Genomic DNA, 72,089 nt, shown 5'->3' with positions numbered 1-72,089 from the left:
GACCTACTTGCACGAGAGCGTCATAAAGCGCGAGATACGGCGGCAATTAACAAATAATAATTGGATTTCTTATTCCATTTTTTTTACCACTGGCAACTACTGGGATATCTTAAATTCCATTTGTCGCCAGTGCAGTGGCAACAACAGATCTTTTTATCCCATTTGTCACCACCTGGTAACATAGGGTTTTTTTTCCCATTTGTCACCAGTGGAAATCACCACTGGTAACAACTGAGATTTTTATCCCATTTGTCACCACCTGGTAACATATGGGATTTTTTTCCCATTTGTCGCCACTAGAAATCACCACTGGTAACAACTGTTATTTTTATCCCGTTTGTCACCACCTGGTAACATATGGGACGTTTTTTTCCCATTTGTCGCCAGTAGAAATCACCACTCGCAACAACTGAGATTTTTATATCCCGTTTGTCACCACCTGGTAACATAACATTTTTTTCTCCATTTGTCGCCACTAGAAATCACCACTGGTAGGTAACATCTGAGACTTTTTATCCCGTTTTGGACTTTTTGGCGGGAAGTCAAATTGAGCGGTTGTTTTAAAATTTTTTTGGGAAAAAAAATAGTTGTAAAATACTTTAAATACATATTACAATAAAGAATAGTACATCGACATAAGTTGAGTGTACCTTCTTTCCCATGGGTGAAGACAGTGACGGGGGGACCCCGTTAAAAAAAGGAAAAAAGTGGACAAACCTAACAACAAGGACAATGATTACAAGATCTACAGAAAAACGAATTATAAGAGACTTTTTTCGGAAAACCATACAGGGGAATGTGTTGTTTTTGTTGAGTCAACTGAACAAGAGAAAGTTGGGAATAAAAACCCTTTGACATTGACTAAATTGTTTACAGACAATGTTAAAGCAATCGTGGGAGTTCACAGAGTGAATGCCTACAAAATAGGAGTTACCTTTAAAAAGCCCGCTCCAGCAAACAACTTCCTAAAAATGGACACTTTTTTAAACCGGCATAAACTGAAAGCTTTTATACCAGCGTTCCTAACTGAAGTTACTGGAATAATAAGACACCAACATGTCAAATGAAGATATTTACAAGAATATGTCGTGTGACCAAGAAATAATATCAGTGAAGCGCTTTATGCGTAAAGTAGACGGGAAACTTACCCCGCTGGGCACCATCGCGGTGACCTTTGCGGCCACGGTACTACCGCAGTATGCATACTTACAGTTGTTCAGATATCCTGTGCATACGTACATTCCACCAGTTTTACAGTGCTACAAGTGCCTGAAGTTCAACCACTCTGCTAAAGTATGCAGAGGCCAGCAGATGTGCTCGTCGTGTGCCGGTCAACACTCTTTTCGAGATTGTGATGTGGAAGGGATTGTGTGTATTAACTGCAGCGGAAATCACCTGGCCATCTCCAGAAATTGTCCGGTGAAGCAGAAAAAAGTTGAAGAAAAGAAAAATAAATACATCAACCGATCCTATGCCGATGTTATGGGTATGTCATACACTCTCAATAATAAGTCATTTCCTCCACTACGCAACAACACTCAGCCTCCACCCCATACAAATGATAATGTAAATAAACCTGATAGGGCACTCAATGCTGAACTGATCGTCAGCAATGATATAGTAATTAATGCGTTGGTGAAAACTCTTGTTACTTTAGGCAACAGTAAAGTTAATGTGACCATTACAAATGCTAGAATAAAAGAAATTTTGTTTTTTGAATTGAATTAAATTAGCTAATTTAATTCATGGATAAATTTTTACATATAGCACAGTATAACATACAGAGCTTGCAGAGTAAAACAGCCTTACTGACTAAATTTCTTACTGATCAAGATATAGACATTTGTTTGATAAATGAAACTTGGCTTAAAAGTAGTAGCAATATTCCTCGGTTTCCAACTTACAATTACATATATAAAAATTCAAAAAATTTACATAATGGCGTTGGAGTAATAATCAAACAAAACTTAAAATATGACATTGTAAATACCTCTTTTTATGAATCGATTCAGAATATTTGTATCTCAATGGAGTCATCCTTAGGGAAATTGTATGTTTTATGTGTATATTGTCCACCGAATAGTGGAAGGTTTGATTCCAGTAAAATGAAAAAACTGTTACGGAATACTCCTCAACCATGTCTCATCATGGGAGACTTCAATGCACATCATTTGCTGTTTGGTTGTCAGACTAGTGACAGTAGAGGGAATGCCCTTTACAATGTCATAGATGAATTTGATTTTGTGGTTTTGAATGATGGTAGTCCAACAACTATCCAGTATCCAAATAAAAATGCATCTGCTATTGATATATCATTTGTTAGTCCGGTAATAGCTCCACTTTGTGAATGGCATGTCCACGATGATCCAATGGGCAGCTGTCATTATCCAACTCAGGTAGATGTCAACGTGTGTCCTTCGGTGTATGAGGTTCGTTCTGTGGAAGAAAAGTATGTTTATAGACAGGCAGATTGGTCAAAGTTTAATTCTTTATCTGAAAACAAATTTTGCCACTTAAATACAATTAACGGTCAGCCTCTTGATTTGTATAATTTTGTACATATTTTGTATGATATTAGAAATGAAACTGTCCCTAAGCAAAAACCAAAACAAACTTTGCAAACGTTAAGAAAACCAGCTCCGTGGTGGAATGAAACTTGTGCTAATGCTGTTAAACTTTCTAAACAAGCTTTAAAAGAATATAAAAATTCACCAACTATTCCTAACTTCATAAATTATAAGAGACTTGATGCTAAAAAAAAGAATACTTAAGGAAGAACGTATTAAATCATGGCAAGAACTATGTAGCAGTTTTAATAGAATGACACCTGTTACTAGAATATGGAGATATATTAAGAGATTTAAAAGGATAGGCAGTTCGCAAAACAGACATCTAAATGATGAGTGGGTACCAAGTTTCCTAGACAAATTGGCAGACTCATCGCTATTGGATGAAGACAAAATTAATGATATTTTGAACCAGTCTGTGGAAAGTAGCAGTAATTCTTTTCTTAATGAACCTTTTACACTGAATGAGTTTCTAGTTTCACTTAGGAGTAGGAAAGATACAACACCAGGAATGGACAATATACCATACATGATTATAAAAAATTTACATTTAAATGCCATCAAGATATTGCTGGATATTTACAATAAACTTTGGAATGATCTAGTTATACCAGAGTCATGAAAAACCCAATGTGTTATTCCCATATAAAAACCAAATAAACCTGTGAATAGTGCTTCATCATATAGACCCATTTCCTTATCTTCATGTTTAGGTAAACTCTTTGAAAATATGTTGAAATTACGATTAGATTACTTTACTGAATCACAGGGTAAGTTACCAAACATACAATTTGGATTCAGAATATGAAGGAGTTGCTCCGAAAGCTTTGTATCATTTATATCGGATATTAAAAAAGCAAAGCTCAGTCATTCTAATGTTGTGTGTGTCTTCTTAGATTTGAAAGGTGCTTTCGACAATGTAAATATTGAATGCCTAATTAATGTGTTGCACATCTTGAGTGTACCAAGTAAAACATTAACATGGATATTAAAATTTTTGTCCAATAGGACTTTATATGTTAAGTTTAACAACAGATTACATGGACCTAAGATTGTAACTAAAGGGACTGCAGGGTGCAACACGATAGTGTTGATAGTGTTAATGTTAGTGTGAGTGTTAGTGTTAGTGTTAGAGGTGATAATCTCTACTATAATATGTACACATCTCAAATCCTTGATTATATTCTAGATACTTCACAAATTAAAATCTTGCAATTTGCAGATGACTTACTTTTATACAGTGAAAATCAAAACTTAAGTATGGCTGTTAGTAATATGAATACAGCGTTGAGTCAATTTAGAACATTATTATAGCAATATTTTAAAATTGGAAATTAGTTCTGAAAAAAGTTCAGTTTTAGTGTTTAGTACTAATCCATTAGCTGCACCTTCTGTCCAACTTAGTTATAACGGCAATGTCATTCCTATTGTTAGTCATCATAAATTCCTAGGTGTAATAATAGATGATAAATTGAAATTTAATTTACATATTAACTATGTTTGCCAAAATGCCATGAAAGTATTAACGCGTTAAGGTGTTTGGCAGGAACCTTTTGGGGTTCTGACCCTAAAACATTAAATATGCTGTATAAAAGTATTGTCAGAAGTCATTTTGATTATAGTAGCCTTGCTTATATGAATGCAAGCAACACTTTATTGAGAAAACTTGATGTGATACAAAACATGGGTTTAAGGATAATTAGTGGGGCTATGTGCTCTACTCCCATCAATTCTATGGAAATTGAAAATTGCATACCTCCATTGTCATTGCGCCGCTTGCAATTGGCTGAGAAATTTTGTCTGAAGGAGTTGTCTTCAAATAATAGTGTAGTCCTTAACAAGTTTTTATATCCTTCAGCTGTGTCTCAGTCTGTTGATATCACTGATATTTCGGCTGACACACTTCTTTCCCTGGTTTTGGCTGAAATTCCATATATTATGACTTATGTTAAATATAAATCTAGAAACATTAATACCTCTGATAAGTGGCCAGTTTACCAATGTCCATACTTTTCTTTGCTCAATTTTCTGGATATTAATTGTAATTTAGATAGTGTAAAAAATAAGTTCGATTTTCTAGAATTCTTGAGTAGTAAATCCAATTTCTATACCATCTACACGGATGGTTCTAAATGTTTGGACAGTGTTAAAGCAGCTTTTTATGACCCTCAAAAACACTTTTCTAAATGTCTTAAGTTAGGAAATAACTGTAGTGTTTTTACTGCTGAAAGTTATGCCATATTAGCTGCTTTAAAATTTGTACAAAGCCATGTAAATAATGTAAATATTTTAATAGTAAGTGATTCAAAGAGTGTCGTAACAAGTTTGTGCAATGGTCACTTTGCATTTAAATTGAATTATATTGTATATGAAATTAAACATATATTGGAAATTTTAAGACAAACTAAACACATAGAATTTGTATGGGTACCTTCACATAGTGGAATAAGCGGAAGTGAGGTTGTGGATTTGGCAACTCGGCAAGACCACGATGAGGATCATACGGAAATTTTAAAAGTACCATTTACTGATTTTTACCAGCTATTTAAAAGAAACAAACGAAGAATGTGGCAGCAATATTGGGATAAAACTAAGGAAAGTAAAGGAAAGTGGTATGCAGAAATACAAAAAGACATACCAATAGAACCCTGGTATAACAAATTCGAGTACTGCGGCAGAAAATTCATAGCTGTTATTAATCGCCTGCGATTCGGTCATTGCTTGGTTCCAGCCCATCTTAATAGACTAAAGATTGTGACTAGCTCGAAATGTAATTATTGTTCCAATACCAATGCTGATATTGCTCATATAATTTTTAACTGTGAAGCTTTTGGTATGCAGCGGTTGATACTTGTCATTGAATTAAGTGACATATCGGACGAAAACTCGTTAAGTGTTCCCCGCCACATACAAGACTTATTATCCCATACAGTTTACTTTTCACCAATTTTTAGATTTATTTTTAGCACTATAGAAAAAATTTAATGTGATTACTTATAATTAGATAATAAGCATAATTTTCCTTAATAATTACTTTTATGTTTTCGGCTGAAGGACTTTGTTTCCATGGCCAGCAATAAATTTAAAAAAAATTTATCCCGTTTGTCACATATGGGATTTTTTTCCCACTTGTCACCATTGGGAACAAAGCCAGTGGTGACAACTGGGAATAAGCGGTTTTATTTCCTTTTTTAGTATCTATCTGATCTAGTCGTTATTTAAAGAAAAAATTTAATAATTAAAAATACATTATATTTCTTCCGAATGTTGTCTTCATATTACCCGATCGTGTTTTTTTAATAGTAAATGTTTATGTAATCTCCCTATAAAAAGCCCACAGAAATGAGAAAAAAAAATTGAATGTATGCATCTACTTTTTAAGTACAGGACATCACTGCCTCCGTAGCAGTACGGTTACCATGCTGAACTGCCACGGAGACGTAGCAGTAATGTGAGAATTACTACGTTCCGTAATTACAGGCACATAGGACTTGTCAACTTATGCCTGAGACACCCTGGTGATTGTCGTGGTTACAGTGCCCCTTAGATATTTGCGATTTAAAGCTCTGAGTGGCACTGCAACTGTTTTAAACAGGCGTGTAACTTACCAGCAAGCACACGACTTGTTCGCCCCGTCTCTTGATATTATATAAAAAAGTTAGTTTTAATTTTATATGAATTTAGAACACGTTAAGCGATATACAAAATTAGATTCTATTCTGTTCTAAATGAAATAATCATTAAAACTTTACTTATACGTACATATAAAAATATTTAATTATTAATTTTTTTCCATGAAAATAGCATCCAAATATAAAACAATTAGATATTTTTATCATTTGAAGTAATTGGTACTGTAGAAAAAAAATTGAATCTGGATTACACCACTACTGCGTCTATTTCTCAATTATGGACCTCTTAAATTTTATAAACTCTGTAATGTAATAAATACGGTAGGTCTGAACTAGATGTATGTACGGACAACGGCACATTAGACTACACATTTTTGTTCGAAAATCGCCTTCAAGTGCAACGGAACAAGATACGTCAATGTGTAGCTTGATGTGCTGGCGTGTGTATGACTATAAAATTGTTCATTTCGTTTAAATTATAACGTTCTATACGAGTTTATTTTAAACTGGGCGAATGACAATTTGTATCTTGATAAGCAATACCGTGATAACCTACGAAAATTAGATTTTAATGCCAAATTGTAGCTTATCGCATCGTCTACATCTTGCAGACGTAAACTAAGTGATTTGAAACTTCCAAATATATAAAAAACACATAAACAGTTGACATAAGTAAACCCATTCCACCAAACCACGAAAAAAATCTTTAGGCGCCATTTTCTCAAAACTATGATCATGTTGATTAACAATTGATTATCAGCTTAAGTTTTGGATCAGTATACAACTTTATCCCCATAGACGATGCGTAGATTAGACAGCGACTTTAAATAATAACACAAATGCATCTTGTTTCAGGTTGAAGTAAACATGGAGGAAAGTGTTTGCATCAGCAGATTCTTTTCACAAGAAAGCCAATGCGAGAAAATAAATCCAAATCGTATTCCAAGATCGCCAACCCCATCAACAGACAACTCTTCACAAGATTTAAGCCAAAACTCTATAGAAGACGAACTACATCTATCACAGTTAACTATAGAAGAACTGGAAATATTGAAAATACAGCCCTTTTACAATATAACTCCTAGAGACATGCCCTCATCACCTCACTGTGTAGTAGAAGAAGTGTTTTCTTCTAACCCCTGGGCAATGTTAATAGCAACAATATTTTTAACAAAAACGTCTTATAGAACAGCTAGGCGCTACATCAAAAGTTTCTTCGAGGAATACCCGACTCCGTACGATGTTTTAAACGAAAAACCAACTTCGTTAGAAAGATTTTTTGATAATTTGGGATTAAGGAAGCGTGGAAGTATGATTTGGAAATTAAGTTACCAGTTTGTTTCTTCCAAATGGCGTCGAGCAAGCGATTTATACGGGATAGGAAAGTATGGGGAGGACGCTTATAGGATATTTTGTTTGGGACATACGGATTTGGATCCTGGAGACAGATATTTAAAGTTGTATTTAGATTGGTTGACGGGACAAACTGAGTTTTTGGAATATAATGGGATTGTGGACAGTGAATGCCTTATTAAGGATCCTGTTTTGAATTATTATAGGATTAGTTTACGAGATTCTGATATGTTTTAGTGTTTATCTACTTATTTAAATTGTAAGAATGTCTTATTGTTTATTGCTTGTCAAATACGTAAATGATGCACCGTCAAAGTGAAACGGATGACTGTTGTCAATCTGACCACGGAGTGAATAGTATATTTTGTTATCAGGTTTGAAGTGATAATAATAAATTAATTATAAATAAATGGCTCCCGTCATGGAAGAATGGCATATGTGGAGTTACATCAAAAACGTTGATTGCTCCATTAGATACAGAAAAATATAACCCACACCCTACCCAATTCTTGTAATTCTATCGACAAATATTGTAGACAGAGTTACAAGAATTGGAGAGGATGTGGGTTATATTTTTCAGATTTAATGGAGCAATAAACATGTTCAACGTAACTCCACTTAAGCCATTCTTCCATGAGGGGTGCGAAATGTACCTTGATTAATGCCTTAATAACATGCTACTGATAGCAATGTCGTGCCATGTGTTTGTATCCAACCGTGTCAAATGTCTATCCCAAAAAAAGTCACAGACAAAATCATTTTCCCAATGATTTTTCTTCGTGTTTATTTCGTTTTCTCATTGCTTGTCGTATTTAATCAAAAACTAAAGAGACAAAACTATGAATCAGCATTGTCGAGGACAGACCCTCTTTATAGTTTTTGAATGTGTAATTCTGTGTAATTAGTCTATGTTTAGCTCTTTGTCTCTATGTCCTCTTCTTGACTCTATTCTTCTTCTTCTGCTGTTTTTTACTGTCTGTTTTTCCTCTATAATAATACATCTTTTCCTTCCTAAACCGCCGTTTCCTACGCTGTTATTATTATTATTATCATTATTAAATATTGCATATTTTGGGGTACATTGTGACAATTGTGAAATCTGTGATACTTAATTATAGGTCCTCTAGAATTATGCAATAAAACTTAATACAAAATAGTAAATTATCACAATAAATAATTATATTCTAACCTATCCAATTAAGTCAGTGTTATAAAAATAAAAATATAATTTTCCATTAATAATCTTTTTTAACATTTCCTTTTCAGAAAATAAGTTCTTTAAATCTTTTTTGTAAAGTATTTTTAAATAAAATTAATTGAATTTTTGCTCAGATCAACCTGCTCCAGAGCAAAACCTAGTAAGAGACAAACTTTTTGAAAATAATTTTTCCAATACTACTCCTATAGTAACTACTCGTCTAATCGCGGTGACAGTCGCTTCAAAATTCTACAATTTATCAGAGATTTTGAAGCCTTAAAACCTAGTAAAGCACTTGCTTTACTAGGGCTTACTAGGAGTTCCTAGTCTGGTTCGAGACCTGTCCAAATCCTTATATTTTAACATATTCAAAACCTAGCAAGTATTTGATACTGGCTAGGTTTTTAAGAAGTTAAAGCGCCTTACTAGGCATTTCAATTAGTGGATAGTGGAACTTTACTGACACTGAAAATATTAGTCGTTTTATTCATTTAATTAGACAAACAAAATCAAACTTTATTCTAAATTTTCCAACGTAATGACTAAACCAAATACAAATGCTTATACTGTGTTTTAATTTTGGCTGCTAAAGTAACTTATGTACACAAATATTCAAAGTTTAAAGGTATAAAATATATCCGATCCGGCCAAACATTTATTTAACTTTTGACATATACATGCCTCCGAGGTTTCGTAATTATTGACGTATCACCATAAACAAAAAAATGCAATACTTCCTGGACTCTTTTATTTTTTAATTTTAGTGAAGCGACGTGGACTTTAGCTTCGATTTCATCGAATATGTGTTCTGATGATGAAGTGAATAGACGGTTAACCGTCTATTCCACTTCATCTTTAATAAGGTTCCTGGTTGTTTGTTACGAAATCAGTTGTGGTTTATATAATAATATTTCGAAATCACGAAATGAAACTATTTTTCTGGATTTAAATCGCGTATATTTGTTTTTTAAGCAAACCAAGCATGGCAATGTGACCATGGGACTTGTTAAGGGTCCGAAAGAATATACGCCATTTAAATCCGGAAAAATAGTTTCATTTCCTATGTGTAACAGTCACCAAAACCTAAGAACTCGAAATATTTAGAATAGCAAATACATACATATATCATACACTCGTTGATTAGCAGTTAATTTTTGTTTTTATAAATATATTTCTGTAGATGAAAAATCTTTTCGTTCATTGTGACAAGTTGTATGGGAATATTTTATGCAATTTTCACTGTTTCAATAAAGTGATGTAAAAAATACATCGACGAAAGTAGTCCAAAACTGTGTCGAAGAATTAGGGTTCGGTGAGAGCAGTACGAAAAAAATATGTAAAATATTTTGGCGCGTGTTTTAAACAAGGTGGCCCGGAAGTGACAGTCAACGAAATGAGTAGGTAGGGATGAGTATTATCAATCGATTTGACTATTGGGGTACAGAAATTGGTGGTTTAAAAGTTATTCATTTTAGTATAGTAAATAAAAAACCGTTTAGTGTGATATATTTAATATTTTTGCAAACTCAAAAAATCTAGCGGATATGGAGAACTCTACCGGCCACATATAGGGTATATTCGATTAATTAAATTTAATTTAAAAAATGGAACAGTTCTGTAGAAATACCATTTCACATAGTTATTATTTATTTTTTTATACATTAAATAAATCATAATTATGTGAAATGGTTTTTCTACAGAACGGTTTCTATAAATGAAATAACTGGAAATAACTAGCGACTAATTGCAGAATTATGCGACTAGAATCGATAACAACGTTTTCTGCGTGCAATTAGATTTAAGCCAGTTGCTGTGTTTGTTAAAACTGAAAAATGGTGTCGTTGGAACAATAGTGGATACTAAAACAATCTTGCAACTTTAAATGGTGGACCGACTAATGAACGACTTTTTACGTCATTAATTCAATTTTAAAAACTCCATTATGCTCACGCTGGGATAAGGCACCTTTATTTGGGACACTATAAGTCAACATAGCAATTTGTGAGATAATCGTATTATTCATACTTTTTAAGGCAGATAAGTTCGGGAATAGTAGTACCTAGGTATTACAAATTAATAACTACTTATATACTGGGTTACTTATAGTACTTACAACCTCGCAAAACTATATTACAAACAATATAAATAACAATGACTTAATAATTCACCGGATTTTATTTTCGTGCAAAAAAATTAAAAAAAGACAGTACAGAGTACTAAAAAACCGACCTTAAAAGTCATTCATACCCTAGTTTGCCAACCTTGGAGGTGTAATATTTATTTCAAATTTAAATGGGACCACATCTGATGTTCCAACAAAAAAAGAATCATCAAAATCGGTTCACAAATGCCGTCATCAAAAATTATCATACATAACAAACATATAAAAATAAGAAAAACATACAGTCCAATGAACCTTCTCCTTTTTTGAAGTCCGTTGAAAGGCGTCTACGCGTTTCCTATGTAAGTTTAGTTGTCATGAGCACAATTACGAGCTGAAATATTGTCATTTTTATAAGGTCTCTGTAATTTTAATTTAAATGTTCTTTGTAAAATTAAAAATAAGGTATTTAATTACTAACTTTTGTAACTATAGTGAAAAAATAGGGTGGTTTGCATTAATATTAGACGTAATTGGTTGATGACTTTACACTTCAGTCAACCGCGACAACGGGATGTAAAGAGCCCGAAACGTTGGTTTGTTTGAAAAAAAAAAGCAAATATATGCGATTTAAACCTGGAAAAATAGTTTCATTTCCTATAATGGTCTTTTTTTAAATGAAAAATAGTGATATAAAAGAAACTGTAATAAGATTCCAAGTGATTCAAAATTTGCCTTTTACGAGGTGTCAAACTGTAATGAAACAAAACTAACGTAAAGGTACAATTCGCAGGTACTCGTACAAAAATCCATGGTAGTGACCCGTTTAGCGCTTGCAGATTGTCTTGATCTATTACCATGCTTAAAATAAATATTGTAAATGATAAATGTACACAAATGTCTGTTTACAAAGAGCAATTCTTGGTACCTTCTTCTTCCTTTTTTTATGATACCTAGTGACAGAACGAACAAGTCGGGCACCTGATGGAAAGCAACACCACTCAGAGCTGCACCCCTACCCTTTAAAATCGGAACACAGTAATGCTTATATTACTTGGCGGTAGAAATAGGTAGTGGCAGTTTTTTTAAGTATCAAGCGACGAGATGAATGAGTCGTGCGCCTGATGGTAAGCCACACGCCTATCCGTAACAGTTGCAGTGTCACACCGAGCTTTAAATCGCAAAAATCTGAAGGGTACTGCCACCCGTCACCCTGAGACATAAGCTGACAAGTCCCGTGTGCCTGTAATTTCACCAGCACCCCAACCCTTCAAAACGGAACACAGTAATGCTGACATTACTGCTTGGCGGCAGAAATGGGTAAGGTGGCAGTAATTTCCTGGACGTACTCTTTCACTCTGCTGTTATTAAGAATTACTCATTCTTCTCAAGGGAATCAGCCTTACGAAGAAGTAGTAGAGTTTAATCAATGTGACGATTTCAAATCTAATTTGTTTACCTATGAAATATATATTATATATATGACATATCATTCCTTTTCTGTATGCCTGACGCACCCGGGGCAACAACTTGCGATTGGCAAACCATTTCACCACGATGATAAGCACACAGTATTTGCCACCGATACGATACGAAGAACCTATTTATTTTGAGTTTGTAATAGTCTACTGTTGCCTCTATATCTTTATGAAAAACCAAGGTGATTTGCCATAATCGCCATGCTTGTCAGGTGAAGTGGCGATTGCAGTAAAGTTAATGAGTTGCTAATGGCGTCCACTCCCGAAATCAGACAGCCATTACGCGTTGCTCTGCGTTTATTAAGGCCTGTAGTTATTAATATATTCAGGCGTTACTTTGCGGAAATCCATGCTAATAAAAATGGAAGGAAATTATTTTGTTACTCCGCGAACCCAGTGAATGTTAAATCATTGAAAATAGCTGCACTTGTATTGATTTTTTTTCATTATACTGCTAAACACTGCTTTCTTCTTGGGAGAAGATTAAAGGTATTGTCCTGCACCAGGCGTAATGTCTTGAGAATTTAACTGTTTTCTCCGACATGCAGATTTTACGGTAACAAACTAATGATAATAGAAAAACTATACCTACTGGGCATATTAAAAAAAAAATCACCGCCAGCTCACTGGCGACAATCAAATCCAGAGCGTTCTATAGGTACCTATGTTCATGATGTACGTAATCGGGGCTATTGGGGACAAAACTACTATTTACTCAAAACTTAATTTTTAAAGTGGGTCTTAAATTATTTTACATTACTGACAACATCGTTTGTATGTAAAACTAAGGGTCGTATTCCAGAACTCTACTCAATGCTCAAGTCAGGACTTTAGCAGACTTGAGTATGATTTCAAGCTCTGGAAATAGGACCCTAATGGCAAGGACTTGAGTATGATTTCGAGTGGTTTAAACCATACTCAAATCCTGACTTGAGCATTAAGTAGAGTTCTAGAATACGACTCTAAGAGTCGTATTCCAGAACTCTACTCAATGCTCAAGTCAGGACTTGAGTATGATTTATAGCACTAGAAATCATACTCAAGTCCTTGCCTTTAGGGTCGTATTTCCAGTGTTTGAAATCATACTCAAGTCTGCTCAAATCCTGACTTGAGCATTGAGTACAGTTCTAGAATACGACCCTTAGGATCGTATTCTAGAACTCTACTCAATGCTCAAGTCAGGGTTTGAGTATGGTTTAAAGCACTCGAAATCATACTCAAGTCCCTGCCATTAGGGTCGTATTTCCAGTGCTTGTGTTGCCAGTGCAATCCTGACTTGAGCATTTAATAGTGTTCTAGAATACGACCCTAAGGGTCGTATTCCGGAACTCTACTCAATACTCAAGTCAGGACTTGAGTATTGCAGTGAGCACTGAAAATCATACTCAAGTCCTCGCCATTAGGGTCGTATTTCCAGTGCTTGAAATCATACTCAAGTCTGCTCAAATCCTGACTTGAGCATAGACAGAACTCTACTCAATTCGCAAGTCAGGACTTGAGTATGCTGTCACACACTGGAAATACGACTCTAATGGCAAGGACTTGAGTATGATTTCCAGTGCTTCAAATAATACTCAAGTCATGACTTGAGCACTGAGTAGAGTTCTGGAATACGACCATTAGACAGGCAATTCAACAATTTTAACCACGTGACAAGACGTCTTGAAAAAATAATTTTCTAAGAAGCGAAGGATTGTAAAACTCAATCGCAATAAGGCTAAATAAACTTAAATAATACGTATAAAGTCCCGGTCAGGAAAATATAGTAAATTAGAACGTAAGTATAACCTTATAGAAATATTAGAGCAAAAAGTTCTTGTTTGGTAATTGACACTTCGACACACTTTTTCATTTAATAAGGCGCTTAAAATATAATGGCAAATAAAATTACGATTGTAGAGTCCATTCCGCTTTGGACAGCTTATGAGCTACATATACATATAGCTGTATGTCAACATTGCCACGGTTCAGTAGTAGTCAGCCTAACTTATAAATACCCGAAACCTCATAATACAACAATCAATAACAATTTCTTTATTTACCTGCCACATCAATCATTACTACATGTAAAATAACATACTGTCCAAGTAAATAAGTTAAAAAATATCCGAGTATTTAAAAAACTACTCAAGTAACAATTTCCCCATATTTAGGGGCGAAAACACTAACTTGGCAACACCACTTGATAGCTTCTATTTGCTATTTATTTTGTGTTTGCTGTCAGTGCTACATCACGGCACAAGGCCTTAGGCATAATACTGTACAAGAAAAGAATTCAGTTGTTGTAAAAAAACACTAGGCAACGAAAAGAAATATCTAGTTAATCCAATGGTGATCATGCTCTGAAAAGAAATAACATCAAACAAAATGCTGTACGGAACATATTATATTCAGATAGAGTTCTGATCGAAGTTATTTAAGTAAGGGAAAGGTGTTTGGGAGGGGGTGAGGGAGCTGGGATGTCCACCCTTTCATGATACCTCCCTCTCTATGCAATACGGGCCGGGCAGAAAAATCTTCAAAATGCACTGTCACGCTCTAATTTAATATTGCATCATTAAATATTCACAAAGATTATCTTAGGTTATTGTTATTTTTATTTGATAAAAAAATATTTAGTGTTAGAACTGTTTACTTAATTTATTTACTTAATTTTAACCTTTCTGTATAGTGTTATTTATTTTATTTGTTTAAGCTCTATTAACAGTAAATGGAAAGGCGATTGTCAATTTTATTGTAATATAATCATAATATAATTCAATTATTTTTCTTTAATACTGCTATTTCCAATCTCCAATGGCTTTACGTAAATCTGTCAAAAAATAATTTTTAATTTTTTCATACAATTTTGCGCCTTTAGAACTGTATTTGTAAATCGATATTTCTGTAACTATTTATTTATTTATTTATTTATTTAACTTCTTGTCGGAGAACTGACAGACAAACAATCACTTAGAAAATTAAATAAATAATCGAATTCTGATGATGAGTTCCCATTCAACCACAAATCATTCTTCTTAAAGTTACAGCCGTTTATATTCAATACCTTTTATTAGTTTACAACATTTACAACATTTGATTTTGATTTATAATATCAATAATTTTGTTCCGCAAGATATGTTTACGATAGAATGACGATGTTTTAAAAGTTCCCACCATCGCATTTCATAAATAAACCAATAGAACGTTTTCCGCGCTGCCAACTTCAAGTAAATTACCGGAGTGATTGCTCGCCGCGTTGTTGGCAGCAGTGTGAACTGTTGCAAATGGTGGATTGCGTTACTTTTTCTCGTGCTCCGTGTAAAATATTTACGTAAAATAGTGTTAAATTCGTGGCGCAGTGTTTCTGACTAACAGAAACATGTCGGAAACACTGCTGAACAACAAAAAACAAGTTCCAAGGCAGCTGGTAAGTGTTTATGGTTACATTTTTACGTATTTAGTCCCGGGTGACGCCATGGTGGCTTTATCTGGGATCACGTAAACATGAAATGGTGCATCGCTGCATCGTGTATCGATTCGCTAAAGTCGTCGGAATATGGACGCTGTCGTGTTTGAAACTAAATGTTCATCATTGATGATGATCATCGTAGGTCATCGGACTTGGGTTTTTTGCGATCATGCCTCGACCGAGTTTGAAACGCGGCGGCCGTATGCATTCGCGCATGCGAGGAGGTGTCAAAATCTATAATAGTTCCGGAGATCGCAGCACTGCGAAGAACCGGCATCGGTTTGAGAGAGGCATAGAGACGCGCAGCGGCGACGACAGCCGCTAGGCATAATGGGCCTCCGGTAGGGACGAAAGGCGTTTCCCTCCCGCGGGCTGGCGGAGAGGACAGGCCCGGGGCGTGCGCGGTGGACGCTCGTCGCTGCGACCACACGTCGAGCCTCGTAATCTGCTTTATTACACGACGACTAATGTTTTGTTCGCTGTGCGATTACTAGTTGGCCAAACTATACGTAAAATTGATTATAATATTCGACACGTTCTTCGTATCAACAGAGTTCTTTGTTTGACACTGCGAAGGCAAACAACCCTCGCATCTAAAGTTTTATTGTTATAAGTTATAAGAATGCCGCTTCACTTTGGTCGCATTTCAATGGCCTTGGTAAAAAAATAAATTACTTTATATTGATACATAAGCTTATAATATACTATGTATGTTATTTTCTTTAAATGAGGTTTTTAGAAATATTTATCAGGTTAAAAAAGTTGTGACAGACTCTTTCACAAAAAGTGAAAGTTTCTCTAGCACAGTTTTGGGTTTCAGTTTCACTTATATTTACTGTAATGTCCCTGGGAGGAAGACTTTTGTACTGAAATATGTTGCAACATTATTCAATATTATATCAATGGGGAGGCCAATCCTTCAACAGGACTATAAATAACTTGATCTCTTTACTATGCATTGCAATTGCAGTATGCACCAGCTGTCATGCTATTGCATATGGTAGCAGGTTCATCCGTACACATGTTCATTATATCATACTTATTAATAATTATTATTACCTAATTAGAACACAAAGTCAACATGTAATTTTACTTGTCAGATTTTCATAAGAAAAATAAGCTTTAATTATTGGCTATTATAATAAATAGATTGCATTTATAAGAAATGTTGCACACACTCATTAGTATGACAATAATACATATATTTCACGCCCTTGTAATGCTACAATTTAAGGTAAAAATTTATTAGAGCATTTTAGTTTTGACATAATAGTGAGTGCATAAAACTTGTTTATTATTCAGGACACTTACTACATAAAATTGTAAAGTTTTATAAATATTGTAATATCAGCATTTTCACACTCCATAGATAAATACTCCCATGTTGTAGATAAACACTGTGTTTATATATTTGTTAACAGCGAGAACGCAAGCAGCGCAAACTATATTCTGATGAATGGGCTCTTGGGGACGATGAAGCAGAGGGAGGCCGTGGGTTCTCTCTGGCTGACAAGCTGGAGAGTGCCCGCTTTGAACACTCTGGCTCCATACTAGAAATGCATGGAGCTGATCTCACTGTTTCTTACCTGCAAAAAAATGGATTTACTACACCATTGCTATTCAAAGACAAGATTGGATTGGGGTTGAGGTAAGTTAATTTTTATTTTATGGCTCTACCTGGAAACAGGTTAATAACCACATTCAAAGATTCAATTTGTGTATTTTTGTTTAGAAGATTGACTGTAATCTGTTCATTATAACAATGCTGTTCAAGAAAATACAATTTTTTCTAGGTTTTCTTCCAGTTAAATTGCACGTTTTTTATATATTTTTTTTTTGTTTTGTAATATTTAATAGTTTGTTTCAAATTGTTTCAAATGAACATTTGGTGACAATTTTTGGGAATCCACATATTTACGATTTCTCAATACAAACTTAAATCAGCTGTTTTATTCACAAAACAGCTACCTCTATTCATATAGGTTGAATATTGAGGCACCCAGTAGACGTACTTTGTTTTGTATTACACCTAACAAATATCGCGTTTCCTTTTATTTTGTTTTCAATATAGGTTTGATTATGAATTTATCAACTTGTTTGTGATAAAGGCATTTAAGAAATATTCGCCTGAAAATCGGATAGTAGAACAACAGTGATAAAACCTAATTCTTAATTAGCTTATAAGAGGTCTTTATTCGTAAAGACTGGGTTATAAACGATTTCACAGAAAGAATTTTTTTCGTGTGTAAATTACTATTTGAAATGAAATGCGTAGCAATAATTATCGGTGAAATTAGGTAATGATTACTGACTAACAGTTTAAATAAAGATATCTAGATAAAGGTATTAAGTAAATATCATATTTTCATTCAATATAAATATGTACTTGGATCTTAATAAATATTGTCCAAAATTAAAGTTACTTAAGTATAGTCGGATTTCGGAAAAAAAAATCTTGGACCTATATCGCGTAATTTGATTTTTCAAATATTCCAACGTTACGTGTCCCATATCAGTCATCTGTGACTTTTATATAGTGTATGTTTGATAAAGCAAATAAAGCAATTTCGACCCAAAAAATAAATCCGTTATTGTGAAATTTCAAGAGGCTGAACTATTATATAATTATATATCTATATATGTATAGATAGCTACAAGTCTAGACTCATTTAGAAAAATAGAAAGCATACTTCCCGATATGGTAGAAAAAAGATTTTTATACCGTTGTACGCGGATAGGCTCCAAGGCATCAAATATGAAAAGACATGAATGTGGAAAATGTAAACAAGTGATTAACGGCCTGCAGAAACTATAGTACACGGGGGGGGATATTTGTGCATTTTTATGAGATACACCCTGGTCAATTTCCGTGGGAAGTAAAAAATTTTCGAAATTCAAATAAACAAGATGGTCGCTATACAAATTTCAAAGCCTCCTATTACGGAAACTATTAGAGATAGGTAGGAGGTGCTTGAAGGAATGTCATAGAGGGTAACACTGGTCAACTGCCTGGGTTAAAAAAATCCAAGATGGCTATTTGCAAGTGGCAGCCGAAGAAAAACTTGCTTCGATCCGAAAATTGGCATGCGAGGGTCTTTAGGAGTTCTTAATCATAATTTGGGGTCAAAAATTTATTTTCGCCATTTTTTAATATGGCTGCCATATAAGTGTTTTTTTCGTTAAAAATAGCTGCCGAAAGAGATTTGCTTTGATTCGACTGAAAATTGGCATGTGAAGGCCACTAGAAATGCCGGATATTAATTTATGCTCAAAATTTGTTTTTCGCCATTTTCAAATATGGCCGTCATAGAAGCGTTCGTTGGCGGCAGAACAAAAATTGCTGATCCCTTTGAAAATTGGCATATGGGGGTCTATAGGAGCGCTTGATAATAATTTGCGGTGAAAATTTATTTTTCGCTATTTTTCAATATGTCTGCCATACAAACTTTTTGGCGGCACATGTAAATTTGCTCTATTTCAGCTGAAAATCGGCATGTGGGGACCTCTATGGGTGTTTAATAATAATTTTCAGTCAAAATTTACTTTCTGCCATTGATCAATATGACCGCCATTAAAGAGCTATGTTAATTTTTTTAAAGTCACAAGTGCCGAGGCCGTAGGCCGAGGTCTAGCGGAGGGCGAAGCCCGAAGCGTCCGCACGCCACCTTACGTAGGTAGTATACGGGGACTAGATTTTACAATTGTTCAAAATGTAAGCATACTCCCCGATGTAGTGGAAATATGTTTATACAACTTATAGCGTTCTTGTCGACCGTCTCTCTGTTAGATTCTTTTTTATTGGAAGCTATGCCAAAAAGATGTATTGTATGTGTGTGTGTGTGTATGGGAAAAAATGCCAGACAATCACTTCAGATTTCTGGTCCCAAACTAGGGAGTTTCCTGTACTATGAGTACCAGAGTAACGATAATTCTGAAGGCAGTACCCAGAATACCCTGACCAGGACCAACTTAAAAATATTTTTTCATAAATTGACTCAAATAAGAATATGGAACCTCTTCATCAAGCGCCCATAGTGAATATTATCGCTGTGCTACCGAAGAGCATAAGCACACCCCGTAATCTGTAAGCGACCACCCGGGTATAGGGCTCGGTGTATATATATATATATATATATATATTATATATGATGATATAGTGCTACATGTTGTGCTATGTACTACTACTATAATACGTACAAAGGAATAATTGGTGACGCAGAATTACGATCATATTAAGAAAGAAAGTTCTAAAAGACGTGGGTCATGGAGAATACAAAATTGGATGAATCATGTTGACAGAAGGGAGGTGAGTAGCTCGTAGCGCGATGTCACACATGCTTATTTTTTAATTTCCATATTGCACAAATAGATTTAAAAGGTCTTTCAATAAAATATAGTATGGTACATGGTCACTCTAGAGCTTTTAATAACAAAGATCTGAAGGGCACGCCACTGCGCCCGTCGCCCGTGAGCCGCCCCGGGTGCACGTATAGTACCCTCCAGATAGGTACCGGAGCTGTAGGCACGCTCACTTCCCGCTGCGCATTGCACAATTAGCGGTTGCCACCGCTAATCCGTCGACTCTGAGTCCACTACCAAATCTCTTTGGTGGCGGAGCTGTAAGGACGCTTACTTCCCGACGCCGAAAAAACGACGTCTCTCCATTTCCCAATAAGCTAAGCGGGTGGAGGGACCGGAGGGTACCTAGCTTATCCACTACTAGCTCTCCGGGCTAGTGCCGGAAATGCCAGTCGCAGTGTATTGCGACATTGTCCGGACACTGCTATAGACAATAGAAAACAGAGAGTTTTCGATTGTAGGTTTTAGTAGCAATAGAGCTCCTTGAGGGAAAAATCGTCCCGTAAAGTATAGCCACCTTATCTATTTCTGCCGCCAAGAAGTAAAGTGAGCCTTACTGCGTACCGGTTTTGAACGGTGTCAAATTATGTCTCAGGGTGACGGGCGCAGTGGCAGTGTCCCTCAGATCTCTGCGATTTAAAGCTCTAAGCGGCATTGCAACTTTTTACCACCAGGCGCATGTCTATAGTCTGTTTCAATCCATTTTGAACAAAAAGTAAACAAACCTGTTTAGGTAAAATTCTAAAGCAATCACTCATTAAATCGAATAAGTAACACTTTCACGTATATTTCGAACATTTCGACTTGATATATCATCAATTTTTCCAACAATATTCATTTGAATAGCATCGTAAAATCGTATTTGAAAAATGATAGTCCAAAAGTGAGGTTATTATTCCTCTATACTTCTATGACTTGACTATGGTTGCAAAGTGCTGTTCGAAACAAAAAACATTTGGTTCAATCAATTAAAGTTCAGTAATCGATTTTTAAACCGAACATTTCAATCGCAGTCGAACGAGTATCTAAGTGTAAGGATTTGAAGGAGGATTTAAATTGAAAATTTAAATATGCTTATATAGGTTATTTTAGGAAAACCGCTAGTATGACTCAATTGAACAAATCAATTCATTCAATTAATTAATCGATTTGTAGTTGGCGTTACAATTGGCCATCACTAAACCGTCTATGGTCAGGTCAGTGATTTGTCTGTTTACTTTTTGTTCAAAATGGATTGAAACGAAGTATAGTTTGTCCCATCACTTGGTATCATAAAAAAAGCAGTTGGATTGTCTATGAAATTAAGATATTTTTATTTGAAAGCATTTAATTCTTTTTTTCATATTTGTATAGATATATTTAGCTCTTAAAAGAAACCTACTACATAATTGATGTGCTTGCTGTAGTGGCAAGTCCTGCGAGGACACGCTATGCAAAAAAAATTTGGCCCTATTTTAGCATTAATTGATCAAGCAATGACATTTTAGTATAGACGAGAACTAGAAACAAATAAAGTCGTGGTTTTTATAGACATGGACTCAAACTCGCAAATTAAATTTCAAAAAATGACAAATCGGCGATTGGTAGTTGAAAAAACCTTTATAGATTTCTTCAGGTTTTTCGAACAAAGCAAAGAGAAATTCGTAAGGTCTGGCTTACTCGTTCCTTAGCTCAGTTGGGAGAGCGAGAGCCCCGGTTTGGCGAAAGAGTCGTTGGTTCGAGTCCTTTGTTTGAAGGAATTTTTCTTTGTTTTTGTTCGACCTTCGTATCAATAACAAAAATGGCATATTTTACGCTAATATTTCAACACAATAAGAATATCGTTTATAGATTTCGATAAAATATCGAGTTCTTAGGTTTTCGCGATTGTTACACATAGGAAATGAAACTATTTTTTCGGATCTAAATTGTGTACATTTGTTTTTTTTTCTAAAGAAATCTTTTCAAACAAAGTGACTTGTTTGAAAAAGAAATATACGCGATTTAGATGCGAAAAAACAGTTTTGATAAAATAGTATATCTACACATCCACAATGTAATTCGTTTTAAAGTCTTAAATACGAAATGTCTATCAGATCCACCGCCCGGCCTGGAACGCGTTTTACCCAGTGCAAGCTTATCAACAACATGATAAAATGATCGTTAGGTGGTCCCTTAGCGTAACTCAGATATTTTTATCTAACCATCGTAATTTTTGTGCCATCTATACTATCTAACTTTGATAAACCGAGCGCGCCCGGGCTACTTTACGTAATACTTAGTGTAGCGGTAATTACTAGTTTCTTTTTTAGAATACAATCTAATTATTAATTTCATATTAATTATTCAGGACATAATATTTTAAGCTGTGATTAAAATACTCAGATAATGGATAAAATGGTAGTCAGTAATTAATAGAACAATAATGAACTTTTTCATTAATCTATAGTGATCCTGCTGGTTGCCCAGCAGGGTCTTCGCAAAATCTTCCATCGATGAAGGCGACCGACAATGCCGTCTTCTGAGAAGGACGATTTCGATGTGTTCGAGGAGTTGTAGGAAATCACAAAATACAATTAAAATTATAAAAAAAAACAATAATTGCCAAATGTAATTCACAGGTGTCGTAGGTAAAAACAAAAATAAGTATACATAAATGAAAATTTTGTAGGAATGAATTTTTTAACCTACTTAAAAAAAGGAGGAGGTTCTCAACTCGACTGTATGTTTTTGTTTTTTTTTGTATGTATGTTACGCGATAACTCGGGCATTTGTGAAACAATTTTGGTGTTTCTTTTTTTGTTGGAAAGAGGGTACTTCAGTAGTGGTCCCATTGAAATTTGAAAAATATTCCACCTCTAAGGGTGCTAATCTAGGGGGTGAATTACTTTAAAGGTCGGTTCTTTTAGTACGTTGTACTGTTTTTTAAAAACTTAGATACATACATAAGCTCACGAGGTGTAGGCAGCGACCACGGAACGTCACTTTACTCTATCCTGACACAACTCTTGAGCCTCACATACATCAACTCTCAGCTAAAAAGGCTTAATAAATAAATATGAAATGAAGAAAATATGACAAGTCTACCATCGTTTGACAATGTCTGTCTGATCTATGGCGCTCTTGAATAAAATCTTTATTGTGTTTAAAGTGCTTCCTCAACAAGTATAGACATGCTAGCTTATCAACATCATGACAAATTGATCACTAGATGGACCCTTGAGGTAACTGATATTTTTAGGTAAAAGTAGATATCTAGCGTAAGTTCTGTGTCACCTCTAATATCTGTTTACGATATAAAGAAGTGCTTATTTTGTGCTAGTTTACGTAATAGGCGTTGCAGTGGTAATTAACTAGTGTTTCTTTTTTGTCTTTGACGGTTCAAGTTGGTAATTTGCATTTAGTTTATTCTACTGTTATGGGTTATTATATGTTTTTCTTCGGTAATGTTAAATAGGTTTTAAAATAATAGTGCTTCGTACTTATGTAATTTAGTTGTTGGCTTCACAGATGTTGGTAATGTCTCTTATAAATTATTTAAGAAAAACATAATTTTCAAAGAGTTCGTCAGCTACAGCAGAACTACAACAGAAGTATGACGAAGGCGAAATATCAACCGTAAAAACGGTCCCTCCCACAGACAGATATAATTATGTATGTGGTCCCTCCTAAACACTACAATTGAAATACCTAAAGCCATCACATTACCAAATATACTCAACATTTACTGTTGTTGGTAACGTGTCTTATAAAGTAATAACCAAATAAATTTTTCAAAGAGCTTATCGCTTCAGTAGAATTGCGGCGAAGGTGAATTATCAGCTGTGAAAACGGGTCTTTCTAATCACAATAATTTAAATACCGAAAGCCATCACATTACCAAATGTAGTCAACATTTACTGATGTTGATAACGTGTCTTATAAATTAATAACCAAATATATTTTTCAAAGAGCTTATCGCTTCAGTAGAATTTCGGCAAAGGTAAAATCTCAACTGTGAAAACGGGTCTTCCTAACAACAACAGTTCAAGTACCTAAAGCCAGTCACATTACCGAATGTTGATGCACCAAAGAGCTTATCAGCTAGAATAGAATTGCGCGAGGGCGAAATACCAGCCGTGGAAACGTTCGATCCTATCCACAACAATACAAATACCTAAGTCTGGTCACATTACCAAGTCTAAGCTACTAAGTAACCATATTACGTAATGCCACAGTACACATCCAGTAAAGACGTGTTCATAAAATAAATGTCTCAGGGTGACGGGCGTGTGGCAGTGAGTAGGTATTAAGAGATATTATGTAATATCGAGCTCCTTATGAAACAGTTCGTCCAGGAAAGTACTGCCACCTTACCCTTACCTATTTCTTCCGACAAGTTCCGGTTTTGAAGGGTAAGTAGAAGCTGATGAAATTACAGGCACATGGGACTTGACAACTTATGTCTCAGGGTACGAGCGCAGTGGCAGTGACCCTAAGATCTTGCGACTGATATAGATAGGCGTATCGCTTACCACCAGGCGCACAAATTGTTCGTCCCGTCATTTGGTATTATTTAGTATATATAAAAAAAGTGCCGATTCGGACCAGTGATTGAAGTTTCTTATTTCATTAAACAAATCATTCAGTGTTGTAAACATTATGTTTCCTATGTTTAATCAAGCTTTTTTCCTTTTTTTTGAACACAAGTTTCGAACATTTTAAAACTGTTTGAAACCTGTTTAAAATACAACTCAGAATACTGTGTTATATTAAATTTTTATTGAATTGATATTCAATTATTTTTTGTGAAATTATTCCACTAGGTCGTTACAATAATTAATACAAAGATCGAACACTCAGAAAAAATTCCTTCGATCCGGCCGGATTCGAACCAGCGTCTTCCAGTACACCGTGTCAGACGCTATGCCAAATAAACCACGGAACGAACGAGCGGACCTCACGAATTTTTCGATGTGCTTGCGTCGTATTTGGTTTATTATATTTGGTTTTTTCTTTGTTTTGGTTCTATGAGAAATCTATGAAAGTTTTATCACACGTTGAAATTTTTATTACTGTGTTATAATTTGTGATTTCCTCTTTCAAAGGGATGTATTTAATATATATTTTTTTTATGATACTAAGTGACGAAACTAAGAAGTCTTGCTCTTGATGATAAGCTGAGATTGAACTTGGTGGTAAGCGACACGCCTGTCTATAGCAGTTGCAGTGCCACTTAGAGTTTTAAATCTCAAAGGTTTGAGGGGCACTGCCACTTCGCCCTTTGCCCTGAGACACAGGTTGACAAGTCCCAAGTGCCTGTAATTCCACCGGCACCCTTATCCTTCACAACCGGAACACAGTAATGCTCACATTATCGCTTGTCGGCAGAAATAGGTAGGTAGGTGGCAATACTTTCCTGGACGAACTCTTTCACAAGGAGCTCTACTATTACATAATATATGTTCAGTACATTTACCTAAATTTCAGGAAAGTAATACACAAAGAATGCATAATACCACCTTCTGAAATTGGTATTTTTTTATACTCACGCCTTAAGACGCCATTGGGGTAGGCAGAGACTATGGATCGCCACCCTGACAATTTCTAGCTTCACATACTTTCTACATTCATCAATCTTTCCATACAGGCTCCTTATTCTTCTCACTACGCACTTTTTAAGAACACTCTCAATTTGATCTGAGAATGTTTTCGTGGTCGTCCTCTTCTAATGACGCCATCCACGTTAGCTCTTATATATTTCTTTCCTTAGTTTACACTCATTCCTCCGCTCCTGGGCACATGGAGCCAGGACCACCTCGCCATACCCTTTTCTGTGCTTGTCAAAACATTATTATCCATATTGATAATTTTTAACATTGATATTTATCATATTGGGATTAATGGACTAATTATCCCTTGTGCATGTCCAATGATAGTGTTATCTCTAAACTAAATTCATTTTAAGTAATAAGTAAAGTCAGGTAAAATATGTTTTCAATAAAATACTATATTCCCCTATCTTCTTACGTTCACCATGCTTTAAGCAAATAAAATTTAATTTCATTTAAAAATCCCTGAATTATTGTTGTTTTATATTTTTGATATGTAACTAGTAACTATTTTATTACGGTAATATAATATATTTGGAAGTAAAAAAATATTATTTAAATGCAATTATTTCAAAAATATTATTATTTTAATTATTAATACAAAGATCGAACACTTACAAAAATTTCCTTCGATCCGGTCGGATTCGAACCTAAGCTAAGCCTAGTTGGTATAGCGTCTGGCACGGCATGCTAGAAGACGTCGGTTCGAATGCGGCCGGATCGAAGGATTTTTTTCTGAGTGTTCGATCTTTGTATTAATAATTACAACAAACTAGTGGAGTAATTTCACAAAAATAATTGAATATCAATTCAACAAAAATTTTAAATATAATTATTTTGTTTATAGTTTTTGCATTTAATTTTTAATAGTTCCGAAATTTCAGATGGAGGTATTATCAGCTTCATGTGTATTACTTGAAGTTACGGTAAATATACTTGGGTTATTCCGACCTCTGCTTATTGTAAGAACTAAATAAACTTGTCACAAAATCAAGTACTAAAGTCTGTTCCAATCTATTTTGAACAAAAAGTAAGCAAAACTGTTAGGTTAAATTTCTAAAGCAATCACTCAATAAACCGAATAAGTAACACATTCACGTATATTTTGAACATTTCATCTTGATATCTCATCACTCTTTCGCACAATATTCCTTTGAATAGCATTGTAAAATCGTATTTGAAAAATGGTAGTCCAAAAGTGAGGTTATTTTTCGTCTATACATCTATGACTTGTCTATGGTAGCACAGTGCTGTCCGAAAAAAAACGCAAAATTTATGTAATCGATTAGTAAATCGAAAATCTCTATCGTAATCGAACAAGTATCTAAGTGTAACGATTTCAAGGAGGAATTAAAATTAAGATTTCGAAAAAATTTAATATGCTTATATAGGTTATGTAAACAAAACCGCTAGTATGACTCAATTGAACAAATCGATTCATTCAATTAACTAATCGATTTGTAGTTGGCATTAGAATTGGCCATCACTAAACCCTCTATGGTCGGGTCAGAGACTTGTTTCTATACATTTTGTTCAAAATGGATTAAAACGAAGTATAAATCTTTAGGTGATTCTTCCAATGCCGCAAAGGATAGGGTTTCTCTATTGATATTTTTAACTTAATCAGTATAGGATTTGACGTATCATTTGTATAAATATTGTAAAATTAGAAGTAAGATAAGTAACTGCCAAATCTTATGGTGATTCCCCAGTGCAATGCAAATGTGATAATAGGATATCTCTATGGATCTTTTTAACTTAATAAGTATTTGGATTTGACGTATCACTTATATTGTGACATTGACGTATCACGTGTATTAGCATCGTAGAATTAAAGACAATTAACCGCCAAATTTTGGGTTATTCCCCTAAAGTAATGCAAGGGAGATAATATGGTATCTCTATTGATCTTTTTAACTTAATCAGTATTTGGATTTGACATATCACTTATATTACTTGTTTAGTATCGTAAAATTAGAAATAAGCAAGAGTATTTATGTAAATATATTTAAATTTTTTATTGCAGAAATATTTAAATTTTTTATTGTAAAACTAGTTACTGAGTTTTTTTGCAATATATTAGTGTAAATGTATTTTTTTAGCAGTGTTTAGTACTTTAATTTCAAATTTTCATTGTGTGATCATCACATTTTAAAACATAAGTGTTTGTTTTGAACACACCAAGCAACGGCTGATTCGCGTAAAAGCAAAGTAAACTTAATTACATATTCAATGCATGATTCATTCGTCATCAGTCAGCCGACATCACTAATAAAAGAGAGCGCGATTACTTGTTAGTGTAGAGCTTATAGCTTTTTCTACTTTTTTCTTATTTACCAAAGGCAGTATAAATTTTTTTTACTTTACGAATTTTGACTTTTGCACTGTTTGATTTTTTTTATTAAGCTTTTAATTAACTTTATGTCTATAAGTATACTAGTTTCTATGATTTTCTTTCTTTTTTATTAAATTGTTGTCATGACGTTTTTTGTCATTAGCAACATTTTTGTCAGTATGGGTTTTAATAAGTTGACAAATAACCTATCAGTGTAGTTTTTATGTGTAATAAAGCTCCTATGGTTTTTTTAATTAGCATATATTTTAAGTAACATAAGTAATATTATGGAAATATTGTTATGGCTTTCAGTCATTTTTTGTTATTTAGGAGTTGGTATTAGACACGTAGAACTCCTGCCGTGAAATGTAGCGAGTTTCACCGAAAGGGTAAGGTAGGAAAAACAGATTAGGCTGTTTTTAAGCCAACCCTTACCTTTTATCTACATAATACATATAACTACAGAGCATGTTATTTAAATTTAATTATTAAAATTTAAAGCTAAATTATGATGACGATGCAGATAAATAGTTCATATTTATTTATTTTTAAGTTTGTAATTAGCTACTAGTACGTTATCAATTAACAGATAATAATCTGAATAGATATATAAAATGGCGGAGTTAGAGTCGTGTAAAGGTTCGTTCCACTTGATTACATGCGTATATGAAAGCACGTACTTATTGCATTATCTGCTATAGCTTAGAGGGGACACAGTCTACATACTTAAGCAATTAACCAAGTTTTAAATTAGATTATTTTTTTATCAATGCATCAATCCTGACTCAGCTTCAAATTAAAAACCGGTAGTCCACCATTTGCCACCAACGCATTCTTTTATATTTCTTGCCACATGATGCGATGAAAGTTTGGAGAAACTGATGTCACAAAGCTCTGGTAAGAATAATAATATATTAATTTTGATATACTATGGTGTAATGGTTTCAGGTCGTATACGGTTTGATACATTATTGTAATTAGTTTGGGAACAACCTCTGCCCAGTGATGGGAAGTTATCTGACCATTTGGGATTTTGACATTTAGGTATTGTGTAGCGAAATTGCACGTAGGTTCATGAACGTTACACCAAATAAACTTCGCGTAGCAGAACTGTATGTGGAATTAACACATGAACAATACAGAAAATGCAGTTCGCGTTTATTTAATGGACATTGGTTCTTTAGCTCGGTTAATGCAGGCCGTGTGGGTATAAATGTCATAATTCTATTCATTTTACACAAATAAAAATTAGGCCGTTTAAATTTAAGTTTGGACATATCCTTTCGAATGTGTGAAAAAAAAAGACTTATTTATTTATTTCATTCATACAACTATTTTTACAGGACCATCCCAATACAATAGTTTAGCATTCCATAACGTCACAATCACATGACATAACATTGTAACTAAAAATAATTTGATTATTGAAAATTAATAACAATTAATTAAGGCCAATTTACAATAAACTACAACAATGAATAATATACAATGAAATTTAATTAATTATGAAAAAAAGCAAAAATAGTGTTGCCTTCATGAACTCGCTCTCAAAACAAGAAAAGTATCTACTTCTTCAGCTACTCGATTTAGTGTGTGAATGGTGCGAGTAAGAGGCGCTTTGTTGAGCAGATTTGTCTTGTCTCGCGGCGTCGCCAGCAGCCGTGGTCGTCGGCGTCGGTGCACGTACTCGTTTGGTACGCATAGACAGAGTGATTGCAGCACTCCTGGGTTTGAAATTTTACCTCGGAATACTCGCACTATGTAACTTGCAAGAGCCAAGTCCCTGCTTGGTTCCAACTTGTTGTATCCAACCATACCTAATACAAATGAGGTTGGATACATCAAGGGATAGAAAGGGTATGCCCCGTATAGTCTCATGTACAAGTATCTGGTGAATTTATTCTGGATATGCTCGAGCATGAGATTATACTTCGCTTCATGCGGAGCCAATATGGCTGAGTTAATACTTTATACTTATCGAGTTAGAGTTTCGATGGTTATATATAGGAAATTAAACTATTTTCTCCGATCTAAATCGAAACAACCACCATGTAGGGTGATTTGCATTAATGTTAAACTTAATGTGGTTGATGACTTTACCATCTCAGTCAGCTTCTCACCGTCTCATTCAACATCAAAAAAGAATCAAAACTCAAGTATGCATCATCATTCATCAAGTATCAATCATTAATTCAATCATTAATTTGTAAGACATTTGTTATACCGTCGTAGTATATATACTGTGGCGTCTTAAATCCACTCTTCACATCAGATTTAATACAGTACATTCAAGGACGTGTAGTTTTTACGGTGAGACAAATATGTAGTTTGTTAGCTTTTCATCTATGAAGATACAACATTCAATATTTACTATCGACGTCACCACACTATGGTAACTTATGATTAGTGGTCGGATATTCGGATGCTTTTATATGAAGTTCACTTTTCCTGTGTATTGTTGTCGAAATACGGAAGCGGCTTCTTAAAATATATTTTTCGTTCTTTTAAATTTTGGAATCCCGGAACAGCGTGACGTGTTACGATTTTTTTATATTAAATTCATTTTTGGCTATTAGTACTGTAAACAGCTGAAAGTGTCATATTAAAAACTAAAAAGGATGGTAAAATATTTTAAAACTTTTATTTTTAATTATTGTTTTTTCTTAATGTCCGAAGTTTTTAGTTTTTCTATATATAAATATGATAAAAGTGAATTTAAATGTTACATAAAATTACAAATAACAGGAAATGAAACTATTTTTCTTTTTATTTTTTATATTTTTGTTTTTTCAAACAAACCGCTTACAAACCGTTTTAGTTTAATCTAATTTCTGTTATTAATTAATAATAAATTGAACTTAATAAAAATTCATTCAATAAAATAATTTGTAAAACTGAATGTAGCGTAAATTGGAATGTTTTGTTTGTAAAATTAAAAATAAGGTATTTAATTATTAACTATTGTAAGTATAGTGAAAAAATAGGGTGGTTTGCATCAATATTAGACATAACTGGTTGAAGACTATACCACCTCAGTCAACCGTGACCATGGGACCTGTAAAGGACCCGAAACGTCGGTTTGAAGAAACAAATATACGCGATTTAAATCCGGAAAAATAGTTTCATTTCCTATATGTAACAATCGCGAAAACCTAAGAACTCGATATTACAAATAACATTTTAAACGTTTATTTTCCTTGAATTTTATACTTATTAATTTGGTTAATCCCGATGTCGCGGGAGTATTTTGATACAAAAACGCATTCCATGTTATCGACAAACCGCATTGTAGGTAAATAAGCATCCGACCGACCACTACTTATGAAATTAAAAATTTTACAAATCTAAATATGCGAAAAGTAAATATTATTTAAATAAATAATTTATGGCATCTAATGTTATACAAAGGATTTATGTTGTAACTATGTTTTTTTATAACATTAAGTGACGGGACGAACAAGTCGTGCGCCTGATGGTAATCAACACGCCTGTCCATAACAGTTACAGTGCCACTCAGAGCTTCAAATTACAAAGATATGAGGGGCACTACCACTGCGCCCGTCACCCTGAGACATAAGTTGACAAGTACCATGTGCCTGTAATTTCACCAGCACCCTTACCCTTCAAAACCGGAACACAGTAATGCTGACATGACTGCTTGGCGGCAGAAATAGGTAAGGTATCAAACATAAACCCTGGATGTTAAGTGAAGACGTGGGCGAGGATAGAATACATTGGTAGAAGATACCTACTCAATTTGACTTAAGCATTTTTTTTATACATATAGTTTGCTGTTTTCGAGAAATGTAGAACACGGCAAAGAGTAAAACTTGGCTGTACGGAAAATGAACGTTTTATTTACTTGTAATATTGATTGACGGATATAGACTACTGGGCTGTTCCGGTTTTGAACGGTAAGGGTGCTGGTGAAAGTACAGGCACATGAAACTTTCAACTTATGTCTCAGGGTGACGGGCGCAGTGGCAGTGCCAGCTCCCGTAGCATGCCACCGCGATAAAACTGTTATATCCACATTTAGCTGGCAAATTCGAGTGATAAAACCGCCATTTTAAAATTGTATCACCTTAGCTAACATGGTGAGCACCATGAAGTCACGTTTTTGTCGCACCGCACGCGCCGAATATCGCAGTGCCAAACATGGCCGCAATGTCACAGCTGATTTTAAAACATTTTGACAATTCTGCATGATCATTTTAGCAATGTAAGAATTGAGCGCGACAAACGAGATAAACAGAAATGATAAAAAGAAAGAGGTTGTTCATCTTAATAATTGGGAAAAGGCGATGAGAACATTTTTAATACAGTCCTAGACATGAGAGTAATTCGAAATACGTAAATAATACTAATGTAATATAATATTGTCTAGTGGGTGTTTTATATTACGTTTTAGCGAAAACGTCGAGACGGTAAGAACAAGTTCTTTGAAAATGATAAAATAAGCGGAGATGGATTTTCTCTGACATTTTTCACTAAGATTTTGTCTGTGGCTTTTGCAAATTTTGAAAACGTTTGAAAGTTTCCGACGTTTTTCATTATTTATTTACTGAGCATTTACTATAGAGCCACCAATTTAAACAGTAACAAATAATTAAGAAACGCAAACATAATAATACTTAAACTATACTACAAAAACCCGCCATTTTTTGTTTCGTCGTTTTACAATGATCCAAATAAAAGGATTACAATTTTAGCGGCGATTATTAAACGATAAAGATAGCTATACTATATGCAATTCCATATCGTTTATCCTTGTTCTTCAAAATGAATAAAATAGTTCATTCTCAAATAAACAAAAGAACGAATGACAGTGCGGTACCATACCGATTCAGTATTTGCAATAAAAAAATATAATTTTCGTAATGGCAACATAGTTTCATTGACTGAAATAAATTTGTCACGAGGAGGTTTATCACATGCGATATACAGCCATACTCCGCGTGTATATCTTTACGATTTGAAGCTCTGGGTCGATACATAGACACTGGTTCGAGTCCAGTCAGATCAAGACTTTTTTTATTTCTTTGTTCGGTCTCTGAATCTAATAATAATAACAAAATATTTTCACAAATAAATGTTAGACCCACTGACATATTGTAGTTATTTGTTGGAGAAAACTAGAAATTAGTTTTATGAAAAAATTCTCAACATAGCATGGTTTGGGTCTACCTTTTTGGAAACGCGTTGAATGGTTTTCGTGTGTTTTTTTCATAACGTAAACATTTTTTCGGTTCGGTTTGTAAGACGTCATCTTACTAAACATTTCTAGCTAATTCGTATAGACTGCTTAATATGTGAAACCACGGCACACAAAGGGCACACCCCTTAATATATGCTGAATATTTTTAAATCAAACACATTGCAGTCACTAAAAATAATTCTGTAAAAGGAACCATAATAAATGTATAGTTTTATTAGAAATGAATATATCGCCGTCTTTATACAATAACGCAGTATTACCGAATACTACTATTAAATTAAGAATGCAACAACGGCCAGAAAAGCGTAATTTTAATAAATTGAAAAAAAAAAACATTATCACTATTAACCATTCCAAGTCCTAAAATCTAGAATTATTTTAAATAATTATCAGAGATCGGAATTGAGGGAGTTAATTTAGCAACTAAAGAATAACGTGGACATTCCCTCCTTTCTACAAATCCCGGGACTTCTTTTGTTTAGGCGTGCTATATTTCCTATTATTTGCTACAAATTATTGTCTCAAAAAACAATATTGTGCTTGCGTTTCTATACGTGCTTACATATTTAAATACTTTAGCCATTTAGAAAATAAATATTTGACACCTTATATTTGGAACGTTTAGAAAATAAACAGTAAATAAAGAAATTTTATGCGCATTGATAACGAAATGGGTATGTCCAGACTAACAGAGCGTTTATGCTTTACGTAAATTAATTCCCTCAATTCCGGTCACTGATATATGATTGACTGAATTCTTTACAGTTACTAGCCGATAGCTTGGACGTCTTTTTGTTATTATAATTTTATGTCATAAGTAGATATTATATTACTTTCTTATGGTAAGAAAACTCAAAACAAATCTATTCACGTTTAAGAGCGGTTACACACGGCGACTTTTAGCAGCGATGCAAACGCGATGCAATCGCTAATCATCTGCCTTTACACACGCCCGATTTTAAGCAGCGACGCAAGCGCGCGACTGCTCGCTACACTTGGGATTTATTTATAGGCCATTGCATCGATGCTATCTTGCGTTTGTATCGATGCAGTCGCACGTTAGCATCGATGCAATCGCCTATAAATAGCAAGTGTAGCGATGCAATCAGGCGATTCACGAACGCGCGTTTCCATCGCTGCTAAAAGTCCCCGTGTGTAACCACTCTTAAGATTTCAAAGTAAAATTTTTATTCTTCTGCAAGTACTAAATATATAAGTCAATGTTGTATAATATTTTATATTGTATACATGGTATGATACTAAAGCACTTGCGACCCCGCTTTGTGATCCGCCGGGTGGTAGCGATTCACAGCTTGAAAACACTGCTCTATTGTGATAAATCAACTCTTTTGAGAACACGGAGCTGTGCTCTTGTTATAAGTTTAGCTCTTCATATTTTTTTTATTTCTTGTCTTTGTTCTGTATTTTCCGAACGGTACTGAGGATACATTGAATGTCAAAGTGCACATGCCCTTTATCGATGAGCGTGAACTATTTTTAATTATCGTCAGGTGATACAAGTTAAGGGATAAATAGCCAAGATTACTGCGTTTCGGTTTTGAAGAGTAAGGCTGCTTTGTTGAAATTACAGGCACATGTGACTTGTCAACTTATGTCTCAGGGTGGCGGGCGCAGTGGCAGTGCTCATCAGATCTTTGTGATTTAAAAAGCACTGAGTGGCACTGCAACAACACCAGATGCACGACTTGTTCATTCCATCACTAGATTTTATTACAAAAAAAAAACAGAAAAAGCTGTTATGCGCAGGCTTTCGTTTACCAACAGGTGGCAGGCGCACGATTTGTTCGTCCCGTCACTTGGTATCATGACAAAAGCCAAAAAATATTTCTCTACCAAAACTAAAGGATAATAAGTATATTTTGTTCCGTCCCATTTGGCCCGTATGTTTTGCACCAACGTTTCACGATACTGTGGGGATACACGATTGGATATAAATTGCAATATATAAATTGATATAGGATGTGTGTATAAATTTTGCTAAATCTAGCGCTAACTTGGGTCGATTGTTCGACCCGTAAAAGATGTTATTTTCATCGCAATCGTTAACCGACACACAGTTCGTTTTATGAATAAGTATGCAAGTAAATGTTCGCAGTGATTAAACAAATAAAACGACCATTGTATTGGCGTATTTTTATTTTCCATTCTATAAATAGTGAAAGAGCTGTTACCCGAAAAAAACTAATATAGCGTCATCGATCGTTAAGATGACTGGATAAAAGAAAGTTTGAAAATTGGTGAAGTTTTAAACTAATTGGAAGAACAATATAAATTAATATAAAGGTATCAAGCAACAGTAATTCATTCAGCTTATTCGGTGTGTTCAAAAATATTTCATATCTAATATCCTATAGATAAGCAACACGTTTATTTATAATAGTTACATCTTCAGTCTAGTTCATTCTCGAATCTTATATTTAGTTATTCTGTTTATGATGGTATTCAGTATTTAATGTTGTTGTCAATATATTTTTTTTATAATATCAAGTGACGGGACGAACAAGTCGTGCGTCTGACGGTAAGCTACACGCCTGTCCATAACAGTTGCAGTTCCACTTAGAGTATTTAAATCGTCAAGATCTGATACATAAGTTGACAAGTTCCGTGTGCCTGTAATATCACCAGCACCCTTACTCTTCAAAACCGGAACCCAGTAATTCTGACATTACTGCTTGGCGGCAGAAAGAGTTAAGGTGGCAGTACTTCCATGGACGAACTCTTTCACAAGGAGCTCTACTGCTACTGAAAAAGCATGGACTCTACAATCATATCTTATCTATGATTCATCTCTTTACTATTATGATTGTATAACGTAAATTAAATTTCTTACAAGAATTTTTCACAAAATTTCTAGTAGAAACTTGCTTTTATATTTGAAACTATATTGGGGCAAACATCCGTTAGTTAATATAAAGGTATCAAGCAACAGTAATTCGGTTATTGCTGGGACATAATTAAGTTTCATCTCAACATCATCGGTTGTCGCTTGTATTAAATTATCATTTTATTAATAACACATTTTAAACATGCGAATAGAGGTAAAAACGAATGACTGTAGCTTAAATGGCAGCGCAATTCTTTGTTCGTATTAACGTTCGATAAAGCTTCTAAAAGTTGGACAACGAGACGACATCCTCCCTCCGCGGTCGGATTACGAATGGCGCTTTGGTTGCAGGGTGCCGACGAGCAACTTCACCGTGAACGATGTGCGCATGTGCGTTGGTTCGCGCCGGGTGCTAGATGTTATGGACGTTAACACACAGAAGAATATTGAAATGACTATGAAGGTAAATGAATCTGCAATGAATACAAACAAGCTGGACAAGGTTTATCTACTTTTACACAACAATAGAGAATACATTTTCAAATAATATAAAACCTTTTGGATTACTTACGTGAACACGAAAAATTCTACAGGTAAATACATATTAGCAAATACGTATTTGACCTCAGTGGCCCAACGGTTTCCATTTTGTATTGCGGGTGTTGAGTGAGAAGGTCCCAGGTTCGATTCCCGGTAGGACCGATTTTGGAAATTAATTCTTGTAAATTATTTCAGGTCTGACATTGTATTTCGAAGTGTTTATCTTTTGTGATGAATGAGAAAGTGTCTTTGATAATCTGATTTGATATTGAGATAGTTGTCACTTCCTTGTTTTATATCTTAAGATGTGCGTTTAAGACGTTTAAGATGATTATTTTTGAAATTATTCAAGAAATACTTAAATTTTTCCTTGTTCCCGTAGTAGACATAATTGCATTACCAGAACTTATTAGGAATTTATCGTATCGTATTCTTCTTTATTATTAGCTATTAGAATGCAAAATACTGGTGAAATTACAGGCACATGGGAGTTGTCAACTTATATCTCAGGGTGTCAGATCTTTGAGTGGCATTACAATTGTTAGGGACAGGCGTGTCGCTTGCCATCAGGTACACGACTTGTTCGTCCCGTCACTTAGTTTATAACAAAAAACCTAATCAAGTAATTTTTGTTACGATTAATCTTGAAGAAAATATTCAGAGTTATGAAATACAATTTGAAGTGTTATCTCCGTGTTACCAATCACGCAGAATTGGCGTAACTTTTCTTTTTGCAAAATAATATGATGAAAATGGTCAAAATTAATCTTTTGTATGAATTCAATTTAGACAATGGAGTTTTTTGATATAACCACGCAAAAAAGTTGGTTGACCCTAATATTTTAGTAATATTTAATTTTAAGCAAATTACAAATTTACTCAAATTTTTAAAACAACACGAAAGGTATAAGTAAGGAATCTATAAGGTATTGGTATTGGTATTGGCGCAACGGGCTAGTTTCCGCAACTCGACGTCGAGGCGCCTATTTTGCGTGTTGAATCTATAAGGTATAAATGCAATCAAAGCTCTTGAAACTCCTCTTATAAATATTTAACAACCTTCAGACCAGACGTTTTTGAAATTATAAATAGTGCTGTTCCAAACCACTTCAAAAGAAAACTTGGTGAAAATGTTCTAAACTTATTATTATTACTATATTTTTTTTGTTTAAAAAGATTTCTCTTTATTTCCTTTATTTGTCTAAAAAAGGAAACACCAATTCAGTACATACAATTTCAGAGGTAGAGACCTACACATTATTGTAAGATCGTTTTTAAGAATGGCCACTCTATTGCCACTTCCATAAGAAACAGATATATTTTAAATTTTTGCGCTGTAAGAAAAACTAGTATATTTTCAGTTAATCGATTTCAACTCTGTAATTTTTAATGATTTTAATTTGACTTTTGATTTTTTTTGATGACTTTATTAATTTATATTTTTATTTAACTGCATCCGTGGCCGAACCGTTACCTTGTCGGACTGTCACGCAGAGGTCCCAGTTCCCGGTTCGATTCCCGGGAAGAAATGTTTGTATGGCCTATATTTATTTTTCTCGTGAGTTTGAGTGTAATTTGTGGTTGTTTATGTGTGTGTCCGCAGCACCCGCGACACAGGATTTCCCTAGTGCGGGGCTATGTTGAGTGTGTGCGTTATTATTATTATTATTATTGTCACGCGGAAGCCGGACGAAGTATGCCTTTAAGAGTCTACACAACCTCACATGGCTTTGGTTGAATCCGCGTAACAGTGAAAATGTTGAATGAATCACTTTGGAAAAAATGTATACTAAAATTGAGGATATATACTGATTACTATACGGTGCGAAAATACGGTTCCTAAAAATTTTCACGATACAAAAAAGATACAAACTAATTAATTAGAAAAAAAGAAGCAAAATAATTCTGAAATAAAGCCAGTATCCTTGCCACACGACCCAAGCAGAATGAACCATATTAATACGGGATAAATTTTAATTCGAGTAGAGGTAGTATCGACTCTTAACGACCTCGACTGAAAGGACAATCATCACCGTTATATTACAAGAAAAATCTAATGTAATTTTTTACATGTACAGGACTGGCAGCGCTACTACGATGACGCAAACAAAGAGCGGCTCCTGAACGTGATATCGCTGGAGTTCTCCCACACTCGTCTCGAGAACTACGTCCAGGCGCCGCGTATCGTGCGCCTGATCGACTGGGTGGACACTGTGTGGCCTAGACACTTGAAGGATCAACAGGTTCGTATTGGTCACATAGGCAGAGGTGTTCTGTGAATTCAGAATCGAGATATATATATATATAATCACTAGGTACAAGTGTTTGGTTCACGGAACTGTGACACGAATAAATTTTATACTAGTTTTGTAATACCCGGTTCTAGTGGAACTGGCTGGAAGCAGGTGGTCTACATCCGAAGCATCATTCGAAAAGAAGGGAAGCTTCATTCGAATCATGCGTTTTTTAATTTGGTCGTTTATTACTTATATTTTATGACAGTAATTGTTTCGGACGGGGAACGAGAGTACAGGGCCAGGAGTGAAACCGGCGTATTGACGCGGTTAAACACGGCGATTTTTAGCTTCGCGCTTCAGTCGCGATGCAGTTGCTAATCATCTACACGTTTCTAATGGTACAACATACGCGACGGCATCAATGCAGTCGCGCATTTGCATCGATGCAACCGCCTATAAACCGCTATTGTCACGCGAAGGCGCGTTTGTATCGCACCAATTTTTCACTAAGCAGCTAGTCGCGGGCTACTGGCCGCGCTCGATTCTTCTTTATTCAAATAAGTCATATGTATATCATACCCATTGACGCGGCCGCGATTCGAAAGTAAAACTATACTGTGTATACTCGAATCGGATAGTGAGGCTCGGAGGTGACAGCAATTTGGCGACACGGGGATGCAATCGAAACTCTAATTAAGGTGTAGTGTCCGAATGGCGGCGTCCGAGACATCAGAGCACACTGACTGACTGAATGTCATTTGTCCGCGCGCGCTCGACGTTCGCTCTCTTCGCTGTAAAATTTTGAAATCAAAGGGCGTGTAGGCAGAGTTACTTAACAAGTTACGCGTTCTAAAAACACGGTGTCCGTAAACATTTTGGTATTTGTTTTAATTTTTGTAAATGTGGTCTTATTGATTGTCGTGATGAGATTAATTTTATTTTTTGTGAAATTGTCATATAGTTTATTAATACAAAGAGCGAACGCAAAGAAGGCGGCCCTGGTTTGGCACAGACACGTGTTCGAGGCCTGTCAGATCGAACTTTTCTTAATTTTTGTTTTTGTGATTTTTTTAATTGTAGATGAAAACCCAGCTGTGCATTAGAGACACCGTGTGACTCAAGGACGCTACAGTACGAACATCGTATCTCTAGGACGCGTTAGGACGTGTGACGAGTAAACCGTACTGATTTAGGACACGGTTTGGTAGCACTAGAGCTCCTTGTGTAAGAGTTCGTCCAAGGTAGTACTGCCACCATACCTTTTCGGCCGCCAAACAGAAATATCAGCTTTACTGTGTTTCGGTTTTGAAGGGTAAGGGTGCTGGTGAAATTACGGGCATGTGGGACTTGTCAACTTATGTCTCAGGGTGACTGGCGCACCGGCAGTGCCCCTCAGATCGTTGTGATCTAAAAGCTCTGAGTGGCACTGCAACTGTTATAGACAGGCGTGTGGCTTACCATCAGGCGCATGATTTGTTCGTCCCGTCATCTGATATTGTATAAAAAAAATACGGTGTAGACAACTATACACTATGCGTTATGTTTAAATACATACTTTGTTTTTGTTATCGTTGACTTTTTGCGACCAGGGAATCTTGGCCTTTCCCATTCATTTAAATTATAACATGCTCTAGAAACGATAGTAACACACATACACACACAATATGTGCATGCGCATGCATGTATATGTCAAGCAATACATGTATTCAGAATACGCATATACGAATTACCTGATTTATATAAGTTACATTTTCATTTTTATTGTTACTGGCCATTTGGTGTACTAAACAAAGCTGAACGTAGGGAAATGCTTACTATAGAAATTCATTATGTCTACGTTAGCGTTAAACTGATCTGTGTGTTTATTGACCTACCAACAAATGGACATCGGGCCTAATGCAAAAACCACGAAAAAAATGTCCGAAGTTAACCTAGTGACAAACGTAGTGACATGTAACGAAATGTAAAAAACTAAAACATTTAGTTTAAATTGTAACGTCATTGCAATACTGTCTAATTATGCTTGCAACAATTTAAGGGCCCAAAAACACCATATTCAGCTTCTACTGGAAACTTAACGAAATGCACCATATTTATTTATTTATTCGACTGAAAATTACTTGAACACAAGAGTAATGGAATAGCCTTTCTTGTAAATATGAATTAATTTTAATATATATTATTATGTCGAATTTTGTACAAATTCACTTAAAGGTATAATGAAGAGTTGAGTAGATACATACACAAATATTACGACGAATGTGAAAATAAGCGTGTACTATAAGAAATGTACCGATATTCCAACTAAACCTAAACTTAAATATGTCTATAATTCCGAAAACCGATTTATAATAAAACCGTTACGCTTTCGAGTAATTTTGATGCTTTTCTCAATAACAAAATTAGCTTTTGTTTTGTAATCTTCGTAAAAAAATACATTTGACATTATGATAATTTGAGCTAATGTTATTTCGGGCAAATATATTTTCCGACTTCTGATAGGTAATCCCAAGCCGTGAAACGAGTACAACAATATTTTGTTAGTTATTGCTAACGTTTAATAAAAAAGTCATTATGAAAATAGGATTAAAATCAAAATGACTCTGTAGTTTGTTTGTTCTAAATATTTCAATCGCTTGTGGTTCGAACAATTGAAAATGACCAAGAAGTTTACATAAGCTTCTTGAAACTGACGTAATGGATCTCTTTCCATCTTTTGCGCATGTGTAGAAAAAGGTCAGTTAGCTATTTGATTATTTTGTGTGCTTTTGTAATTTATATTTACGATTCAGTTATATATAAATTAAATACTATAAAACTATATAAAATAATACTTTTAAATGAGAACTATGATAACACAATATATTTGTTTAATGAAAATATGATACAAAATCCTGTTTTTATACATTACTGCAGCAGTTTTTACAATTTATTATTATTGGTGCTGCATGATTGACAACCGCGCTGTCAGTCGAACAAACGAAGACTGTTGTGCGATTGACGCTCTGTATGCGATTTTAACGCCCTACAGACGGTACAGTACGGACACTTTTTAGCGCGAACCCGATGTCCATTTATCGGTAGGTCAATGTATGAGTTCAGTTTTTTAATGTTTTTTATAATACTAAGAGACGAGACACACAAGTCGTACGCTTGGTGGTAAGCCACGCCTGTCCATAACAGTTGCAGTGCCACTCAGAGCTTTAAATAGTAAAGTTCTTAGGGGCACTGCCACTGCGCCCGTCATCCTGAGACATAAGTTGACAAGTCCCATGTGCCTGTAATTTCACCAGCACCGTTGTTACCCTTCGAAACCGGAACGCAGTAATGCTCACATTAATACAACGGATCAAATACAAATATGAAATGCAAGGTGAAGGGACTTATCTCTAAACGAGATCTTTTCCAGCCACTCTGGGGGCAGCGAGAGCTAATGTTATAAGCGGGCAACAGCGTGCAAGAGATAATGAGGAAGAAATGTGATAAAGTACATAAATACAATAAAAAAATAAAAAATACTGTTACTTACATAAGTATTATAATGAATCATAATATATGGCATTTTATGTAGAGTTCAGATATTTTTCATTACTGGCACTTAATATTGAAGCTGACTTTACATGTGGTTACTTACATTTCTTAAACTAAATTTTCAAACCTATTAATCACAAGGTTTTTCTTATTACGATGTTGTTACTCATACAAACGCAGTGATACCCTAATTAGGAAAAACATTTTTGTTGATTCGTAATGGGTCGTCACCATTAATTTTTTAAACTTTTTAAACTCTTGATTTATTTATGTGCTTTGGTCATTATTGAACATGTCAACTATTAAGGGCTCAATTTATATTGCAGCGGAAGTGAATGGAAGCATTTTTTGTAATATATCATAATTAACTCTATGATCAATTGTGCAACGTACAAACTAGATACGAGCCAAACCGCGATTGTTAAACATAGGAAATTAAACTATTTTTCCGGATTTAAATAGCTTTTTACATAAACCGGATTTAAATATTTGTTTTTTCAAAAAAATCAATCAAGGTTCTGTTCCGCCGTAATATAAATTGAGCCTTAGAGGCAGAACTCACGCGCGCGGTTGCGGGCTAGCTGTTTTATTTCAACACTCACGATACCGCAGGTTTGTGCGGTCGCGCCGCGGTTGCGGAACGGCCCGCAAACTTGGCGGGAGAGGGTTGAAAGGCGCGCGGTTATTTACGATCGATTGAGATCGTCAGTTAAGCCTCAGACGTCGCCATGGACTCACATCAAAAACGAGCTATTGCGTTATATTTCTTACTTCCATCGAAGAATTACAAGAAGAAGGCCTAAAAGAGTCAGGGTGCATCCTCTGATTCCGGAAAGAAATCGTTACATATTATTCGTTGTTCTTATTGTAATGAGTTAAAAAAACAAGAAGACAAATTCTTTAATTTTATTCGGATGTCCGTATCTACTTATTCAGAACTTTTAAGAAAAATGGTAACTGGTAGGAAATTATTGACCGACTTCAACATCCATAACTTGAGAAATTGACACGCGCTGCCAAATCGAAAATCAATCACAAAATGGCGTGGGAAGGAAAGACTCAACCCGTGAAACGCGTCGCCCTCGAACCGACCGCAGAGTGCGCGGGCGACGCCCGCCAAGCGCGCGAGCAACCGTCTCCGATGCGGGCGTGAAACGGGTCGTGAAATGTGCTACTAAATTTTGGATACATTTCTACATTCTTCGGAGGCCGCGGTCCCGCTACCGCGGCGGGCGCGGGTGAAAACCGCTCCATAAGTTCTTAGCTTTAATGATAACCCCATTGGAGAAACAATATACTAATCTATACAGATAAATAAAAAAAACCGTGCTAGTCTAATGGTTTGACCTACTGCCTCTCAAGCAGAGGCCGCCGGCTCAAATCCGGGCTCACACCTCTGTGTTTTTTTGGAATTTATGAGCGAAATTTAAAGCGCATCTGAGCTTTTCGGTGAAGGAAAACATCGTGATGAAACCTGCACGTCGAAGAACCTGAAGTCCCCAGCCCGCATCGGGTCAGCATGGTGGACTACGACCCTCGCCTAAGAGGAGATCCGTGTTCAGTGGTGGGACGTATAAATAGGTTGATGATGAGATAAAACAAAATACTATCTAACCAAACATATATAAAGTTATCAATCGAATGATGTGCAATATAGTTTTCTGTCATTTACTCCAATAGTAAAGGAAAATAATCTCGGTCCAGGTACTAAAAAAACCGACCTCGAAAGTGCGCGAAACCGGATTCATCCCCTAGTTTGCCACCCTTAGAGGGAATCATCAAAATTGGTTCGCATAACATACATACAAAAAAAACATACAGTCGAATTGAGAACCTTCTTTCCTTCCTTTTTTTTGAAGTCGGTTAAATTACATTGTAAAACGTTCACGTCGGAGAACATTGAAGATATCGTCGCTTTACTTTCTCAAACTCGTATCTTAAATCACAAAATTACTGAAATGCAAAAAATTTAATGTATATTGCAGGCTGATTTCACATCACATTTCTGTTACATTCACACACTGGCTTTTATCTATTCTTAAAGTAACGCATCCAAATTAAGACCCTTGGTATGAAATTTAAAATAAATAGAAAGGTTTGCCATCTTCTGATTAATTATTCTTTATAAGATACAAGTTTGAGAAAGGCATATTATGTGAAATCTTGTGAGGGAATATAGGGGTGTCCTTCACACTTATCGACACGAAATCTCATTAAGCCGGTCAGAATAAGCTTTATGTCTTATTAAAAAAGAGCGAAAAAGACGTTTTGTTTTCGCGTTAATATGTCTACAGATTTGTTGACGATACAATACAAAAATACGAAATATACCATATCGATCGTTTGCTTCTTACACATTTACTCGATTTTTTTTTGTCTGATTACACAATACATGTCATGTTAATCAACAGAAAATATGATGTACGTTGATGATGCTTACAATTTTTTTTTAAATAATAGACACACACTTGGCCACAATCTCACCTGATGTTAAATGACGATGTGAATGACGATGGTACGCGTTTGCCTAAAAAAATGCCTATTCACTCTAGCCTTGAATAGCCCCAAATTGTAATTTTCAGGAAACACAAATGCCGTAGAGTATTCCATTCCGAAGGAGAAACGTGTTGTTTGAACACGTGTGTGTGTAGTGTCGATAGTAAATAAATCGAGCAAATCTGTACCTCTAGAGATCCGAGTTAAAGGGAAACGCAACGTCTTTATCGCTCTTGTTGCATGGCGATTAAGCTATTTTTGACCGACTCAAGCGTTATTATTGTGGTCGCTCCTTAAACTCGCAATTTTAAGTAGATCAGAGCCCAGCAGTGGGTTTATGGGTTGATGATGAAAATTTGTAGCAAGTGCATTGTAAGATTAAAGTTATTAGGCGAGGACAGAGTAGCATCAGCTAAAAAAAAATCTAGAATGCTATGACATTATTCGTATTGTACGCGTTTCGAAAACATGAAATAAATCTTTGAGGTCATTCAACTTTACTTCGATGGCTTAGCGACTTGCTATAACGTGAACGGGTACAGGTTCGATTCCTGATCCAAAATACTGTGAAACGATTTTGTCTTAATTGAAGAACTGGGTGTTCTGAGTATTCTGTGTTAAATTCTTTTCTTTGGCAATCATAGTACAGAAAAAAATTACTACCTTAGAGACCAAGGTAATCGATGTGATACGCCAAATTGTACCATCTAACTGCCTCCGTGGTCGAACGGTTACGGAGAAATATTTGTAAGACTTACATTTATTTCTCTTTTGAGTTAGGGTGTAATTTGTGGTTGTCTACCTACGTCTGTGTCCATGGCAATCGCGATACAGGATTTCCCTAGTGCGGGGCTATGAGTGTGAGCATTATTATTATTATTATTATCATTATCATTATCATTATATGTAATCATTGACGTAATGATAAAATTTGACTGTCAGAAACGGGAACGATAAAATTTATTAAATTTGTAATTAAGTTTTTATTAAATGTCAGGATGATTCACCACCATGATATTTAATTTTTTCTTGTGAAATAACTCCACTAGTTTGTTAGTATTAGTTGTTGTAATTAGTATTTATTTGATATTGTATGGTTACAGACTTCTTTACTTTTCTTGATTTTCAACTTTATGTTGCCTATACGATATTGCTTTTTGGCAATACGGGGTGTTATTGTTATTTGTATATTGTTACTTAAGCTATTATTTATGGCCTTCTTAGATTCTACACGTTGTAAATAATTCTTTTTTTTTTGTATTTAAATCGCGTATATTTGGTTTTTCAAACGTGCTCACGTTTTGGGCTCTTTACAGTTCCCATGGTCACGGCTAATTGGTTGGTTTGAATAAACAAATATACACGATTTATATCCGAAAAAAACAAATTCCATTTACACTTAGGTTATTAGACTGTAATTATTAAATAAAGGGGTTTATTTCATAAAATTATATTTTACACAGACGGAGTCCACAAACGCTCTTGACGAGATGATGTATCCGAAAGTGCAGAAATACTGTCTCATGTCCGTCAAGGGCTGCTACACAGACTTCCACATTGACTTTGGTGGTACTTCTGTTTGGTATCACATTTTAAGAGGTGAGTCTACTTTCCAGTATTTGTAAACATTTCCTCAGTTCCCCTTCGCCGTGTAGTTCTTATAACAGATTTTAGGCACTTGCACCGAGCGTGGCTCCCTATTTCCACCCCTCTTACGTAAAGCATCGTATGTCGAAATTGTCAAGTTTACAGGGGAGCCTTTTAAAGTTCTGAATTCACTGAAATAAGCACAACACGTGATTTTAGCATTTCGCATTACTCACATAGAGTATTATAAAATCCTAGATATCGGTTAGACGAATTATGATGATCTATTAGATGATCGCTCTATGTGAGTAACGAGCTTTGCCGAATAAAACGGAGAACTTTAAAACTCTCCCCTGTAAACTTAGCAATTTCGACATACGATTCTTTACGTAGGAGGGGTCGATTTCAATTGCTTAGTCGATTTTACAGTTACAATAAATGGTAAAAGTTTTTTTGCGCATTTGACCTCCATTTGTTACCTGTTACCGAATCCACTGAAAATCAGCGTCGTAGCTAATAACATTATATATAACATTATTAGCGCATAATAAAACATAGTTGTCTTGAAAACCAGTTATGAATTTCGTGCTGTCAGTAATTGACTTTGAAATAATCATTTCAGGTGCAAAAGTATTCTGGTTAATTCCTCCAACTGAGAAGAACCTGCAGTTGTACGAGAAGTGGGTGCTTTCCGGCAAGCAGTCTGATGTGTTCTTCGGCGACACTGTTGAGAAATGCATTCGAGTGCATGTAAGTTCCTTTCTAATTGTTATTAGCACCGAATTAAAGTATAAAATTTTAGAATACGATAATTTGCTCAACAAGACGCCCTTTACTCGCACCATACATGCTCTAAATCGAGTAGTAAACATTTTTATTTTACTTGTTTTGACAGCGAATTCGTAAAGGTAACACTTTCTGTAGTACGTACCTACTGAGTTATTATTATTCTTTGTTATTGTTATTGAGTGGGAAAATTATTATTAATTATGATTTATTTTATTAAATAGAAATGCTATACTATTGTCATTGGAACGATCTTTTAAAAATATAGGGATTTCCATTATAGGCGGGTAGATTTTAACAGTTCATAGCGGCCATGTTGTTGAGGCTGCTTTTGTCAAATCTCTTGTTTATTTTGCAATCACTAAAGACAAATCATCATGGCAAGTTTCAGCGTTGAGCCTCACGTGCAAATGATAAAAATTTATTATCAAAATGGGAGTTCTATTGTGGCAACGATGCAGTATTTTCACAAAAAATATATGAATATCATTGTAGTAAAAACATCATGATATTCAATAAAAATAAAAATATTGCAATTGAGGCCTGTGCTTTTTTCCTACTTGTATAATGTAAATTTTCAATAATTGATAGTGTGATATAGGTTATAAAGTTATTAAATTAAAAAGCGACTCCTGAACATATGTACTCCTGCGTTAAGCTTTCGATTTAATGAATTTGTAATTATTCCAGCTTCAAGCCAGCCATACCTTCTTCATACCAACGGGATGGATTCACGCTGTGTACACTCCGAGCGACTCTCTCGTTTTTGGAGGCAACTTCTTACACCAATTTGGCATTGAGAAACAACTGAAAATAGCACAAGTTGAAGATGTTACCAAGGTATGTCGTGTCTACGATTAACAAGATTTTTATAAATTATTCAATGCGGCTTTAGGACATTGCGTTACGAAAGGGGTAAGTAGGCAGTTATGAACAGGAAAATCCTTTAGTGACCCGAACATTTGTAATTGCTGTTTCACCCAAGTGGCATACATGTTTTTCATGACACTTGAGAGGAATTTGTAAAAAAAAAGGTAAATTACATTTAAATTCGTAAGTTTGCGTACAGATCTGGCGAATGCGCCTTTTTGCGAAAGGTTCGCGAGTTGCGCACGTTTATTACGTACTGCGATCTGTTCGTCTGCCTTTTGTGCGCCGTCCGCGCGCCACATATGTCGACTCATCCGAAGAATAGAGTCCGATGTGATTATACAGCGGAAAGAGGACATAACAAAAAAATTATATAAGGAATAATACTCTTTTAAACAAAAGTTTTTGCTTTGATTTTACGTATGAATAATACTTGAAATCTTTTAAATTTGTGTATGCTATATACTGTAGTCTATCAGTATGTATTTTATAATGATGAATGAAATACAGCTGACAGTATTTATATTAGCTTTAATAAACAAAATGAAACAGCCTACTGACATTATTGGGGTCGCGTCTCTGTGAATTTGGCGGAAGGTTTACGTCGAGGTTATCGCGTTTCTAGCGGGTGGCGGGATAGTAGAAATAAAACAAGAAACCCATTACCGCTCTAGGACTATATGTTTGCCTAGTTTTCACATTTTTTGCACGTTACAACACTATTTCCAACCAAGTATGGTGAAAAATATATTACTGACTATGAAGGCGATGCCAGTAAACTCATGATTCTTCTGTAACGTTTTTCTTAGACGGCACTATTTACAAATAATGATACTCACAGGACACAATGGAACTATTTTTGGCTGTGTGATACTTAGGGTCGTATTCTAGAACTCTACTCAATGCTCGAGTCAGGATTTGAGTATGGTTTAAAGCACTCGAAATCATACTTAAGTCCCTGCCATTAGGGTCGTATTTCCAGTGCTTGTGTTTCCGGTGCAATCCTGACTTGAACATTGAGTATTGTTCTAGAATACGACCCTTAGGCTATAAAGAACAAAACATTTTTATTACACAGAAAATAAAGTAGTAATTCCAAAATTTTCCAGGTGCCTCAGAAGTTCCGGTACCCGTTCTTTACGGAGATGCTGTGGTACGTACTCGACCGGTACGTCTCAGCGCTGCTGGGCCGCAGCCATCTCGCACCCGAGGGTCAGACCACGCCGCCTATACCGCCTAAGGATCATATACATCTCACCCAGATCGAGCTGCATGGACTTAAGGTACTATCAACTTAATTTGATTAAGGCTCAACTTACATTGCCGTGGGACGGAATGGAAGCGATGTTTTGTAACCATAATACAAAAAGGGTCGAGCACAGAGATGGGCACTGGGTTAAAACCCAATCAATCCGCCCGGCCTTTAACTCATTTCTGTCCAAAACCCTGCTCGCAAAAATACGGAATTCGGTATAATTCCATACTTATTAGAAACTTCGATGTAAAAAAGTTTTTTTTATACAAAAAAGAGGCAACTTCAACCACCCACTTTGCAACCCTGTGGATTCTCACTATTAACGATACACGCGTTTTAAGACACTGATAGGATTATATTGCGAATAATGTGATTATTTCTATTTATACATTAATTATCCATGTAGAAACGTGAATATGGATATTTTGGTTTCTTTAAAATTTTCAAATCCTGTTTTCTCAATTTAAGTTTTGAGTTACTACAGTATTTGGTTTCGTGTGTGATATGCATTTCATGCATGTATGCATTTTATGGGCTTGCCTCCGTGTCTTGCCTTGTTTTATAACCTCATTTACGTGTGTAAATGAGGTGCCTGCACGTGCTTACACTCATAAAAACCCCGCACTAGGGAAACCCTGTGTCGCGGGTGCCTTGGACACTAACAGACAAACACAAATTACATCCAAACTCTCTAGAGAAATAAATGTAGGCTATACAAATATTTTTTCCGACCCGGAAATCTAACCTGGGACCTTGGCGGGACAGTCCGGCAAAGTATAAATTGTTTAAAAAACACTACTTGCTCATTGACAAATAGCACTTTTACCTAAATAGACTCCTTAAGATGCAAACAATTACATCTCAACTTACATTTCTAGGCCATCGTGATGTACTTACACCAGCTGCCAGCCGCGCGTAAGTCAGTCCCAGAGCTGTTGACTGACCCGATCGCGTTGGTACGTGATGTTCGCACTGTGGTGGAGCAGCACCGCCATGATAAGCAACACCAGGCTATCACGGGTGTGCCTGTGCTTAAAGGTTTGTACTTCCTATTCATTTTTTCCGTTACCTTTGAGTACATGATCGTAGACATTATCAACTAACCAACGCTAATATGGGCAAATCGATCGATGCTATTTAATTTTAGACTTGAGTATGACCCATATTCCGTTTCGTAATTATATTTTAAAGTTAGACTCTATTGACAGACGAATTAGGTTAATTTTCTTTTAATAAAATGAAAAACATTTATTATCGGCACACAGTATGAAGTATAATTTTTTTTTAATAGTACAAATGCGTGTGCCAATTAAAATATAACTGACTCTGCTTAAATACTCTATAGTCGCTTCGTTACGTGCTTAATTTTTATCAATTATTGCGTGATAACCGTGTTGAATATATTTATTTATAGTGTCCTAAAATGTTTTTTTATCATAACTTTTGAATATTCGAACATAACAATAAACTAGAAACATAACGTTATAGTGTAAGTCGGAACGGCTTAACGATTTCTGCACTAATTGGATACGGGAATGGCTCAACCGGAAAGGATAATACATAAATAAATAATAATAAAAAAAACTCTATTGCATCCAATAAACAAAACCAGACAATAACTATAAAAACCTTAAAAACAACCACACTAAGATACTAACTAAACGTTCAGAAGTCAGAAGGAGGTGTCTCAGCTGGTGCTGCTCTTGTTTACGACAGTCAGCTTTGGTTTTCAGTCACCCCCCTTCTCCCTTAGATGGATCGCGAGACGGGAGTATCGTAATACCAAAAATATAATTTAATAATGATAGTTGAATTTACATAATATGAATTGTAAATAAAAACAAAGTAGGCAGGAAGAAAAACCAAATTTTGCATATGATATATTATTGCGTTTAGCCGCCTTTTCAATTGCAAATTTGAGAGTATGAAGGTGCAAGAGAAAGTGCACGTCGCAAAGATAAATTGATTCTCCAAAAACTGATTCATAATCTATAAAAAAGGTCCATATTAATTATAAATCTATTAAAATTTACATCAAAATGCCTAACAATATAAAAATGTACCAAAAAACAATTCATTCACTTCCAAACTAAACACATTTCTTGTAAAAAAACATATTTATTCAGTGTCAGAATTCGTGCAGGATAGTGATCTCTAACAATATGATCTCGATGTATAAATAGCCTATATTTATATTTACAATACCTTTTTTTTTCCAAACATACATTTCGATGGCGGAACTTAATACTACATATTCTAATACAAACTAGTTTTAGGTACAATTTGCTATACCCTACCCAGGGTCCATGTGATACTGTTAATTACTTGTAACAACTGCTAATCATTTATTGCAACAAATGATTATTCTATTCAATTCGAAACCGTCGCTTCAATCCACTTTGCAGGGCCGGACGACGTGATGGCGGCAGAACGACGCCACTCGAGCGGACGTGGTGGTCGTGGAGGTGCACAACGTGGCGGGCCTCCCAGACCGAGACCGGAGCACGCTAATAACGCACCTCGGCGACGACGCACTAGGTACGAAGATGCCTTGTCAAACAAACATTAGTTTTCACATAACACTTTCACTGTCTTTTTTGAAGACAGAATAAAATGACATTTGAAGGGTAGCCAGTTTTCATAAAATTTTTAATAGTCATGCAGTTGTTGTCAACAGTTTCATCGATAGATATGGGATATCTAAGAAACTCAGAACATACTTAAACTAAAGATTAATTCATGTAAACTCTGAAAATATGTTTTTTACAATTGCCTCTGTTGGCAGGCGTATGCATAGGAAGAAGCTGGTGTCAAATTTCTTACATTTCGTCGTTATACTCTGACAACCAATTATCCGGAATTTTTACAGAAAATGACGTAATTGCTTATGAAAAATGGAAATATTTATATACTTTCGGTAAAACATAAAATGTGGAGTCATCTGTTACAAGTTAAAAGTGGATGACCATGCCAAATTTCAATTGCATTTGTGTCAAAGTATTTTTTTTTATAAAATAATTGTTTTCGTAAAATAACGACGATTTATTCTTTAGTAGCTGTCTACGGGGTGATTATACCTTCCGTTGTGTAACCGAGAACTGCTTGTCTAATATTATTTTGAGTGCAACCACGCCAACAAACTGCTTTCGCAGTTTGGCGAGAAATTTTATTGTTTTCTTTATGCAATATTTCAAGGTGCAAGAAATGCGAAGCGTGCCAGCGCACAGACTGCGGCGACTGCGTGTTCTGCCAAGACATGGTCAAGTTTGGCGGACTGGGGCGCGCCAAGCAGACCTGTGTTATGCGACAGTGCCTGCAGGTTGGTTACCGCCTTTATTTTTTTTATGTAATAGATGAAAATAAAGTCACTTGAGACTTTCGCTATATTGAAGTTACAAGTTATTGAAAATTACAATTTAGGTAGTTACACCCTACAACTGAACCCCTTATCTCTAGACATCTGATTATAGAAATAATTTATTTTCTAGCCCATGCTACCTGTTACCGCGTCTTGTGCTGTATGCCACCTGGATGGTTGGTTGCAAACTCCTGTCGCGCCACAAGCCAAAGGAAATTCTGGTAAGTTTTTAAAGAGCATACGCAAAATTACCTTTAGCATATATCTGTGTCATCGTCGGCTTAATGTATATAAGATTAATAAGTTAAATTAGCCATGATCTATGGGTTGCGAAAGGCGAAGCTTTTATGTTAGCTCGTGGGATGTCTATGGATAGTCCATTCAAGAAATATTCGAGTACTGGGCAACAGCCCCTGTAATTTGACTGATATCAGTCAGCATTGCCATTTAACTTTCATTCATACCTACTTACGTAGTTTTAAGTCTAAGAGTCGTATTCTAGAATTCTACTTAATGCTCAAGTCAGAGTATTGCAGTGAGCACTGAAAATCATACTCAAGTCCTTGCCATTAGGGTCGTATTTCCAGTGTTTGAAATCGTACTCAAGCTCAAATCCTGACTTGAGCATTGAGTAGAGTTCTGGAATACGACCCTTAGAGTGGTTCTACGCGGCGACTTTTAGCAGCGATGCAAACGCATCGATACAATCGCCTATATATCCCAAGTGTAGCGATGTAATCGCGCGTTTGTATTAATGCAGTCGCGCGATTGCATCGCTGCTTAAAATCGCGCGTGTGTGTAAAGGTAGACGATTAGCAACTGCATCGATGCTAAAAGTCTCCGTGTATAACCGATCTAAGTAGCACTGTAACTGTTACGGGTAGACGTGTCGCTTACCTCCAGGCGCACGACATGTTCGTCCCGTCACTTGATATCATAAAAAAAAATTAATTAGTGACAGATGCGAATTAAACGGCAACACTGGGATTGTTAACCCTTGGAATGACTGCGCTAATGAGGGATGTTTTTGGATTGTGCAGCGCAAAAGTGCAAACATGCATTTTCGCATGAAACTGCGTCAGAAAAATGCATAAAGTTTTGATTAGGTTTAAATTTTACGATACAAACCATATATCACTGTTTTCCTCGTGAGTAGTCCTATCAGAATATCATATTCTAATTAATAATAAAAACTTACCTGATGCAGTTCTGATGCGATGAATTTATTTTGTAAGTTTTCTTGCGCCTTCATTAAAGTTGTCAACATAATTGCAAAAAATTACAACTCATTGCCACTCACAAATCACAATAAGTTTTTAGTCCTCACATTCAAGTGTCTGGGACATAAATTAGATACTTGAAATTGACCGATTGAACATAAAAATGTTTGTTTATGTTATGGCTCCGATAAGGGCGCGTTCCCACTATGTCGTGACGACAGATTGTCGTGCAGTTTACAGTGTCGTGGCTTGTATATTTAAATGAAGTTGTTCACATATAGCACGACACTGTTAAGGGCGCGTTCCCATTATGTCGTGACGACAGATTGTCGTGCAGTTTACAGTGTCGTGACTTGTATATTTAAATGAAGTTGTTCACATATAGCACGACACGATTAACTGTCGTTAACGATATTTTTTCCCAGTTCCCACTGTCGTCACAGTGGGAACAGCTAGAACTACAGTCGTCAGACGATAAAAAAACGTCACGACAAAAACGTGATGACAGATTGTCGCAACTCCTATTGTCGTCACGTTTTATTTATCGCTGTCCGCACGTAATCTGCTCCCTGCCCTCCCCTCTCGTACCCCGCGCCCTCTGCTCCCTTTGCAGTAGCGTTGGGTCGTAGCCAGAGATGGCAAGGAGGCTGTCGTGAAACGATAACTTGTCGTCACGATCTAGTAGAAACAGCTAGTCACGACAGTCGTTCAACGATATAAAATCGTCCATGACAGATAGTCGTGATATGGGAACAGGCTAGACACGACAGTCGTCCAACGAGAATAAAACGTGACGACATAGTGGGAACGCGCCCTAACGAGACGCCATTAAACGACCGCCCGCAGCGAGACACTTGAAAGTTTAAAGTCGGCTTTTTTGCTTCTAACAACGTGTTACAGTGCATTCTAACAGTAGCCGGTGTCTTTTTATTGTCAAAGTTAGTCACTGGATGAGTAATTGATAAACAAAAACACTCTTTTGACCAAATATAGGACAAATATAAAATACCACGCAAAATGTCACGGCCACGATGACATCGTTTTTGCTATTTAAAAGTTCGTAATGTTTTTCACTAAGTTTAACAACACTTTTTCAAAAACCATTACTTTACACGTTATCTACATGATTTTCATGTCATTCATTCATTGTCATTCACCCGAATGTGACGTGACAGTTGGTTGGGTTATCAGTGTAATGCTCTATCATTATACTTGATGTGCTCTATACAGGTCGTAACGGGCCGTCGTCATTGCGCGAGTGTTCGGTGTGCTACAGCATCGTGCACCCGCAGTGCGTACCGCCAGGAGGACAGGTCAACGAGGACCTGCCCAACTCCTGGGAGTGTCCCACTTGCACCACCATGGGGCTCAACCACGACTACAAGGTAAATCATAACAGAGAAACTAAAGTTGAAATTAAAAGATCCACAGATTGGCAACAAAGGTATGAGAGCACGGCGATTCGAACTGACATCTAAAATACGGTTTTCTTGGTATTTTTTGTTGCTCTGGCTCTCCGAGATAATGCATGAGTGTTCGTATCGTTTTCGTTTCATTAACTCCAACATTTAATGAAGAATGTACTCGGTCAGTCGATGAAGTTCATTTATATCAAGAATGTTTGTAGCCTCGCCATTTCCGCGCGCGTCAGAAGTCGTCAGACCTTCGCCGCATCAGCGTCGGCTCCGACGCCAGTCAGCTCAGCCAAAATCACAATTTACAGGTATTATTTTCAAATTCGTTCAATAGCCTCATGCTATATTGAATAATTATACATATTATTACACCAACATATGTGCTTGCGCCGAAAACTAATTTCGTGCTAACTCATTTGGTTTTGCGATTCAATTTATTTTTATATACCAGCTTCAGCTACAACTAGTGTGGAATAACCAAAAGCCTAAACTGTCATCCGACTGTTGTATTCGTTCCACAAGTTAACAAGTATGTCAGTGTGTCGGTCGTCGTTAGTGACACGTAAATTATTTGCACAGGAAATATTTTTTAGTGATCACTAAATAGTTCAAAGTTTGAAGCTACGCTGAGTTTGAGAGGCAGTACAGCTCCTTGTGTAAGAGTTCGTCCAGGGGTTCTATTACTGCCGCCTAGCAGTAATGTGAATATTACGGCGTTCCGATTTTGAAGGGTAACGATGCTGGTGAAATTACAAACACATGGGACTTTTCAACTTATATCTCAAGGTGACGGGTGCAGCGGTAGTGCTCCTCAGATGTTTGCGATTTAAAGCTCTGAGTGGCACCGCAACTGTCATGGATTGGAGTATTGCTTACCTCCAGGATCACGACCTTCGTCCCGTAGGAGCACTATATTTGACTTCGTAGTACCGAGTTCCTTCCACAACTTACCAATGAGCTATATTAAATGAAATGATCTATTTTGGACCAAACAAATCCGTACACAATTGCATAATTAAAAAAAATAATCAACACCATCGGAAATTAACACTTACAATTTAAAAACTAATAATAGATAACATAAACATTGTAACCAAAAGGAAAACAAAACAAATCACTAACAAAAATATCACAATGTTAAAAAATTCCTACTAGATCCGACATTTCGACAGACGTTTAGCCAGCGATGGCTAAAACATTATGCAATAATGATCAAATTCAACTGAGACAAGACGTTTCTCAATCATTATGCTTTTAAAATTTTCTGTTCATTTGAACTGTATGTAGTGATGGGCTTGTTACATTATATGCATTATCTTACATTACAGAACAGACTTCCGCCGCCGGTACCGACGACAACGGTCAAGTCTGAACCAGGCTCAGACAATGAGAGCAAAAATGATCTACTCCTCAAAAAAGATAATGGTAAGAATAGATGAAGTTTACTTAGAATTTCTAGTCAACGTTGCTCCCTTATATTAAATGTTTCTTTAGTAAAAAATGTTTTTCAGAGCGAAAATATAATAAATAGGTCCTTTAACTTTAAATTAATTTAATACCTAGTAACAGTAGAGCTTTTTGTGAAAGAGTTCGTCCAGGCTAGTACTGCCACCTTGCCTATTTCTGCCGCCAAGCAGTAATGTCAGCGTTACTGTGTTCCGGTTTTGAAGGGTAAGGGTTCTGGTCAAATTAGGGGCACATGGGACTTGTCAACTTATGTCTCAGAGTGACGGGCGCAGTGGCAGTGCCCCTCAGATCTTCGCGATTTAAAGCTCATGAGGTCACTGCAACTGTTATGGACAGGCGTGTAGCTTACCATCAGGCCCACGACTTGTTCATCACGTCACTCGATATTATAAAACAAAGATTTCTTTCAAACTACCATAAAATTAGGTCGGGGAGAAAACCACAAATATATATCATACATCGACTGTGAACTGGCAACCGGTACTATCTCAATTTTGACAACTTTACAGGATGAATTTTGTCAAATCTGTTAAAAATACACTACAGTCAAAGTACATTGCAGTCAATATAAAAAAAAACTGGGTAGCTAGAGATTTTCATGGGGTATATGACATTCCCCAAGGAGTACACTTTATATGCCCCAAAACTATTATATCTATTATGGTACAGGTTTAGATAACAGTTCTCTATAGATGGTTTTAGAAAAAAGAAATTGGTCTTATATATTTATTTCACTCAAGTCAAAATTTTAAAATCTTTTTAATACCAAACAACGTTACACCAAGTACCAAGCACCAAACAACATAATTAAGTTGATCTCTCTTAAGATTTACTCTTATAGTCCTTATTTTAACTTCATTTGTAGATCAATTGATTATATGTAGTAAAATTGTTCTATACATATCCACTAAAGTCTATTAATACCCTAAAAACTAGTGATCTTAAGTTTATTCTAGATATATTTCATTTAAAGACATTCTGTAGTATATGCTTATTGACAAACACTTTATAGCGCGACTTCAGTATATTTTATTTAAAAAAATACTATAATTAGGGTTTTCCACTTCTACTTTAAATTATCTAAAAAACCTTCTTCAAGATATCTTGAGGGAATTTGAACTTTTAAAATGTACTATCGAATTAAATTCTATTAGATATCTTATAGTATCTATTTAGATATAGAAGTGCTGCTTGGGTCATTTAAGTCATTACAAATCCCTCAATAAAATTTTGACGTGGTCAGCGCCAGAAGTTGACTGTTCTAAATTGTAATGTGCAGATGTGAAAGAGGAGGTTGGTGAAGCTGGTGTGGCTGAGCGAGGTGAAGGCGAGTGGGAACCCGCCGTGAAGAAGCGCCGCGCCTCAGACGAGGATGAGGCGCCTAAAAAACAGGCGCTCAGGGCACACTTGGCCTTGCAGCTTACACACCACTCCGCCAAAGTATGTATCCAACTGTTAGCTGTAGCGTGTTTCGGCAACCAATAGCATCTCGTTATTTTGATTAAAGGTGCGTACAGATTTGCTCGATTGACTATCGTTATCGCATTTTTTGTCGATCTGCACTGTGGTATTTAATTAGGTGCCTGCAAATTTGTTCGATTTTAACCTTGATGTCAATCAATCGCTAAGAGGCGACAATCGATGAAATGGAGCAAATCTGTTAGTTGGCATATCTTATTGATCGTCAAAAAAACAACATATCGAGCGACAAGGAAAACAACGATAATCAAAAATCGAGATTTCAATAACTAAATACTATTATTTGCTGAAACAGCTTTCCTGCTCCATTTGGTAATTGATAGGCCTGTATTGGAGACTTCTTCATTAATATCTATCACTACAGAGTGACTGATACTTTTGAAGGGTTATGTTCGTGTACGTTAACTTCAGTCTATAATATTTGTTTTATTATAATAATGTGCCATACAACTACACCAATTGCCTGGTTTCAAACTATAATATTATTGTATATAAAATTCACTCTGGGGCTTTACCCAGAACATCCAGTACAGAACCAGTTTAGAAATATTCATTTCCCAATTTCTACCGGGAATCGAATCCGGGACCTCCTCATCCAGCGCTAACAGAATAGACCATTAGGCCACTGAGGTCGTCCTATCATTATTTTATCTTTATGATTTTCCTTGTTCAGAAACACCTTTAAAGTTAATTAAAGAAGGATGAACAAAAGAGAAAACTAATGGAAACGCTGTGGACAATAATAGAGAAAAACACCCACGCATCATTTATTATGATGTTATAAACAGTCCGATCATATTTTGAAAGGTTTTGTATTTAGATTGCACTCTGTTTTATTTTTAATGAAAGTGTGTGGAAGAAGTGAAGTGGGAGACCTTACACCGTATCCAGTATAAATACCAAAATTATGTTTAAAATGGGCGAGATTTTAATATGCAATAGTATTTTAAAATTATAAATATAATTTTCCAGCAACTGAAGAAACCGCTATACCCAATCCGGCCAGCCTTACCACCAACAGGGGCCGGCATCAACACACAGGGCTCCCCGTGGTTGGATCGCGACGCCATGTTGTGCGTCTTTGCCAAACTCACGCCACATGAATTGGCCGTTTGTGCACTCGTTTGCAAGGCTTGGGCTGAGTATTCCGTGAGTATGGGTGTCATTATGTTCTTTACGATATTTTTTCCAGTATAGTGTATAAGAATAGAAAGTTGTGGCCATAGATTGGCATTACAAACGTAGGTTCGAGTCCATCTGACAGGACCGAAGGAATATTTCTTTGTGTTCGATCTTTGTATTAATAATAATTATAACAAACTAGTGGCGTAATTTCACAAAAAAAAAATAATAATATCATGGTAGTAAAACATCGTGGTATTCAATAAAATTAATAATAGAAAGTGTAGTCAGATGGAGTTAACAATTAAACTATTTTTTTAAAATTACAGATTATTTATTATTTCTATCATGTTTCGTTAAATAGGCATAGCTTATTTAACACCTATTTACCTTCTCTCAGGCTCCATCTGAAAATCGGCTGTGGCTTGCTCACCATAAGCTGAGGTGGCTACCTTTTCCGCGATTGTTGTTTTTTGTATTTATTTATTTTTAATTTAATTGAAATTCTTTGTACCTATATTTTATTTGTAATAGCCGAATAAATGTTATTCTTTCTATTAATAACCGCTATATACAACTGTAGCGGTTACTACACTAGACTGCCACGCAGATGTCTCGGGTTCGATTCGCGGGCCGAGAGATATATTTGTAAGGTCTACATCTATTTATCTCATGAGTTTGGGTCTAATTTGTGGTTGTCTATGTGTATATCGATAGCACCCGCGATCCTGCGTTTCCCTAGTACAGGGATATGAGTTTGTGTGTTATTATTGCAAATTCGGTCGTAAATCATCGGAGCGGGACAGCGATATTACGCTCTCCCAGTTGCTTAGCGTCGAGCGTACGTGTCGCGTGTGCAAGCCTTTTATCGCTAAAAACAAACGAATCTCTAAGGGCACGTGGTAGGTGCGGTGCTATATGAGGAATTTATTATCTGATATTATTTTAAATATCGCAATATTATGTCAGTAATTTGTTCAAATTTTTGGCGGATATAAAGATCCCAAAAAATTAGGAAGCTTTTTTATAATGAAATAAGTGCGCATTTCACCTGCATCTCACCTGATGGAAAGTGACCATGAGGTAGACGACAAAGTATGCACATCTAAATAATGCCTTTTCACTCACGCAATGTAAAGGTCCAAGTTATAGCGTTCAGGAAATAAGTCTGGAGGCAGGGAATTTTATTCTTCAGCCGTTCGCCATATAAATGTGGAAGCGAAACGATACGTGTGAATCCTTGGCATATTCACAACATAGGGGTGGAACCCCAGCCTACGTCTTTTTACGATTTTATTATTATTATTCATTATATTTTAAATTTGAATATGTTAAATTACTTACAGCAAAAACGTGTTGATAAGATGAAATTTTAAGACGATGTAACATTTCATCTACCAATTCGAGTTGGAACTTTCGGTAGACGAGTTCATGCAGTTCGTTTTTATGCACAGTTTAATGTAAAGAACTTGTTTCTCTAATTCAGATGGACCCATCTTTGTGGCGCAGTATGTCTTTCGTGCAAGTGCGCGTCTCCGCTGCGCAGCTGGCGGGTATTGCTCGTCGTCAGCCGCTGTCGCTCGGCCTTGAGTGGTGTCACCTCGCACGCCGCCAACTAGCTTGGTTAGTTACCATTACCCTTATATCAAACAGATTAAGGATGAAGATTGCCTGAAAGAGCGGTAAACTGCGGCAAGAACGAAGTTTTTAATGTTTAAACTATTAATGTTGCATTTTCATCGAAGTGTTCGTAAAGCTATGCGTTCATACATAGTGTAGTTCATCTAAACTATTACAAGAAATAAAGTTAAAGATTAATATAGACAACTAAAGTAAATTATACATCGTTATAAGTTGCCTAACACGATAATAATTCTGTCGCTGAATATTTTGCTTAAAATAACTTGTGCGGACGACGCGAAGAACAGAGCGAAGTAACATTAGACATATAAATCGAGTTCTTAGGTTTTTGCGATTGTTTTCAGATTATTATTTTGTTCAGATCTAAATCTGTAGACATACATAGAACAATCAACATATCATCATAACAAAGAAATTTATGTTATGTGTTATCTAAGGAGATTTTAATTTTTATTATTGTTATAGTATGATTCATGCCCCTGATTAAAGTAATAGGCATCCTTACTTTCTTCGGTATATAACTAATTGTTATGTTTTTTGTAATAAATCATAGATAAATGCAAGTGAAATATAGCCCACAAAGACTACCCAATTGAACAATATTTAAATTTTGTCAACAGGCTCCTAGCACGCCTACCAGCACTCCACTCTCTCTCCCTAGCCGGCTCCCCAGCCGAGGCAGCTCTCGCTCTTCGTTCGTCCACATGTCCGCCTCTCACCTCTCTGGACCTCTCGTTTGCACGTTGCCTTGACGACGCGAAACTGCGAGGCGTCTTGGCCCCGCCTGAAAACTCCCGGCCTGGCGGCGGAGCGAGGACTGGCGCCGAACCGTCGCGACTTGCTGCCTTAAGTGTGTTGAGGCTACCCGGCACCGACATAACTGACGTCGCAATGAGATATGTTGTTCAAGTGAGTTTTACCAATGTTGTCATTCGATTATTATTACCAGTGAAAAGTTTAATAAAATGACAATAAAATTAGCATTTTCTGTATAAAACGCAGTAATAATGTGAAAATAAGATCAATTTTGGATTTGGGTACTATTTTTGCGAAGCATTGTATAAGGAATGGTATCATGGTATCAACTGCCTCCGTGGCCGAACGGTTACCATACCGAACTGCCACGCAGAGGTCCCCGGGTTCGATTCCCGGGCCGGGAGAAATATTTGTATGGCCTACATTTATTTCTCTCGTGAGTTTGTGTGTAATTTGTGGTTGTCGAGGTGTGTGTCCATGGCACCCGCGACACAGGGTTTCCCTAGTGCGGGGCTATGTTGAGTGTGTGCGTGTGCGTTTGTTAACGTGGTATTGTGTTGTACGTATGGGCATTGAATTTTAACTTTCTAGTAAAAATATTGTCATTAACATGTGGTAAAAATTAACAATCCGAAACATTTAGTTTGTTGATATTTTATATAAAAAGTGCGTATTTGACTTCTTTTTCACCTGATGGGAAGTGACGCTGAGATCGACTAACGAGCGTACACACCAAAATAATGCCTATTCACTCTTGCCTTGAAAAGCGTAGTGCAACCTGTTTTGTAGTATATATTTACGTACGTTGTAATCATTACACATTTTAAACCCTCAGATGTTAATCAGCCAATATTATTCCCAGGCACTACCAAAGCTCGTGGAGTTGGACGCATCATCCTGCGCTCGTCTGACAGACGCGGGCGCAGCGCAACTGGCGCACCACGGACTGCAACGGCTGTCGCTGGCCGGATGCCGGCTGCTCACTGAAGGTGCCCTCGATCATCTCGCCAGATGCCCTAACCTAGTCAGGTACGTCAAAATCCCTTGATAGCGCCACCGCCAGTCGTGAGTCGAAAGCAAAGATCACCTTCACTAAAAGTTTAAACACTGAGTCGAATTATATGACTTTTTAATTAACATTTCAAACAATGCCCATTTTGGACTCGTAAATTTTGTTAGCCGCGACCGGTTGAAAATTTATATTCATATAAATATACATTATAAAACAATAAAGTTTCATTCATAAAACTGAAAAAGTTGGAGAAAAAGATTTGACGTTTTAAATAGCATTGCATAAAAAGCATTTGAATGTAACTCGATTTACATTTTTACATTTTTTTAAGCCTCGTTTACACTTCCATTATTTGTTCAAAGTTGAGGTAATTATGAATGAAAATACAGTAATTGTGACATTGATAAGCAATGAACTTCTTTAACTTTAACTTTCTCTCTCTTGATTCGTTATCAACTTCATGCTGTAGCGGTCTCTGATAACGACTTCAGGAATGAACTGTATGCAGTTAAAACCGACTTTATGCAGCAGAGATCAACTGCATACAGTTAATCTTGCAATCAGCCTATCGCGTAGGTTTTAGGTTAGGTTTCGCAAATACATAGATTTCGTCGATCTCCACTGGCAGTCTCCAACTTTTTTTTCATAAACAGACTTTTTGAAACATTTTCCTAGTGCCTAGAAAAATTTGGATTGGCGACTAAAAAGTCGTTTAGTCCCGGTAATGCGAATGTTTTTAAGTATGTTCTGTCTGTATAATTTGGCTGGGCAATAAAAGTGAAAATGCGAATGAAATTACCATACTTGTGGCAAAAAACGTTCGTATTTCATAAATTCAAGGTTATAATGAGATCATCCTATTTCAGGCTGGACCTACGACATGTCCCTCTGGTCTCCACACAGGCGGTGATCAAATTTGCAGCAAAGTCCAAACACAACCTCCACGTCAAGGACGTTAAACTGGTCGAGCTGCGGAAGACCTGATCCGAGGAAACTCCGCGCAAGGAACCCGAAGCTATACAGTAACTTTGAGTGATATTACAGTGATTCCTAACTAATAGTGAGTGTATCCCTTTCAGTGTGAAAGATTAGCTTGAATGATTTTTCATGAAGCGCGAAAAGGACGCCTGTAGGTTTCATATTTCGTGAAGGGTGGTTGAATTAAGTATTACGCGTGACAGTGTTGATGGCATAGGGAAATTATTTTTGTATTGAAAACTGAAGCACCAAAAAAGCTAGCTTAGCTGACTCTAGTCTAAATGTTAGATAGTGAAATGTTTTTCTAATTCTTTAAACTGTATTGTTAAAATTAAAAGATGGTAATTAATTGGGGTTTGACGGAATTTGAAATAACTAATTTCTTTTATAATAAGGACACGGAAGTTAAAAGCTGCGTTATTAACTCTATTTTGATTGAGTATTTTTTTAAATAGCCTTTTGTTTATACTTGCAATTAATTAAATTTCGATATGCACATAAATAATATGGACACAGCATCATATGATAATGTTGACTACAACATATCGTACCGACATCATGAATCAATATGAATCTTCTTTGTAGAAAAATGTTGTTTTCCCTTATTTCTGTGATTGCTTTAAGCTACATATCAAAAAATGTTTCTATGCTATCAACACTAATGCAAAGACTTGTAAAGCCTACTCTAGCCTCTCTTGTAGGTTTGGCAAAGTGATACGATTTCTAAATTGTAGTTTTAATATGGGACTCTGTATAATCAGAAGAAGTTCGGCGAAAAGTGCGTATAATGTTGTTTAAAATAAAATTAGAAAATTTAGGAGAATGACTGATGCCGAATTTCCATTTAAGCAATACGGTTTTAAAATTTTTAATCTATGACAATTAATTTGAAATAAAATATAAATTATTGAACAACTTAACGTTTTTCAATTGTTGCCTGTAAACATTATGGCAATGATATTTTCGTCATCGTCACTCGGACCCGGCGGCCATAAATAAGCTTTTACGTAGATCTAGATGACTTTATTAATTTCTATAATAATTAGTTAATTATGTACTAAGAATTTGGATCATCAATCTTTGGTGTTCAAAGACTAGGATACAAATGAAAAAAAAAAAAAAAAAAAACAACCAATTACCTGGACAAAATTATTTCTATCAGGTACTTTTAGCGGATTTGCAGGTTTTCCACAGCCGATGTGTTGACACAAAAGTTTTAGTGTAGTTGATCTGAAATCAGAAGGACATATTTTGATCAGTCTCTACCATGTAACAGTAATAATGAGTTTACAGTAACATTTGTCGCTGTCGACCACGTAAATATTAAACCGTAATGCGCACTTCGTAGTGGCAAGAGTAATATTTTCTACACAAATTTTAACGTGGTATTTGGGGACAAACGTTACTGTAACCTCATGATAGGTTGCCAGTTAAATACTTAAAACTTGACGCTATTAAAGACCCCCCCACGTTAGCGATTTTCGAGTGTCGTTCAGTTACCGTTGTGACACTATAAAGATGATATAACTGAAGTTGGCGAGAAGCGCTAGTGCGTTGTGCATTTGTATATACTTCTCCGCCACAAACGTTGCACTGACGCGGCGCCAGCGCGGCGTTTATCCGACGTTCGGTTCTATTCGGCAATCGCTTAGCGTTGGCGTCGAGTTGACGTTGTGCGTGCGCTGGCAAGACTGACGCTCGAAAGATGCTAGTGTGGAGGTTTCTTATACACTTGTTATGGCATCGGATCAACTTAGACTGGTTCAAACGTTATCTAGACATAAAAAAGTCCTCTAGATCTATGATTGATCGAGCTTTATTCGGGTCGAATTATAAATAGTGCCAATAGGTTTTGACAGCACACTTTCCACTGCACAATGAAAGATTTAAAAAAGTTGTATGTATTAATTTTATTGCATGCTGTTGCATCACTATATATTTTATTGTTGTTTTATTTTTAATGTCGCAATTCAAATAGAGGCTTGTATTACTGGTTGACTTAACTTTGATCAATAAATATGTATGTCAAAATGTCTACTTTAGGTAGTAAAAAAGTGTTTGAACTTTATGCATGTCGTTGTTTTTTTGTAGTAGTGACAAGTTTAGGAAGTCGATGGTTATCAATGAAAAAAGATGATTTTTTTATTGTATTAAAGAAACTGTTTTAAAGCTCCTTAAAATTGTAGGGACTGTTTTCGTCGTATTATGCGACTAGGAATACCAAAGGAAGAAATACTGTAGCCTATAAAGGTATAGAGAGGATAAGTCGATTTTTTAAATTACCTAAAAATACCAAAAAAAAAAACTGAGATTAAGGCTTGGCCCTGGAATAAGGCGAGGTCGTGACTTAGTACTGAAATATGCGTTAAAATAGTTAAAACAAGTAACGGAAACGACTTTGTAAATTTGTTACACTACGAGACATTTTTCACAACTTGAAATTGTATTTATTACATCTCCACTTCTAGAAAGTTTTTAGTTTCAATAACAAATGTAAATTTATTAGGTTGTAACGTTTAGTTCTAGTCGCTTTTTAGTTGTAAGCTTTCACTGTGACAGCGTTCGTTTTTTTATAAATATTATTTAATTGAGCGACAGTTTTCCTTTGGGACACGTCTCATGTGTGGTATTATAGATTTCTTTTTGGGTGGATTACATAATTTAAGGTGCGGACGGGGAAAAAATGTGTTTCTTCTCATGATCATTGATATCAAAAGTCAGTAACAAAAAAGTTTAAAGGATAAAAGTTTCTTTTCTCGCCTCAGCATCAAACTAGCACAGCTACGCTTCAAAATGAGTTATTGAAAGCGGATCTAACACACAGTACAAGTACAAAGCATTTCTTTGTCTATAGACCGCAGGTAATTAAGGCTCAATTTACATTGCCCCGGAGAGTAGTGAAAGCGAATTTTTCTAACTATAGGGAATGACCTTTCGATGTCAATTGCGTATCGTACAAATTAGATACGAGCCATTAACGCAGTTTCGGGAATTCCGTCCTAGGGGTCTTCTATCATTCTCCGTCGGAAACAATTACTGTCAAATAAGTCTCGACCAGATTAAAAGACAATGTGAAGTATGAAGCTTCCTTCGCATCATGCATAAACATAATATTCATTATGATATGTACAAAACGTTTCTGCCATTAATATTTTCATTGTAACGCACAGTGTCATTATTATTATAGCAGTTTTCAATCGTGAGCTGGAAATTCACCACGACGTCGTCAATAGAATTATACATATACATTGAATCTAGCTTCTTGTCTTATGCCCATTATGTGTTTACCACGCCGCTTTAATCGTGTACCTGGAAAATACGTCATGGAGTTGATTATTTTTACTTAATCTTTAAGATTTCAGTACTTTTATTTTGAAGCAAGACTGTGCTGGTCTGATGGTGGGGTGTTGATGCTGGTCTGATGGTGGGGTGTTAAATGAACCTCGTCAACAATATATTGACATTATGTTTGTTGTTATATGACTGTACTCTTGTCGCTGTCTGTGCGCACTAAGTTTTGTTAGTAGACCATATAAATTAATTATTGTAAAATTGTCGTCGAATATAGCCTTTTGTCAGAATAATACTTTTTAAATTGTTACCCGAGTGATTTCAGTTTTACGTTAAAAAAGTAATAATGACCACAAGCAATCGGTATTTTGTTTATATAATTTTTTTTAATGCATTTGTCGTGGAGTTATATGACGGACAGAGCTATGATAAGAGTTTAGCCACAAATAATTGTACTAATAATCGTTCGGATTGATTGAAAAAATACTTAAGGATAAGCTCCCCTTTTTACGTTCTATGTAATTCAGCTATTTTTGTGTGTGTGCAATAGAGAATATACACCATATTATTGCCCCCGCAGTATATAAATTATTCATAGAAAACGCGAGCTTTGTATAGGCAAAATGCCAATCGCTGTGGGTCAATAACACCCTTACTGTACTTATAAAATTACTTAAGTCTCAATACGCTATCTTACTCGCACTTGCGATACTCTTAAGTGTGAGCGAGACAAATGGAACGTTATAGTGTAAGAAAACCGACTCTGGTCACAGAAAGCGAGGTCGGAGGGCCGCCTATAGAGTTAGTTTTAAGGGAATTTATTATAAAGAACCTAATGATTGAACGTTTTGTGCATGTTTCTCAAATTGTTGCTTTGCATGTTTGCGTATATTGTACCCAGACATACAAAGTAACGTACGTAATTTAATACGTTACACTAATTAAATTACGTTTGTCCTGTGTGATAAATCCAAAAAAAATGATACAAATTGGGATTTGTGTTTCGACGTCATCGCACTTACATACATCTAGTTGTACACAAATAAGTTTATAAACTTTGAGATATCATTTAAAATTAAATTCAAAATGAAAACAGTGTAGTTTGTCGAGCGTACACAAATCTCGCTGACTGTAAATAATTAAATGTATGTTGTTGGTAACATTTCTACTGTACGCTCTGAATATCTGAGCTAATTAAGCATTGTGTGCCTCTGTGTATAGATTTAGTATCGTTGAATAAATCTTTATAAGGAACTTATTAACATGGTTCGTATAGAGCCCAAAAAGTAAATGGAAATTAAAAGGATACATTCTGCATTTTTTTTATATTACTTGCGAGGTATGTACTAAAAAGTACACGTGCAATACAATAAATGATCTATAATCTAAATTACAAACTGATGAACGACTAAACCGGCTAATCTTTGTGTCGGGTTTTTCAATAGGAACATAGCAATTTTGTATTTTAATAAAACAGAATAATTAGGATATCGAGCTGAAATTGATTCCATGTGCAATATACATGTTACATTTAAGAATGGAATTCAATCTCGTTCATTTGGCTACCGCGAGCACGTTTGCAGTGTTCAATTCTTTGGAGCCAATTTTCCGCCACTATTCCACACATCGGCCGAAACGTTGGGAATTTCGCATTTGATATTGTTCCTAAGCTCATTTAACGTTGTTGGCTTGTTGGGATAAACCAACGACTTAACGTAACCCCATAACAAGTAATTCAACAGCGTTAGATCGCTTTAGCGAGGTTTCCATTCGACTGGACCATTTCGCGAAATTACACGATTATCGAACTTCCTCTCAATAAATCTATTGCTTGATCAGCTGTGTGACCTTTGCAAACGCGGTGGTCATATGAACGAGATCGAATTAAATTCTTAAATGTAACATCTGTGCTGCATCTGGAATAAATTTCAGCTAGATATCTCATTTATTGTGTTTTATTGAAGTACAAAATTGATGTTCTAATCGGAAAACCCTATTGACACTGGTATTCCGTGGTATCTTATACAAATTTCACAGATAATATTCATGTTTATATATTGTCGTATACGCGCCATGATAATACGTTCATTACTTAATGTAAAGAGTAGGAAAACTACTCACTGAAGGCTGACAAAGTAAACTGTGGCTCAACATGTTACGGATTGAAAAAATCTTATAACACGAACGTTGATGACGCTTTTAGCTCTACCATTACAGGGTCGTCCGATAGTACCTTGTCAGTCTTTAAACTTTATCAGAGAGCAAAATGTGAGTAGATTTTTATCAATAAGAAAGATAATTAATTATACCTATCTAATTGTATTGTAATATACATAGATATTATCTAGTTTTCTAAGTTGCCTTTATGCGAGAATTTTAATCGATTTTGGATGGAAAACATTTTTTTTACAATTTCACACTTCTTTTTTATCTTGGTGATATTTTCAATATGTGTATCTTCCAATTTGTAGTACAGGTGCCTGCTCTTATTGCTTAACGTCGATACTAAAGAGTATCTTTGATACAATGTATCTAAATAGCAAAAACAATTAATTGCAATAGAGTTATCCTTAGGTGTCTGTAGGTCTTTCATGTTTTGTCAGGTTGACATATCGTGTTGGCGCATTGTAACTCAGTTACGCAAATTTTTGTTTGTTGAAGTGACGTAACGGCTAGCTAGGCGCTGAGGTGATGAGGTCCCGGGTTCGATTCCCGATAGGACCAGTTTGAGAAATGAACTATACTAAACTGGTCCGGGTCTGTGTTCTGCCCAGTGCTAGGGTGTTATTTTGATGATTATTATGATTAAACTTTTAAATTTTTTAAATGTAAAATATGTTTGTTGAAATTATCACCAATTTAAAATAATAGAGATCTCGCATGCAGGCATTTAGCCGGATTGATTCCGAGGTCGATATCTATAGAATAACACTGACGCGTTGCGAAGAGACATTGCATCATTGGTTACCATAAGCACTCATAGTATTTGAAATAAATATTTACAATGAAACGTGTGTTTGTTAATTTTGTCACCTTATTTAACATTTTCTTCTAATGGCTGAGACTCTGCGGTGATCATGGGACCTGTAAAAATTTTAATTAAAACAAAACGAATAAACCTAAGAACTTGACAAGAGTTCTTCGGAATTGATAAACAAAAGACAATAACGACGCCGTTTCTAGCAGCGTGCTAAAATTTTTACATTTTTTTTTAACAATAATATTTTTCATTACACATTTATCCTTACAAGCTTTTTTTGCGTGAAATGAGAAAGATAAGTACCTAAAATATAAACAAATTACGTAATACCTTTTATTATAATATCAAGTGACGGGACAAACAAGTCCTGCGCCTGATGGTAAGCTACACGCCTGTCCCTAACAGTTGCAATGCCACTCCGAGCTTTAATCGCAAAAATCTGAGGGGCACTGCCATTGCGCCCAGCGCCCGTCACCCTGAGACATAAGTTGACAAGGCCCATGTGCCTGTAATTTCACCAGCATCCTTACACTTCAAAACCGGAACGCAGTAATACTCGCATTACTGCTTGGGGACAGAAATAGGTAAGGTGGCAGTACTTCCCTGGACGAACTTCACAAAGAACTCTACTGCTACTCTTCCCTGGGCATTTAAAACAAACATTTTATAAGATTTCAAAATAGAGGTTACATTTATTTTCATAATTTCCGTCACACGTTTTGTAGAAACTGTTTATTTGGATTTACCATCAGGTGCAGAGTTATTGAAGTTTTCTCTTTATTTTTCCTGAAAAATTGATGTATTGATAGTATACGTTTATTCTATGGAGTCGTCGATTTCACAAGGAATAAGTGCCCTCTCTGGATTTCTTTGTGAACGCAGGCTCGGCGATGGCGGCAATGACGTGCTACCTTGTTAATTTATTAAATAATACGGTTCCTAGAGGGTGTTGCCAGTATACGTATAAAGAGGGTGGCCCAAAATAGTGATCCAAAATTTTTTTTTAGGTAGGAAACATTGTGACGACCCATTAAAAATAGATATTAGTGCCGCGAAAATCAATAGTTTAGAAGTTATGAATTTTTATGTACTTTTTGAAAATTTTCTACTTTAGTCACTACAACCACTCTAATTTGAAAACTATTCCAGTAAATTAATTATTTGAACATGTAGCTAGTATGCAATAAGTAATTTTTGTGTTTGTTGGGGATCTATATGCGTGTTCTAACTACAGTTCCACCAAATAATTTTAAGTTTACATACAGTGTGTTATAACTATGTATGTAAACAATTGTGTTTTTTAATCGAAGATCTATGGATAAAAACGAGGTTACACCCACAGACTACTTAGTAAACTACATATGCATTAAAACACCGTGGTACCATCGTTATTTGCGATTTCCATGACACGAGTGCTTTAGTTACTTTGGGATCAGAGCAATGTATGTAATGTTGTCCAATACTTATTTATTTATACTGGTTCCCAAGACATCACTAAATAAATTATACAACACTACAACCTGTTTAAAATCACAATTTACACATACACTTTCATATCTAATAGGTTATTTAAGCGGGACTATTTACACTTTATTATGTATATTATTTCGATTAGCTTTACGCATATTTTTGCTTACAAATCATTGAGAGTCGTATTCAAGAACTACTCAATGCTCAAGTCAGGATTGCAATTGAAACACGAGCACTGGAAATACGACTCTAGTGGCAGGGACTTGAGTATGGTTTTGAGTGCTTTAAACCATACTCAAATCCTGACTTGAGCATTGAGTAGAGTTCTAGAATACGACCCTCAGTCCCTTTCGATGGTCCTGCCTGACTGAAAACCAGCGCATTAAGAAACTTTGGCATAATATGTTGAGTCAACACCCTTTCACTGGTATGGCCACGGAAAAAAAAACCAGTGGAAGTACCCTATGCCTCGATTTTTATTCGAACCGCTG

At 35.7% G+C, this 72,089-nt stretch overlaps 2 protein-coding genes across 2 annotated transcripts in view; both read left to right on the top strand.

Annotated features, from left to right (window-relative positions):
* LOC113225941 (methyl-CpG-binding domain protein 4-like) overlaps positions 1 to 7,941 on the top strand; it is an 83,634-nt gene extending 75,693 nt beyond the window's left edge. Inside the window, exon 2 of the mRNA XM_026458418.1 lies at positions 7,055 to 7,941. Within this exon, the coding sequence (XP_026314203.1) occupies positions 7,067 to 7,789 (723 nt within the window). The 5' untranslated portion in view covers positions 7,055 to 7,066 and the 3' untranslated portion in view covers positions 7,790 to 7,941. The remainder of the gene's footprint in view (positions 1 to 7,054) is intronic.
* A 7,734-nt stretch (positions 7,942 to 15,675) lies between these two features.
* On the top strand, positions 15,676 to 64,448 carry LOC113225949 (jmjC domain-containing histone demethylation protein 1). Its single transcript, XM_026458431.1, has 21 exons — positions 15,676 to 15,738; positions 17,202 to 17,428; positions 36,459 to 36,570; positions 38,726 to 38,890; positions 46,375 to 46,510; positions 47,121 to 47,248; positions 47,975 to 48,124; positions 49,264 to 49,437; positions 50,288 to 50,447; positions 51,815 to 51,947; positions 52,605 to 52,728; positions 52,898 to 52,988; positions 55,218 to 55,372; positions 55,615 to 55,710; positions 56,731 to 56,827; positions 58,149 to 58,309; positions 59,321 to 59,497; positions 60,957 to 61,093; positions 61,732 to 62,020; positions 62,730 to 62,896; positions 63,746 to 64,448. The coding sequence occupies exons 1-21, from the start codon at positions 15,691 to 15,693 to the stop codon at positions 63,861 to 63,863; spliced, it is 3,045 nt and encodes a 1,014-aa protein (XP_026314216.1). The 5' UTR covers positions 15,676 to 15,690; the 3' UTR covers positions 63,864 to 64,448.
* The last annotated feature ends 7,641 nt before the right edge of the window (positions 64,449 to 72,089 follow it).

The sequence above is a fragment of the Hyposmocoma kahamanoa genome, unplaced genomic scaffold (genome assembly GCF_003589595.1).
Source record: "Hyposmocoma kahamanoa isolate Upper Pololo Valley unplaced genomic scaffold, ASM358959v1 180, whole genome shotgun sequence".
Lineage (NCBI taxonomy): Eukaryota > Metazoa > Arthropoda > Insecta > Lepidoptera > Cosmopterigidae > Hyposmocoma > Hyposmocoma kahamanoa.
The sequence above is the reverse complement of the archived record's forward strand: the minus strand, read 5'-3'. Positions and strand labels throughout refer to the sequence as shown.

Excerpts from the sequence above, each read along its gene's own strand:
- LOC113225949 (XM_026458431.1), top strand. The coding sequence starts at position 15,691 with ATGTCGGAAACACTGCTGAACAACAAAAAACAAGTTCCAAGGCAGCTG. Across the intron at positions 46,511-47,120 it reads TTGGTATCACATTTTAAGAG|GTGCAAAAGTATTCTGGTTA; the intron begins GTGAGTCTACTT and ends TAATCATTTCAG. Across the intron at positions 56,828-58,148 it reads ACTCCTCAAAAAAGATAATG|ATGTGAAAGAGGAGGTTGGT; the intron begins GTAAGAATAGAT and ends TGTAATGTGCAG.